This window comes from Brachyhypopomus gauderio, chromosome 1, assembly GCF_052324685.1.
Source record: "Brachyhypopomus gauderio isolate BG-103 chromosome 1, BGAUD_0.2, whole genome shotgun sequence".
NCBI classification, from domain to species: Eukaryota; Metazoa; Chordata; class Actinopteri; order Gymnotiformes; family Hypopomidae; genus Brachyhypopomus; species Brachyhypopomus gauderio.
Window position 1 is genome coordinate 16,351,740 of NC_135211.1, and position 72,089 is coordinate 16,423,828.

A 72,089-nucleotide genomic window follows, 5' to 3' on the forward strand; every position below is an offset into this window, starting at 1 on the left:
ATCTGAAACATTCAAAAGTATTTAACATTTCAGGCACCCACTGTTGATATAGGCTCATGGGGTGAGGGAGTGACCTCTAATCTTGGAGTAGTTGCAGGTGTTTGAACGCATTCTGTTTTTACTCATGCAGGGGTGATAGTGGGAAACATTCCTGAGCCTGGGGGGGGGGGGGGGGGGGGGGTGTTAGTGTAGTTAATTAATAATAAATAAGTCAGGTAATCATTATAGTGAAATAAAAAAACTAATTTCTATTAATATTCTGAGAAAATGCTGTAACCTAAAGATTTAGATTAGACACAATATGTTAAAAACAGGCATAATTAATTATTTATTCATTACTGTTAGTAAATTATAGGATACCAGACAACTCAAAGAAATTATGCAAATAAAGTTTAAAAGAATTACAAGTATTATGATTATAGTTAGTTTTTATATATAAAATTTAATAAATTTAATAAATATTTTGTGTTGGTTTATTAGGACATACATTATTATTATTATTATTAGGACATTTTGTATGTATCTTGCATCTACCTCTGAAGCTCTTCCGATGTCTGAAATACAGGCGGTCCCCGGGTTACGATGTTGATCCGTCGTAAATCAATTTTCGGTGTAAATCGGAACATACGTACATGTATGTACGTAAATAACGTACTATAGGCCTACGCAGTTATCATATCCTAAAGCTAGCCTTTTGGCAAATACCTTTATCCATAGCTGCGTTTAACTAATCCTGACGCCACGCACACCAAACACCAAGTTCCGTTTATGACGCAGAACCATTTAGGTCCAAACAAGACTTTATACAGTAAATGGGAGATGTGTAGTAACCATGAAAAATCGTAACTTGGGAACCTCGTAAGGATCATATTTCGGCCTCAAAACAGATAGCATGCGCGCGTGTGTGGTTTATCATTATGATTTAACGGATTTTCCCCCCCCTCATTTTTTTTTTCTCGCGGACATGTCGGTGCGCCGGAATTCTGGCGTGGTGCCTGAAAACTATCAGGCCGAAAATGTTTTCAGGAAAAAAAAAAGTTGCAGAAAAGCTGGACAAATGTTCTGAATTATTCAACTATAAGGCCAATTTGTTCTGCCAAATATTATTCGATATATCTATTAGCAGTCTGTTTTATTATTCTGTTCTATCATATTATTATTATGTTGTATTAGCATTCTGTTATATTGCTCTTTTCTGTTGTATTGTTTTAGAACTATTGTATTACCGTATTCTATTGTATTAGCATTTTTTATATTCTGTTCTATTATATTAGTGTAATGTTCTGCGCGAGGCAGAACAGGGAGGCGGACACAAACGCTGAGGAGAGCGAGATTTATTAAATGGAATTCCAAAAGCAGAGTCGAAATAACGGCACGGGTCATAACGGGTGGGCAATCAGAACAAGAAATGTAGACAGGCATAACGACACAAGGAATAAACAAGGTACCAAGACAACGAACGGATACTCAAAGCAAACACGGGAAAACGCATACAAACTAGGATAACCAGGTACAGAGCACACAAATGACTAAGCAGGAAACCTACAAATCAGGAACACTAAACAAAACAACCAATACAGACATGGGAGACACAGGGACTAATATACATGGAACTAAACTAGGAACAGGTGATACAATGACGACAAGGGCGTGGCAGACAATGGGAAACCATGCAGACAGACGAGCAGGGCGGGATAAACGGGCAAGGAACACAGACACGAGGGAACCCGGAGAGGGGGCGTAGCTTTACGTGACAATTAGTATTCTATTATATATTATTCTGTTCTATTAAATTAGCATTCTAGGGTATGTTTCCCAACCTCGTACTTAAGAACATTCTTAAATTTACGAGTGTTTCCCGAAACTCTTTGTAACTTATGTTGTACTTATAGTCATTCGTAACTTAAGAATATTGGGACCTATACGTAACTCACTAAGTACTTCTTAACTCAAAGCTCACGTGCAGTTCTAACTCAATGTTACAATTGAAAGACACAGAGAGGGATCCTTATGCAAAAGCTCACGGCTTTTATACAGCCACCAGTACCTTTGAGCGATGAGGTTCTTGGTCCATGTGATGCCAGGGTGACCCGTACTGGGCGTGTCGTGGGCGAGTTGAAGGAGCCGTCCTCTTATGAACACAGGGACGTACTGTTTCCCTTCAGTAACATCCTCAGGGCCCGGATCAGTACGTAGTGCTTCGTACAATTCATCTTGTATCTCCCACCGGATGAGATTGATGAAACAGGTATACCATCGCCTGGTGTTTTCTCGTAAATCCGTGATAGAGCATCTGCCTTGATATTCTTGGAGCCGGATCTGTAACATAGGGTAAACTGGAAGCGAGAAAAGAATAAAGCCCACCTTGCTTGTCGTGGATTTAGACGTCGGGCGGATTTAACCGATGGGCTATTCGATAATCCATACGGCATCACCAGGTACTCATAATGGCCTCGTGCAGTCACAAAGGCCCTTTTCCACTCGTCCCCTTCACGAATGCAGATCAGGTTGTATGCGCTTTTCAGGTCTAGTTTGGTAAATAAAGTAGCTCCCATCAACCGCTACTGGGAGGCAGGGATGAAAGGTAGGGGGTAAGCAAACTTGGAGGTGTTCCAACTTGGAAGAAGGTCGATAGCACAGTCACAGGATCTGTGTGGAGGGAGCAGAATGGCACGGTCCTTATTAAACACATCCTTGTATTCCAGGTATTGTTTAGGAACAGCTTCAGACAGAGGTGTGTCAGGGCTTTCGACAGCCATGGAACGTAGGGGTAAGTGCATACAATGTTCTAGACAGTGTGATCGCCATTCTACTAATTCTCTGGTCTTCCATGAGAGTATAGGATCATGTTCTGTCAGCCAGGGGAAACCAAGTATAATAGGGTCTCGAAGAGAGGACACTAAGTAGAACTGCCTCATTTCAGAGTGGAATAACCCTACCTGAAGAATCAGAGGTTTTGTACGTGTATTTACTACTCCGTCACCTATTGGTTGGTCATTTACTGAATTTATTCTGAAAGGTGGATACACTTATTCTGTGGGAAGGTGTAGCGATTTAGCTAATTCAGTGTCCAGGAAATCGCCCCCAGCACCAGAGTCCACTAACGCGGAGTAATTACAGGTGATGCCACCCCAGGTGAGTTGTACAGGGAGGTTTAGCTGGGACTTGTCACTCACGGAAAGTAATGGTGTGCGCATTATGTCCTGAGAGGGAGATTCCCCTCTGGAACAGGATGGCCGCGTAGGACACCCGTCACAGAACTGACCCTCCTCGCCGCAGTAGAGGCAGAGACCTTCTCCGATCTGACGAGCTCTCTCATGAGGAGTAAGCGGAGATCGGCCCAACAGCATGTATTCTGGGGAGTCACGTGACGTCTTACTTAGGGAATGGGATGACTGTACAGGGGGAGTAGACCAGCAGGATTTCCCGGAAGTAGAACGGTGAGTAGTCAACACTTTATCCACTCACCGCCGCTTGAATAAAGTCTGTAAGTGACAGGTTGTCGCTCCGACAGGCTAGCTCCACTTGAAGATCGGTCCGCAACCCACGGCGGAATACGGTCTTAAGGGCAGAGTCTCCCCAACTGCTCCCTGCGGCTAAAGTACGGAAGTCCCGAGCGTAATCCGCAGCTCTGCGTCTCCCTTGGTTGATCTCGCAGAGTTGGGTACCGACATAACGTCCTGCTGTGGAATGGTCGAAAACAGATCTAAACAGCATTGAGAACTGACTCTCAGACTCCAAGGAGGGATCCCCACTGTCCCAGAGGGCAGTGCCCCATGCGCCCGCCTCTCCAGTGAAATCAAGTCAGAATGAAATCAACCCTTTGGCGTTCAGTCCGGAACTGGGCAGAATGATATGTGAAATACATTGAACACTGCATTAAGAAGTTATGGAAACATTCCAGGAACCCATCGTATCGCTTTGGAACCGCAACCGGGATACTCGAACGCAACACGGCGGTCGCCATAGGCATAGGTACTGCGGTATTTACATTCCAGGTGGCGGTGGTGGCTTGTTGAACGGTTTCAGAGAGAGCTCGGATGGTGGTCTCCTGATGACGAGTCATCTCCGTGAGCTGTCTGATGTCCTCAGTCATCGCAGCGATGGTAGTCTCTTGGTGTGCCAGATGTGTTTGGGCTTCTGCAGAATCCATGTAGAAGGATGAAGTATTTTGTTACAATTGAAAGACATGGAGAGGGATCCTTGTGCAAAAGCTCATGGCTTTTATTTAGAAAGACAGGCACAGTAGCAGTAGCATACGAGAGAGCTACGGTGGTGTGAGGGGTAACTCTTGTCACTATGTTGCAGTGGTCAATTTGGTCCGAGGTCGTGGTCGTCCGAGGTCGTTTTCGGCACACAGAGAAAACAACACCAGGGTATAACGCTCGGTATGCAACATTGTTGGCAATACTTCACGTCTAGGAAGTGGGACGGAAGGGTATAAGAATGTTAGGAATGTGGGCATGGTGATGGGGAACAGCTGAGCAGGGTGGCAATAAGGTGACATTTCTGACACTCAAAAAGGACATTGGCCGCTAATTTCACTCTGGTTTTAAGCACGGTATTACAACATTTGCGTTTATGTGTATAATTAGCGTAGTATTTTCTTTTGAAGTAATTACCAGACGTGTGGACTCGAGTTACATGACTTGGACTCGAGTCCAACTCGAGTCACTAAACTGATGACTTGTGACTTGACTCGACAACATCACTTGCGACTTGACTTAGACTTACCTTTACTGACTTGGAATCGGACTTGAGCTTTAAGACTTGAAAAGACTTGAAATCCTTATTTTAACTAGGGTGACCAGATTTGGGTTTCTGAAAAGGAGGACACCCAAATTTATTTTTTAGCGGCGTTGTGTGTCGATTGTTGACAGGGGGAGTGTGTGTCAAACCCTAGACGTCGGATTGGCTACCATGTATGTCAATCAAAATACAACCATCAGTGCAGATGGACGATAGCCTGTCATTCATACACTACTTTTTAATGTCATGCGATCTACCCACACTTCCTTTGCAAAATCCCGGACGATTTTGAAATTCCCCCCGGACATTTTTTAGGTCTCAAAAGTAGGACATGTCCGGGAAAAAGAGGACGTTTGGTCACCCTAATTTTAACATAATAAATAAGTAATATAGAATCACATAACTGGATGATTTTGTATTAAATGGTGCTGTAAAATGTGAACTGCTCAGCTCAGTTTATCCGTAACTCTCTGGAGAGGGGGAGGGGGCAGCAGCGTTGAATTTGTGCGGAGAGGACAAGCAACATGCTCCCAAAAATTATCCTGTTCAATTATAAAGATTATGCTGTTGTGAATAAAAGAATAACTGCGACATGCAAGACATGTGGAGTCAGGATAAGAGATGGAGATGCAACCACTTCAAATTTTGTTCAACATTCGAGGCTGCACAAACAAAAGTAAGTCTCTGCTATGTATATTTAACATAATGCTATAACGGTTAGCTAGCTAGCTGGCATGTGATAACTCAAAAATTAACTTTTACAGGGGGTCAACATGAGCAACTTGACTTGTGTCAGCGGTCCGCACCAATGATAATTCGAAAGCGGGGGATGATGACGACGACGAACGAAAGTCACTGAGGCGAGGGGGGGGGGGGGGGGAGATAGGTGACGACGACAATTGCGGCGACATCTCACTCAAGCGAACTGAAACACTCAAACGCCTAACGTTAGTTAGTCTGACTACCTTAATATACTACTAATCAACAGTATCAATTGTGTTAAATATTGAAATTACATCTGGTGACTTGACTAGGACTTGAAGTTTAAGACTTGGGACTTGACTCGAGACTCGCTTGTATTGACTTGGGACTTGACTCGAGACTTGATTGTGAAGACTTGAGACTTACTTGTTACTTGCAACTTAGTGACTTGTTCACATGTCTGGTAATTACGTCGCATATACCACATATATATGCACATATATCGCAAAAAGAGCTCACAACACTGATTAATTCGTCTAAGCCTACATCATGTATATTTGACCCAGTTCCAACCCGTCTATTTAAAGACCTACTCCCAGCCATTGCAGGGCCCTTACTTAATATGATTAACTCCTCCCTTAACCTAGGTTACATGCCCAAACAATTAAAATGCGCCGTAATTAGACCCTTGATTAAAAAACAGAATCTCGATCCGCAGATTCTAGCCAACTATAGACCCATTTCTAATCTCCCATTTATCTCTAAAATTTTAGAAAAAGCAGTTTCCAATCAGTTAAACCACTATCTCCAATCAAATAGTATCCATGAAAAGTTCCAATCAGGATTTAGACCAAACCACAGCACTGAAACAGCTTTACTCAGGGTAGTGAATGATCTACTAATATCGGCCGATAATGGGCTCGTCTCGTTCCTTATACAGTTGTGATCAAATTTATTCAACCCCCAATGCTGCGAAGGGTTTTATGGAATTCAGTGCACATTTGTAATTGTGTTCATAATGAAATCTTACAAGGACTTGTTAAAGAACTAAATGCAACTAAGATAGCATCAATTTTTTTTGTCATAAAGTATTAAATGGCCTTTTTGTGATTTCTTCATTGACACAATTATTCAACCCCTTTACGACTACCACTCCTAAGAACAGAGGTTCATTCCAGTGTTTTCCATCAGGTATTGAAAACATCTGTGGATGTCAACGAGCAGCAATCAAGCATGATAAGCACCAATTAGGCAGATTTAAAAGGACTGTGATACTCAGCTGCTTCTAGACATCTACTGGTGTGTTTCCAAGCATGGTGAAGGCAAGAGAATGGTCCCAGAAGACAAGAGGAGAGGTTATTGCTCTTCACAAGAATGGCAATGGATATAAAAAGATTGCGAAGTTGTTAAATATTCCAAGAGACACTATCGGAAGTATCATTCGCAAGTTCAAGTTAAAGGGCACAGTGGAAACGTTACCTGGTCGTGGCAGAAAGAAGATCCTGACCGCGACTGCTGTGCGCTACCTGAAGCGTAATGTGGAGAAAAATCCCCGCGTGACTGCTAAGGAACTGAAAAAAGACCTGTCAGATGTGGGCACTGAAGTTTCAGCTCAGACAATAAGGCGCGCACTGCATAACGAAGACCTCCATGCCAGAACGCCCAGACGCACCCCCTTGCTGACTCCAAAGAACAAGAAAAGTCGACTGCAGTATGCCAAAAGTCATGTGGACAAGCCACAAAGGTTTTGCAACAGTGTACTGTGGTCAGATGAAACTAAATTAGAACTGTTTGGGACAATGGACCAGCGCTATGTTTGGAGAAGGAAGAACCAGGCTTATGAACAAAAGAACACCTTGCCTACTGTGAAGCATGGCGGGGGGTCAATTATGCTTTGGGGCTGTTTTGCTTCTAATGGTACAGGAAAGCTTCAACGTGTGCAGGGTACCATGAATTCCCTTCAGTACCAGGAGATCTTGGAGGAAAATGTGATGGAGTCAGTCACAAACCTGCGGCTTGGGAGACGTTGGACCTTCCAACAGGACAATGATCCGAAGCACACATCCAAGTCCACTAGAGCATGGTTGAACATGAAAGGCTGGAACATTCTAGAGTGGCCATCGCAATCACCAGACTTAAATCCAATTGAGAACCTCTGGTGGGACCTAAAGAAGGCAGTTGCAGTGCGCAAGCCTAAGAATGTGACTGAACTGGAGGCTTTTGCCCATGAAGAATGGGCTAAGATACCCATAGGTCGCTGCAAGACACTTGTGTCAAGCTATGCTTCACGCTTGAAAGCTGTCATAACTGGAAAAGGATGTTGTACTAAGTACTAAAAAATAATGTCACTAGGGGGTTGAATAAAACTGATAATGATGTGAGCACAGTAAAGACATTTGTGGTTATTCCATCATAAATATTATGTTATGTTTGTCTAATTTATAAGTGCCTCTTTGATATAATTGTAAATAAGATGACTGAAATGATCAAAATCAATGTCAAACTGGCCAAAACACTTTATTTCAGTGGGGGTTGAATAAATTTGATCACAACTGTACTGTTAGATCTTAGTGCAGCTTTTGATACTGTAGACCACAACATTTTGCTGGATAGACTAGAAAACACGGTAGGTATTAAAGGAGTCGCACTCTCCTGGTTTAAATCATATTTAACTGACCGCTTCCAATGTGTAAGTATTAATAATAAAACCTCTAAATCTGTGCAGGTTAAATATGGTGTCCCACAAGGGACAGTCCTAGGACCACTTCTATTCACACTGTACATGTTACCCTTAGGCGAGACTATGCATAAGCATGACATCAGTTTCCATTCCTACGCAGACGACACTCAGCTATATTTATCGGCAAAACCCGATGATTTAGGCGCAAACAGTAAGATTGAGAAATGTGTAGAAGAGATAAAACATTGGATGGCGTGTAACTTTCTAGCACTATATCCCGATAAAACAGAATTAATAATAGTTGGGTCTAGGGCTACGAGAGACAAGATACATAATGTAACATTGAATCTACATTCTTTTACTATAACCTCCAGCGCAGAGGTAAAGAACTTGGGCGTCACAATAGACCCAGATCTCTCGTTCGATACACATATTAATAATATAACTAGGGTAACGTTCTTTCACTTGCGCAACATTGCCAAAATTAGAAACATATTAAATATTAGTGATGCAGAAAAACTAATCCATGCATTCATATCCTCTCGTTTAGACTATTGCAACAGTCTCCTAGCTGGATGTTCTGGTAAATCGATAAACAAACTCCAGCTGGTTCAGAACGCAGCAGCACGAGTTTTAACAAAAACTAAAAAGTTTGATCACATTAGTCCCATACTATCGTCATTACACTGGCTGCCAATTAGATTACGTATTGACTATAACATACTTTTATTAACATATAAAACGCTGCATGGCTTAGCTCCAGACTATCTTAGTGAACTTATTGAACAATATAACCCAGCGCGTTCACTTCGCTCACAGGACGCAGGGTTATTAACTGTTCCTAGGATCAAAAAGATCACAGCAGGTGGAAGAGCCTTTTCTTTTAAAGCTCCACAATTGTGGAATAATCTTCCTGCCTCTATTCGGGACTCAGACACAGTCTCAATGTTTAAAACTCTATTAAAGACTCATCTGTTTAGTTTGGCCTTTGATTAATCTGTTACATATTTACTACATCTCGTATCTTTTCTCCGAGGTTCACCTGGAGAGTAACATTGCAGTCGGAGCCTACAATACCAGCATCGCTGCTCCGACACGGAATGAAAGCCTGGCGTTCATCAACAGACATTTACAGTGACAATATCATAACCCAGAACTTTCATTTTTACCTTTACTTAGGCTGATTGTGTGATTTGTGTGTGACTTGTGTATTTGTCTGTATTTTGTGTAATTTGTGTGTTAACGGGCCGCCCAATGGAGGATGGGTTCCCTTTTGAGTCTTGGTTCTCCCGAGGTTTCTTCCTATTCCCCACCATCATAGGGAGTTTTTCCTCGCCACTGTCGCCTTTGGCTTGCTCATTAGGGTTCTGGACCCATAGTATTGTTAACCTTTTAAATCCTGTAAAGCACTTTGTGACAACATGTGTTGTGAAAAGCGCTATACAAATAAACTTTGATTTGATTTGATTTGGTTTACGTGCTGTACGTATTACGTAATGTTCTCTGATTGGTTTACGTGACGTACTCCTCATGTGTCTCCATCTGGGCCAATTCTGGAGTGTGTCATGGCTAGGGATGGTGCATTTGATGGTGGACATGTACTACCTGACAGTGGGTATCCACTCTGAAGCTATATTGTAACGTTTGGGAACAGGAGGCTGGACACAGATGCGGACTCGAAGTCTTTTTATTAAAACAACAAACACTACTGAACGGGTATTAAGGTAGATCAAACAATACTCAACTAATAAACAAACAGCAGATCCAAAACATACTGAACAGAGAACATCTAAGGATATTACACAAGGCCCACGAAAACATGGAAACATACCATGGAATCACTAGGATCACACACAAAGAACAACCGACAAAGGAACAGGGCAAACATGGGGCTTTTAAACACTAGCTATAGGGAATCAAACAAGACAAGGCTGGGAACGAATAACGAGAGGGGCATGACAGAGGGATAGACACGACAAGGAACAACAGAAGACATGGACAGGACTAACTGGGGAGTGAATCCAGACAGGGTTAAACAGAAGACATGGACAGGACTAACGCTAGGAATGGATCCATACATTACATAAATACTGCTGTATCAAATCCCCTGGTATCCCTTCAGTAGCTGTGGGGCCTAGTATCCCCAGTGCCTTCTCCTCCTCATCAGTAAGTGAACTTGTGGACATTTGACCTCCACCAGTCTTAGTCTTCTCCTAAGACTGGGGAGTTCTGCACCCTTATTTTGGCTTGACTACAGAAGTCATGCCACATGCCATGCCTGATCTCTTAATTCCACTACATGCACTGATATTCTTGGCAATATTGTCCCGTTTTTGTTTTTTTTTCTGAATTAGAGGAATTTCTTTGAGCTTTTGAAAACAGTATACTTTTGTTTTTTGGCTCAGTTCACTTGACAGAAAGTTAGATTTTCTCTGCTTGTTTGCCATGGTTTTGAATAACGTGTGAAAGGTTAATTGTGTGCCCTATTTATAGCCTTGATATATGCCTACGATTGGTCAGAATTGCAAAGGTAATAATTTTAGAGTTCTGCTCATTTTTTTCTTATACTTGAAATTTCAACACTTATTAGTTCGTTTTTATGATTGTCATTTTGCCAATGATACTTTTGCGTCATAATAATGAAAAAATGTATGTAAATCGAGGTTCAGTTTTCAACTAGTGGAGCTTTTCCAATCCAGATGTAGAGGCGGAGTCAACAAAGAACTTAGAACTCGTTCGTAAATTGGGAGACTAAGAAGGCTTTTGGGAAACACTCAAATTTGGTGTTCTTAAAGTTATGTCGTTCTTAAAGTTGTTCGTAAGTTTCTAAGATCGTTCGTTATCAGGAAACGCACCTGTTCTATTCTGTTCCATTTTATTAGCTTTCTGTTCTATTGTATTAGCATTCTTTTCTATTCCGTTCCATTTTATTAGCTTTCTGTTCTATTGTATTAGCATTTTTGCCAGAGGCCGGGTCACCATCAAAGGGCGCGTGCCCCAACTCACACACCCTCACAGCACACTCCCCCGAGCACTAAACCACTCCCCAGGTCCCAATCAGTGCACCTTTTTAAGCCCACAGGTCGTTGTGTCCAGTGCTGTGTCACATTGGCTCCGCCCCCCTCTTGTCCGCCACACCTTCATTGTATAGTCCTGCCTTCATTTGCCATCTCAGCTGTTTCTTGTTTATGTTTCATTATTGTCTAGTATTTAATTCCAGGTTTTCTGTGTTCTGATCATGGGTTATTGTGTTTGCGGTCTCATTGTATTGGTCCTGTTACTCTGGTTGTTTCAGTCTGATTGCTCTGGTGTTTCGGTTTATATTATATGTTTAAAGCCCTGTGAGTATTCGTCCTCGTATTAGTTGGTCTTGTCCCATGTCCTCTATGTGTTTTGACTTTGGTTATTTCTAAGAGTGTATTCTGTGTTCGTTCTTAGTATGTCATAGTTATGTTATTTGCTCTGTATTGCTTTATTGAACACTCTGTTTTGTGTTTGTCCCTGTTAGTCTAGCTTCCTGGTCTTTGATTCTGGTTCCCCATGATTTTCCCTTGTGTATAAGTAGTTAGTGGTCCGGTATTATTGGTCGTTGTGTTGTGTTGTCTTAGGCTCGTTACTTTAATATTTTATGTGTTTTCTCTGTGTCTTGTATTGTGTCAGTATTGACTTGAATACAAACTTAATTTACTGTATTCCTTCATGAGTGTTTCAGCGAAGTGTTTCGGAGTATGCCTCGCAAGTCACGCACTCTCCGTATGCGCGCAGCTCACATAGAAGAGACTAGCTCCGTTCCAGTACACGTCAGCTCTTTATCGCGTTTGTGTCCAACCTCGACTCCCACCACGTTACATGCTGCACATTCACCTCGGTTGACTGCTCAGCGCTGGACCTGCTCACTTCCTTGTGTGCATTTGGGACCCTACGACGTTTAGCTGTATTGCTGCATCGCAGTGCATAATATTTCTGTTCACTCTTTATTGTTGAGTATGGAGAATAAAGACTGTACCATGCAACCCTCGCCTTCAGCCGCCTCTGTCCCCGTGTCACAATTTTATTAGTCACAGCTCTTTATCGTGATATGCACAAAGACAATTAGAATTTGCATCTGCTTGACCTTACCTATAGACATTGACAAAGTAGCACAACAACAATACAGTCCCTGACATAAGTTCTGTCGCTTATCCATGTTGTGAAAACAAAAGCTTATAACCTGACTTTAAATTCATCAATTGGTTTTAGAAATGACTCATATGAAAGCTGAAACCCTCCCAAATGAGATTTAATTTACGAAAATAAATTTGCTTTACTGCAGAAATATTGATCATTTAATGAACACAGAAAGGTCAGATTTTGGCAAGACAAAAGTTTTAGCACCTTATCATATAATGCACCCAATCCTAGTTTACAGCCTCACCTGTGCTCACTAATTGATTGGTTAATTAGTGGGTGTGTATAAAAAGAACTCCAGCACCCCAGACCTTCACTTGCACTGCAACTTGACCTCTCATAACATGCCAAAAATCCATCCTGCGACTTTGATTATCAAGATGCTGAAGACCAAATCCACTGCAGAGGTGGCTGGCACGTTTAATGTGTCTCAGCGTCAAGTACAAAGAATTAAAAAAAGATTTGAAGAGACTGGAGATGTTTTTGACAAGCCCAGGTCCGGCAAACCAGAAAATCCAAAGCCAGTCCCTTTTCCACTGCTGCAGAGCTCCACCAGGCCAGGTCATCTCAAGTCCCTGTGTCAACTAGAACAGTTTGTGCCCAGAAGCCAGCACTAAACAAAAGGCAGGTAAAAAACCATGCGGCATTTGGCAAGCCCCACAGCCTGCTAAACGGATGGACGCTGGAAAAGTGGCAGAAGTTGGATTTCTCAGATGAATCTTCAGTTGAATTACACCACAGCCGCCGCAAATACTGCAGGAGACCTACTGGAGCCCGTATGGCTCCAAGATTCACCCAGAAAACAGTCAAGTTTGGTGGTGGAAAGATCATGGTCTGGGGTTACATTCAGTATGGGGGTGTGCAAAACATTTGCAAGGTGTAAAGCAATATCAATAGCCTAAAATATCAAGAAGTATTAGCTACATCTTACATTCCCAATCATAAAAGGGGTCAAATTTTGCAGCAGGATGGTGCTCCATCTCATACATCAATCTCTACATCAAAGTTCCTCAAGGCGAAGAAGATCAAGGTGCTCCAGGACTGGCCAACCCAGTCATTAGACATGAACATCATTGAGCATGTTTGGGGTAGGATGAAAGAGGAAGCTTGGAAGACAAAACCAAAGAATTTTGATGAACTCTGTGAGGCATGTAAGACTGCATTCTTTGCTATTCCTGATGACTTCATCAATAAATTGTATGAATCATTGTTGAACCACATGGATGTGGTCCTTCAACCTCGTGGAACACAAAATATTAAATATGGCTCTAATAGCACCACAACGTCATTCACCAGTGTTATGAAGCATATATTTGTATATGAAGTTAATTATTTGTTTGATTTTTACCTTACTTTCTGTGAGCAACAAAACTTTTGTCTTGTCAAAATCTGACCTTTCTGTGTTCATTAAATGATCAATATTTATGCAGTAAAGCAAATTTACAGAGTGTAAACTAAACCCTCATTTGGGAGGGTTTCAGCTTTCATATGAGTCATTTCTAAAACAGTGGCGGATGCTGGTCTTTCAAGGAGGGGAAGCTCAATTTCGGCTTGAGTAATAGAAGTCAGTCTCCAAACACAAGCAGCTACAACAAAAACCACCAGAAATAGAAGCTAGATTTGTCGCTAGTCGTTTTTAACGAAGAAAATGCCGCTAAGAGGATTAGGAAAATCTCTGGTTCAATTCAGAACAGAATGAAAATTTAAAAAAATTTTAATTAAATGCTCCCGCGGAGGTTTACACCAAAAGATCGCTGATTCGCTCATTTCGCTGAAAAGGGATTCAGCCTCAGACAGATCATCCAATCATCATGCAGAAGCTGAGCGTCCGGGCCAGCCGAGGCCAGCCCACTGCCCCATAGACCCCCAGCATTTATCCAATGGCTCGTCTCGTTTCGCTGCACTCTTTGCTTCGCTATTGAACTCTGTAGACGCTGAGCGTCCACACTGTTTAAAGCACTGTGAAGCTGCGGGACTGAGTGAGAGGAAAGCCGCGTCGTTACCAGTGATAAACTGATTCTGAACAAAAGTTGAGCGCGTTGTAGCGCATATTTAGTCAATGACATGTACACACAACAGTATATCTTTGATCACTTATTTTTTGACATTTAGGGGAAGCTGAGCTTCCCTTGCAGTCTTACAGCAATCGCCACTGTTCTAAAACCAATTGATGAATTTAAAGTCAGGTTATAAGCTTTTGTTTCCACAACATGGATAAGCGACAGAACTTAGGTCAGGGACTGTAGAACACAGAAGGTGTGACTAAAAGTGTTACCACCAGTGGCGGATGCAGCCGGCAGTTTTTGGACGGGCCAAAGTGTAATTCGGGTGGGCAAGCACGAACGAAAGTTGTTCGGGGTGGGCGGGGTGTATGACTCGCCATCCTGCAGCAATTATAGTTTATTTTCATTAATTTTCATATGGAAAACTGTATTCTAAGCTTGTGATTAGGCGGGCCCAGCTGCCAATCAGGGTGGGCCTGGCCCACCCAGGCCCGCCCGTAGATCCGCCCCTGGTTACCACATAACAACATTAAACAGTTGGTAACCACAGTAAACATGTCTGACATAGTAACATAATTAACTAAGTACGGTAGTCAAAGGCCATGAAGTAGCATGTTTTTAGACCAGTTTTAGACATGCAAAAGTGCATGTACAAGAAAGTACGCACTAGTATCCATTGTATTTTCTAAAAGCTTATGCAAGTGTGTGACTGCACTAGCTAAAGTACAGACAATACAATAATATGAAGTATTTTGTGAGATGAATAAATTCAAGATGAATAATCTGATTGCTCGGACATATAACGTTTGTGTGGGATATCTTACTCTGAATCTCATGTGGGCTGCCCAAGTTTGAATCGTGTGTGCTGTTCCAGTCTGAATCATGTGGGCTGTCTCACTCTGAATGGTGTGGGCATCCTTACTCAAAATCTTGTGTAGGTTGCCAGCTATTTAATAATACAGCTAAATATCTGAACATACTCTTATAATTGCTCTTACTTAAGCAAACTTAACATTTCCTCCTTTCATATGCACCAAAAACTCCTGTGCAAGGAGCTGCCATTACTGTGATGACACTTCCCTCCTGATCTCCCTGCACACAGAGCAGCCACCAAGCCTCTGCCTTGGGAGGAATGTAAACAAAGACCAAAGAACTACAAGCCCAGTGGGACAGGAGGCCTGAGCCAATCAATACCACTGATTTGGTACTCAATCTGACAGCGAGAAAGACCAGAGCTAGCTAGCCAGCCGCACTGCCTCCTAGGGAGGTTTCCTGACTTGTTAGTACAGCCAGATCGTGCTGAAATGTTTAAGTCACTTTTACATTACAGCATTTGGCAGACACCCTTGTCCTGGAGAAATCACAGAGACTGTCCACCACTACAGTCTTTCTCAGATGTGTGTTGTAGTATGAGCTATCTGGATGTAAACAGTTTAGCCTATAACAAATCAAAGGTGATTTTGCTTCCTGCAAACAAAATAATAATTCTATTTATTGTGTATTTTTCCATGCTGAACCCAAACATGTTTTCTGAATTTCTCCATCACCACTACATACTTATATGTCATTATGTATAGTATGGAAGAGGGCTGCCAAGGAAAATGTAGGGCCTCTATGTTGGCACACTTCTGCCAAACACTGAAGACATTCCTGAGGCCAAATACATTATGCATTGTACATTTTACAAGTATGTATGTGCATTTTATGTGTAATAACATATAACATTCACACTTACAAATTCTAGAAACAGACCAAAATCCAGCATAAAACATTTCATGTATGATGTCCCATTTTAGTTTGGGGAATTAAAAACTGTTTGATGCTCAGTGTAATGGGAATAAGCAACACAGCAGTGCTAACACAGACCATGTGCCTGAACGCCGAGGTGGACAGAGCCCCAGAGAAACATGGCCGTACTGCGTGGATGTAGGCTGTGTGCATACATGTCTGTACACAGCTGAGGCTGCTTCATGCAACAAAAACAAAGACAGACCTACATGAGTGAGGGCAGATAAAGTACTGGAAACTGACCAACTGTCTCTTAGGGAGAAGAAGAGATGTTAGCTTGCACAAAAGTTGAGTGATTACTGTTGATTTTCATGACACACTCAAATGTTGTGTTGGGAGAATTTATTAGAACATCCAGTTATCAACGGACATCTTCCAAAGGCAAATCAAAAGCATTTTCAATTCTCTCATAACTGCAAAAACGGCCATGTTTTAGCTTTAGGGTAACTGCAATTAACAATCATATTTTACCTTGATGTTATATCAAATAATTAAAATAATACCTCATTTTAGTTATTTTCCCATTATTAATATATAAAAATAAACATTTCACTTAAGTGAATTTAAAAGTACTAAATAAGCTCTTCCCAAATCATTTCAGAGTCCAAATTCCCTCAATACTAGTCACCAGAAAGAAGAGTGTCCTCAAACCACCTCACTCTACACGTGCTCACACACACACACACAAACACACACACTAAATCAGCAGGCTTTAGGCAAAGGCTGCAGGTGACTTTGCGTCCTCTGCAACCTCCTATTAATTGGTCACCACTGCAGCCTGTAATCTCCCTCTCACAGGCCAACTGCTCTGACTAGCCAGAGGTCCTCACACGAATCACACTCATCCTGACAAGGTCTTCCAGCCCCCGCAGTACATGGACCAGACGGAGCGCAATAACTGCGGCGCTCCAGGGAAACTGCCCATTCCTGTTTCTGTTCTCATGATAAGTACAAGCAGCAAGCTTTCTGTCACGCATGACTGATCTCAAACATGCAGCCTTCCTAGGAAATTTAAGACACATTTAAAATGCATTAGGCCTAAATAAATCCTTAAAAAGTGATGCCAACTATGGCTAAAACAGTGCAAGTGGATTATAATCCAGTTTGAGGTTTTGAGGTCATCACAAGCATTTCCTTTTCAAGCATCTGGAACCAAATGTACATCTAACCAAGCATTTAAATACATGTTCAGATGTTTTAATTACTTTTTCATTATCATATTCAATGACTGAAACTTGTCATTTATGCCAACCAATGAACTGTTATCTTTTAATAAACGTTCACAATAAAACCAGCTTGCATAAATTCTTTAGTAAACCAGGTCCATTTTGGGGTTCGATTTCATACTTGGTTGTGAAAACACACACTAGTAAGTCTCCTTAAAGAGTACAGACATCTCTGCAAAACTGCAATCATGTCTTCTTGTCACTGGAAGTGCTTCATTCCTCCTTGTGATGGCAGTACAGATGTTAGCACCTAACTGAGATCTGTACACGTGTTAGAATCACCCTCCCTTTCCCCACACGGTCTCACCCAAGGTTTAAAATAGAACATTTATTTCCGTCCTCCGCCAAAGCTGAGAATTTGAGCTGGGCAGAATTACAGCAGAAAAGAAGGCAGGTGAAAGAGATGATGACACTTCAAAGGTGATGGGGGGGGGGGGGGGGGGGGGGTCCCACAGTAGCATTAATTCAGACACACCTGACATGAAAGAGCCTGCTTTGAAGTCGATGGGGGAGCTAAGCGTCTGACACACGCTCCAGAAAGACTGGGTGTTGCATTTCCATTTGAAACACAGAGCCAGTTCGCCCCGTGAACCCCGTCGGAGAGTAAGTGCAGGTTCCTGTAGCACAACAGAGCTTGCCTACAGCCTTGGATGTGTTCAGCCAAACAGGCTTCTCTGACCTCTCATTTAGATCATGACAGGTGCCTGAAGATACACTATGAGACAATCGAGGAGGAAACAGGAGAAAAAAGCAGATCCCACACAATAGACATCTGATGCAAGACAAAAACAGGCACAAAAACAGTTCTACTGTCATATGTCCATATCCTCCTCCTTCTACACTGAGCTATAAGCGTTAGGATTTACCGGCCAATAACGGTCAACATTCCTGTCCCAGCCCAGCCTCTTGAGTCTGCCCTGCCTTCTCACCTCATCGCCTCATCAGCACCACCTACACCTGTTCTGTTTTATGGACTCATTTAGACAGCAGTGTTGCTTTGTAAACTGCTTTTGTACAAATATAGTATCATTACCAGGAATACTGGGATGAAACATCCATGCAAACATCTCTCAACCCCAAAGAAACTAACTAACAACAAGATGGAGCTTTGACCAACCACAATCAACATCGATAAGGGTTTCGAGAGAAAGAAGGAATTTTACGTTCAATTTATAAAGTCTTTCATGTCTGATGACATCTCTTGCCCTGCACTAGTTCTCATTAACCTCCACACTGTTCATCTGTGGTCAGTTTCTAATCACAGGGCTGCTGGTGACTACTGGTAGGAGGAGTTGTGCTCAGACTCACACACAGGAGCGCTGGTGGTGTTTTTACACATGTGAGTGTCTCTGAAGGGTTAAAAGTCATACACCATTGAAACATAACAAGTCAGCAGCAAAACTGCAAAGACTGACGACTGATAAAGACCTGGAGAACAGCTAACACAAAATGTGTCTACAATATATGTACACCTGCTAGGTGTTTCAAATGAATAAATGATTCCAATAAAGTGGCTAGCTTGCACTCTTAGAACATTACTGTCTGTGCAATCTCACGCCTGCTGCACTAAGATAAGAGAAAAGCAATACTCAAGACCCTAAAAGCTACTCAAAAAGTTCAAACAAACTCTGTGATCCCAGAATAACAGTATTTGTAATTCTCAGCCTATCTATGTTCTGTATATTTCTGACATTTTAGAGAGTCGCTGTGAAACCTAGTTTGTGTGATGCCAAAGGCAGATATGATCTGCTCTTCCAAACCATTTAAAGCACAAGAAATAAGAATACGCTTTCTACGCTGTTAAAAAATGTATAATGGGAAGAAAATCTTATTCCCTCCTCATAACATGCCCAACCCCCCCGGAAAGAAAGAAGTAATTTCTATATTCTGTTGTAACTCTAACTCACTAGTAAAACGAGCTCATCTCATGGGACACTACATCATTACACTGGACTCCCAGATAAAGGTGAGAAATCTGCAGTTCAGATATGAAAAGCAAATATTCAGGAGAATACAGGCAGATCTCTGATCTTACAAGTACAAGAGCAGCTGTGCCTTTTATTGATCGTCTTGATCATTTAAGCAGCATAGATATTTTCCTAATAAATCCATTAGTGAAATAACTTCCAGAGTAATTTAGTACCGACAGTACATTTGCAGTTGAATAATTAACACAGATGTCCCTTGTGCTATTACAGTTTCATACATTTTATTAAAAGATGTTCTTTTTGAAGCAGTCTGAGACCAGTCATATTGTTAAACTTATTAAGGTTAATGTTAGCACTGTGATGGAAGAACATGTCCTGGGTATTAAACAGCTACTTGCACCTCTTCATGATGTAGGCTGAATTTCATCTGAGCTCTGACAGGAACAACTCACCAAAACATGGCAACTCAAGCCCCCAGCATGCATCCTCCCGTCCATCTGCCCAGCGGTCACAGGCCCGGTCTGGAAATAGACCACAAGACTGTGTGAGACTACTGCTTTCTGCTCTCTAAAACTAGGAAACTATTTAGTGGTAGTGTGATGCCCACGGCAACCATCACTAAGCGAAGCCCTGTCTGTGCTGGCAGGTCTCACGTGGAGCAGAGATAAAGGAATGTGTCATCATGCTAAGCTGCAGCCTAAAGCCCTCAGTGATGTACATACAATCCCAGGATGTATATACAAACCTAGGATGTACATACAAAACCCCTGGATGTACGTACATAAACAAGACATACGTACAAACCCAGGATGTATTTATCAAACCCAGGATGTACGTACATAACCAAGACATACGTACAAACCCAGGATGTATTTATCAAACCCAGGATGTATGTACATAACCAAGATATACGTACAAGTCCAGGATGTACGTAGAAAAAAACCCAGGATGTACATATAAACCCAGGATGTACATACACACCGAGGATGTATATACAAACCCAAGATGTACATACACACCGAGGATGTATATACAAACCCAAGATGTACATACACACCCAGGATGTACATACAAACCCAGGATGTATGTAAAAAACCCAGGATGTATGCAAAAAAACCCAGGATGTATGTAAAAAACCCTGGATGTACGTACAAATCCAGAATGTTCGTAGAAACCCATATTGCACGTACAAAATGTTGGGTTCGGAATGCTGCACCATTCCACTGAAGGTTCTAATTCACGGGGCCACCAGAATGCAAACAAAAGCTTACTACTGTGCTTAAAATATGTGCTCAGGACTTCCGGGGGCATTGCAAAACTCAAGCTGTCACGTGACATTGCTATCACGTGATATCACTATCGTGTGACGTCACTCTTGTGGTCTAGGTTTTTCCTATCTTCTTATGCAAGTGGGCTACAAGTAGCTGCTCTGATTCACTGAAGCCTATTATGGTTTAAAACTCAAAGGGTTAAAGAATAGTTATATGCATAAATATTTACTGAACACATGGTGTATGGTTAGTACAGAGGTAATTTGGGCTGATCTGAGACCAGTTTGGTATTTTATTACTTTGCTTTGCAAACTGGTCCCAGTATCTCTTAATAGTAGGTTCCAGCATTTGAGCTGGATATCAATATAGGGGACTTTTTAATTAATTGTAAAAATCTATTAAAAAATTACTTAAGTAACTTACACTCAACATTGTCAATGCAGCAATGCATTATACGAAATATGCAGCTGTCAAGAACTAGTAGTGTATTGTCAAGCATGGGTGTGTTAAAGGTGCGTTACACACTTGGTTCAAAATAATATTTGTGAAGCACAATCAACACATAGGGACATAGGCACTGTTTAACACGCTTCCATTTCACTGAGAGAATAATAAAATGGCTGTACCAGTAATAGGCACTATGATCCTTCTGGAACATTCACTGGTTCCAAATGACAATTATTTAAGATGAACACTTAAGAAATTAAAATTGTAATAACGTTGTCTGAGCCTCTGCTGAATAGTTAAAAGGATTTTCCAATATGTGCTTGAAGCACTCATGACTCATTACGGGCGACTTTCAGGTAAACGTCTAAAGTGCCCAGCTGAACAACTCAAAACTGTCTCAAGAACACAGTACCAGCTCTTCGTTTTCTTCACAATGCTGGCACCATCTAAAGGCTTTAGATATGTATTACAGCTCTCTACCACAGTGGGACAGTAGTTGAATCTTATGTAACCCAGTTGATTTTGAGTTTGAATATTATTGTTGTCCATATGTTATTGGAGAACGAGTTTAATTCAATTCGACATTCACAGCCTCGACCCTTTGTTTGTACTAACGAGTTGTTAGTAATGGTCATGTGGTTGCTAAATCTTCTGGTACTATAGTTTAAAAACACATTGTATTTTTAAAATATTGTTTTTAATGTATTTTTAAAAGATTACCTCAACTCACACCACAAAACACCTGTAAGATATAATTGTTCTCCTGCACCACTCTGTCCTTGGCCCACAGAAACTCTACAATAGAGATTTCCACTTTTAAGAAAGACGCTTTTACTTAGCACTACCAGTGCTGATAAAGTTGCATTATTGATTCTCGGACTTTACCTTACGTTTCATACTATCAGTATCTCCTTTTCAGTGCTCAAATTCATTCTTTCTACAAATATTTGTATCACTTCACACCACACAGCAGGAATGTAAAAAACTAATACACGTCTGAGTCATCAGCTGCGCGCGCCTCATTAGAATCTAGTCCGTTTTCATCTTTTTACCGTGTTTGATTAATTTACTTTAAAAAAAAAACGGACACTTCAGTATGTTAAAATGATCGACTTTCTGTAGTCTGACATAAATCTAGGTTCGGGTACTTAAAACGGATGCATTATATTTGATATTTAGTCTAGTTATACTAGAAAGCTAACAAGTTATCCATTTTATCCATGTCTTTCAGCTAACTAGTTAGCTAGAAATAGCCGAACTAGAATAATAATTTGACAACGTATGTAGATACAAGATATGTTTAAAAATAAAACAGCCTGGTTCTCAGAAAGTGTAAAAAGAGATATTTCTACGTTTTGGGGTAAGTTACTAACGTTGGAGCCAAGGCAGACTTAAATTTCGATTGAAATATAACAACGTTAGCTAGCTAAGCTATGTGAACTCTCCAGCAATTAAAGATAAAATTAGAAAATGCCCGTTTTAAACACATTGGTAAATTCATAGTCAGATTCACAATAGACCGGTTAAGACATTTGCTTGTAATGTAATTGAATTTAAAAACAAAATGAAACTTGCAGTGTCTGAGGGTGGTATCATCTCCAACTGGAGGACAGCGGGTTACCTGTTCAGCGACGAGGCCTCCTGCCCCGACACACAAAGGTAACCTTAGTGTATTCATTAACAACGTCTTCACATTCATGAAAGTGTTCAGAAAGACATCTTAAGCTTAAACCAAATTAATCAAATATAGTGAAGTATGGTTTACACGTTGCTGCGGTTTTTTTTTTTTAGGATATACGCTAGCGATGACTATGCATTTGACAGGGCCACGGTGCTCCATAGCGCCTACATCGCCACATGTAGACTACGAGGGAGCACAAAATCTGTGCCACTGGGTCACTATATGATGCCTCCAGTTTCGGTTCAGAGAGGTGTTCACTGTGCATCTCAGATTTTCAGTGATTTGCGTACGTGATTGCTATGCTTAATCTGTTAACGTTTGAACTGATTGATGGTTGACTTCTGTTTAGAGATAAAATCTAAGATTGGAAGATTCATTTGGGAGCAGGATGAGCTGTTAGGGGAGTCGGTGAGTATACTTTTGTGTATATAAATTATACTTTATTTTATATAGTCTAGATAATATTAGATATTTTGTTTTATAATGTGTTTTCTTAAATCTAACATTTTAAAGACACCCAATGGGAATCGAGATCAGCAGATGTTGAACCTTCAACCTACTGATGGAGAAGGTCTAATGAACAAGAGAAAGATAAGGTACATTGCCCATTCTAGAATTTCTAAACAAGCATTTATTATCTTAATCATTAATGTTTTCATTAATCGTATTATTGTTATAGTGGTAACTCCTTGCAAAGAGAACATGGCTCTGCATGTCAGGAGGTTCAACATGACTTGTGGCAACTAAGAAAGGCAGAGATCAGGGAAGCCACACTCTGCTCAACCATGTTTTAAACTCTTCAGAGCACTGGGGCCCTAGAAGCAGGGCTAAACCAACCGAAAACTCCTGGTTTAGTGTTTTATTGGGTTCCCCAGACCTTTTATCTTATCAGCTAATTAATAAGGGTTTGAGCTGATTATGGCATATCACGGAAGGATAAACACAAATTTCTGCAGTGCTTTGATTTTCCAGGACCTGAATTTGACGGATGTGATGCATTGTTATTAAATCACTTTGGATTGATATGAACTAAAAACAAAATGTAAATGTGTCTCTTAGCCAGAAGAACCACATGAAAATATCTCCATCAAGAGAAGAATCTGGCTGTTGTGAGGTCCAGCTCTATCCTGTAAACAACATGGTTTCAGGTATCTAGTTAACACTTTTTTAGTTTTTTTTTTTTTTAACAGAATGATCAGAATAGTTATAAATAATATAAGTGTATACACTTTTCACTGAAGGTCCCAATAGAGTTTTGGAGATCTCTTGGCCTGCAGAGTTTAGATCGAGCCACAACTTAACACATATGGATGTAATGTTCACATATCAGAATGTGTTAAACTGAATCAGGTGTGCTAGTTTAGGGCCAGAACTAAAATCTGCTGGGTGGCAGATTGCATGGAACAAAGCAAGACATGAGCTTCTTCAGAAATGCTGTTCTTCCCTCCTATACAGCACGCCAAAGCAGTACGTGACAAATGGCAGTACACAGTATGTCCGAATACATAGTATGCATTAAACAGTAAGCAAAAAGTACCCAGATGGCTTACTGAATCGGGAGCCGTTTTGAAGTATGCAATTGCAGCACACTGTCCTATCCCATGATTCAGCTGGAGCATTCAACTATGATTGTGTGATCATATGACATACATACTGCTTTAACGGTTGAACATAATATAATGCATTGAAATGTAGTGCGTATGGCTTAAGCCATTTTGGATTGAGCCATGCTGTTGACCTGAGCTACTCTGCTATTCCTGCTTAAAGCCTTCACTTACCTTTTTTAATTCAGAAATGTTGGCCTACTGAAAGGTATGTACAGTAAATTCACTCTGTACTTGGTCAGGGCTCCTTTTGCACAAATTACTGAATCAATGCTGTGTGACATGGAGGCGATCAGCCTGTGGCACTGTTGAGGTGTTATGGAAGCCCAGGTTGCTTTGATAGCGGCCTTCAGCTAATCTGTATTGTTGGGTCTGGTGTCTCTCATCTTCCTCTTTACAATAGATTCTCTATGGGGTTTAGGTCAGAGAAGTTTGCTAGCCAATCAAGCACAGTGATACTGTGGTTATTAAACCAGGTATTGTTACTTTTAGCAGTGGTCTTGATATAACACAGGGACCTACACCAGCAGATGGTATGGCACCCCAACAAATCACTGATTGTGGAAACTTCATACTATACCTCAAGCAGAAATACCTTAATTTCCAAATGAAATGTAATAGAAATAATTATATCAACAACTAACAGTAATTACACTTGAAATAGTCACTCTGTCATGAATCTATATATGCATTTCACCTTTAGTATGGAATTACTGAAATGAACTTTTTCATGATATTGTAATTTATTGAGATGCACATGTTTATTTTATATGGCTGTTTCCCTACATTTTAAACACCCTGTAGGACTAACTTGAGGTTGAACTTATGATCTAAACCTAAATTTGAGATTTGAGTTTGTGACAGATACTGTTTGGCTCTTTTTAAAGGATATGTGCATATCGACCAACTAAAAAAATATCCAGGTGAACTTCACGATTTCCTTCCCTCCTACATGGGCTGTTCCATCTCCACATCTCACAGTAGAAGACATCCTCATCAACACAAAGAAGGACAACAACTGTAACACATTTTAATTTATTACCAAAGTTAAAAAAAAACTCCATCCATACTAGAAACAGACAAAGGATATAATATCCAATAAAGACACACCCTGTAGGATCTTTGACAGGCTTTTAGAATATGTACTTCTTCTCATAAACATTACACCCCACATAAAGAAAATAAAGAAAATGGAGTCGCAATTGTTGTAGTGTCATATTTAATCTATATATAAACACCACCATTAAGGTGTGAACAATATGAAGAAGCAAAGATATCCAAATCAACCAAGTCTGAGAAGATCTGTCATATATTGGCTTACTGTCATATATTGGCACATTACAAGTCATATTTTGCCCCTTCATTAAATATGCTATTAGATGTGGTTACTAGAAAATTTAATATTCTTTATTAGGTTTGTATGATCAACATCAAACAGCTAATGAAAAAAAACAATCTCAGGGGGCAAACATATTTGCAGTGTAGCTTTGAATTCACTGGGAAAACAATACTCAACATAGTTAATGAAATGTAGTTTAAACCTTTGATACTGTGAGATTTCTTCTATTAGCATAATTTGTCCTGTCTTAATTCATTTAAAACCATGGATTCTAACTAGCACTAAAAGCCTAATCTAACAAACTATCTGCAGACACCAACATAACTTACCTTCATTTACTTTATATATTATATATGAAATGTGACCGTTTCCTAACTGTGTGATCATGCCTGTAATTTGCATGTTAATTACCATGAAATGTAAATCAGTAAACTTAATGGGAGAATGTGGGTTCAGCCCTTCACCACAATGAAATCAATTGAAACAACAAAATCATACAGAACATGGTTACACTGAAATTCATTGTTAGTATTCCAGAAGGTACTGACACGTGGGCAGAAAGCAGCACATTATGTTTTAAGGTTATGATTTCAAATGATCTCAAGGAAACATCTCCAACTGAACACCTACATGTCTGCATCTGTAAAGATGATTTAGCTTAGCCCATTATATGAATGGTATAAAAACCCACTTCCAAAAAAATTAAAAATCAAATTTAGATGTCTCAAAATTTTGAAACAAAAGGGGGGTCTGTGTTTTAGTATTTATTGTGTGTTTAACAGTTTGCATAAAAAGTACAACATTGCACACTAATGTCTAAAATAAGATTAGAAATAAAGACAGTGAACACTCTTTGACAAAGTAAAACTCCTTCTCACCCGGGAGTATGTGTATACAGGAGCAGCTTCTAAAATTGCACCAACTGTGATTTTTCTTTGAAAAAAACTCATTCAACTCTGGCTCTTCATTCACCTGTCACAGTGGTAAAAATGAGAGTCCCCCTGATCAAGAGACTGTTTTCCCATCTTGATTCTTCCCGGTAATCTCCTTTCAAGGGTCTTGATACTGAAGTGATCCACATGGTGGTCAATATGAGATTCCCTATTGTACGCGTGGTCCTACTGGATGTGAGGCCGCGGCTTTAGAATAAGTTTCCCTGTCTAAAACCAAGCAGAGAGGCTGTTATCAGTACACTGGTGCCATATCATAATTCACACCAATAACAAGCAGATTCAGGATTCCCCCCACTTACATCATCACAGGACATGTTGTATTCTGCTAGTACTGTCCGGCACCGTGCAGCAATACTGAAACACAGTCAAGGTAGGGAGGACCCATGACGAGACACTAAAATGCTTTAAAAAGATACTCAGCTGGGTGCAAACCTCAGCTCAGCCCAAACACACTTGAACACTATGCAAAATAAAAGTTACACACCAACTGGAAGTATTGTGATATCATCTGCATGCATTATTTAGACCAAGCACTAGTTCAAATGGTTACTTGAGATATCACTAGTTGATGTCTTGATGTTGCAAGAAAAAGGATACATTGATGGTGCAACAACACGTTTGTGTATTCCAGCAAAGAACAGTCCGATGAGAGTGACGCAGCTGATGGTGAAAAACGGATGATTCCATAGAGACGAAAAGAAGGACACCTGTGTAGAACAGATTAGATGATCAGTTTTGCTAGGATAAGAGGAGATCACACTTGCAACATCTCAACAATGCAGGGGTGATAGTGGGAAAAATTCCTGAGCCTGAACTTTTTCTGAGCGGGGGGGGGAGTGTTGGTGTACCGTATTTAGAATATTTTATAATTAATCTTTAAATTAATTAATAATAAATAAGTCAGGTAATCATTATAGTGAAATAAAAAACTAATTTCTATTAATATTCTGAGAAAATGCTGTAACCTAAAGATTTAGATTAGACACAATGTTAAAAACAGGCATGATTAATTATTTATTCATTACTGTTAGTAAATTATAGGATACCAGACAACTCAAAGAAATTATGCAAATAAATTTTTAAAGAATTACAAGTATTATGATTATAGTTAGTTTTTATATATAAAATTTAATAAATTTAATAAATATTTTGTGTTGGTTTATTAGGACATACATTTTGTGCTTTTGTTCATGTATTACACGGCGTAAGGTTATCTTGCATCTACCTCTGAAGCTCTTCCGATGTCTGAAATACAGGCGGTCCCCGGGTTACGACGTTGATCCGTCGTAAATCGATTTTCAGTGTAAATCGGAACATACGTACATGTATGTACGTAAATAACATACTATACGCAGTTATCCTATCCTAAAGCTAGCCTTTTGGCAAATACCTTTATCCATAGCTGCGTTTAACTAATCCTGACGCCACGCACACCAAACACCAAGTTCCATTTACGACGCAGAACCATTTAGGTCCAAACAAGGCTTCATACAGTAAATGGGAGATGTGTAGTAACCACGAAAAATCGTAACTTGGGAACCTCATAAGGATCATATTTCGGCCTCAAAACAGATAGCATGCGCGCGCGTGTGGTTTATCATTATGATTTGACGGATTTTTCCCCCCCTCAATTTTTTTTTCCTCGCGGACATGTCGGTACGCCGGAATTCCGGCGTGGCACCTGAAAACTATCAGGCCTGACAATGTGAAGCAGCTTGTCTCACCTTCTGGGTGTCTGGATCTATTAACCAGTTCCATGCTCCGGTTGCTGTGCATACTGACACCACAATCAAAATCACTGTTTGGAACAAAACAGGACAATGTTCACAAAGTATGAGGTTAATAAGACTAAGGAGTCATTCCATCAATCATCAACACAGACCACATCAACAATAACGGTGGTAAACAAAAAAAAAAGAAAAAAAGAAAACAGCATTACTTTGTATCCAAAAACTATTGTCTAGTCATAAATGCCACTTGCTACCAGGTAATTGCTTGGGGCTTCAGGACAGTGGGGGGTGTCCAAATGCTGACAAACTTTAAACTACAGCAGTAGCAATGTGCAAAGTTTGCAATGACAGTATGACACCTGAATTCCTTAAGGGGGGCTGTGAATTTTTGCCTAGGGCCCCAACAGACTCTAGAATCACCACTCTCTCCTTACTGATTGGAAAAAAAATTTAATCTATAAATTGAAGTGACTTACTTCGCCACCGGCCTGTGGCTGGTTGCAAGCAGGAGACATACTCAGTCAATCTCCTCTCAAAGGCCTTCAGATCTACAGAATAGAGCAGAGACCTACATGTACACCGCATTTAGACAGCAGATGGGTAAAATGGTCACATCTCCTTGTCGTGTGTTACTGATTTTTAATGTCATGTGTTTTAGACTGTTTGCGTAAACAGATGTGTATAATAGACACCAGTTTACATATACTGCCTAAAATGCAATTGAATTACTGCAACTGAAAAACTGCAATTTTTGTGACCGTCAAGACCATACAGAACTTGCAGAATATGCAGAGATACAGCCAGACAACATGCTTCAGCTGCAAGAAGACACAAGCTCAGGAGGAACTTAAGTGACAATCCCAGTCCCAAGCACAAGACCAAAGGACGACAGCAGTAGATGGCCAACAGAGTTAAGGGGATGAAATACTGTACAGGGGACTGTATGGCAGGGTGGGGGGGCATGTAAGCAATCATGACTCAACATTACTTGTTAGACTGACTCACAGCGACACTTCATTAAATTAGTCTTGGGCAGCTGTCTTGTAATCCTATACTAGAACAGCATATTGCGTGTCTTACAGTTTTCTTAAATATCCCCAAACTGGCATATAAAGACTACGTCGTGCATAGATGATTTTTATATTTCAGCACGCAAAATCAAGAATTAATTGCTAGCGTTAACGTGGTTTGAAATCCTTGCAGCAATGCAGTGGGTGACAACAGGGAAATGGACAGCGTTTCACAACCAGAGATGCAGCTAAACTGTACACATACTGTATAAACACTATAGATACAGCATAACATCCCTTTAAATGACACCAGTTCAGATCCGCGCAGGTTTGGGCCACCTGGGCTCACAATCACACACTAGTAGCCAGCTAGCTTATACCTAGCTGCTGTGGAGACTAGCTTAGGACAACTCTGCTAACTAGCTGTCAGGTGTCATCTCAAGATATGTTTTGCTACTTTAACCAAAGGAGGAGCGCATAAACACACAGCGGTATTCTCCAGATACGTATCTATACGGCCAGTGATGATAAAAAATACCTTCGGCTTGTTCTAGAGAAGTCATCGCTTTCCTCCCCACTGTTCCGCCTACACGGGCCTCGCGGCTCACGTGGCATCGCGGAAGCCGTTTTCATTGGCCAAGAGCAGAGCCGTAGAAAGAGAGAGTTGCGACACTCCCATAGACTCCTATTGTAATTCAGGAATGCGGAAGTAAACGTGCCATGGGGAGACCAATAGTTCCAAACATGCTATAGTTCCAGCATTGAACTGCGTATATTTGAAGCATTTCCGCGGCTGTTTTTCTGGTAAGTTAATGAATTATTCATCGTTTCCTATATAATCCTCCATATATGTGATTAGTATTACTGTTATAGTTAAGTGGTCACTTGTTGTTAGTTTATTTCTGCATTTTAAATGCCGTTAGCTTAAATTACACTTCGCTAGCATTAGCTATGCTATTAATTAGTCTCAGAGTATTCAGTCATTAGGATAATTGTTAAATTCAGTAATACCTATATAGATTTGATCATATTGTAATTAGTGGTAACTATCTGAAGTAGAAAAGATGGTTGGATTGTAATGAAGTTACTCTTTGGTTGATTAATTAGCTAGTGTTTCAGTGACAGGTGATAAAACCAGCTGCTTGTACATGGATGACCACTATTTATACAGGATGCAACAATCAACCACTATAAGCCACTACTTGTTTCCAGCGTGTTGTGCTCCCTGTCAACATAAAAACACATGCATGCGTTGCTTCTCCTGTGTGGCCAGGTAAAGTCACATCCCCATAAAGCTTTCCTGTTCCCAGGTGCAGTTCCACGCTTGGTGTGATTGACATCTCATCAAGAGTCAGCACACATTCCTTCTCCATCTCATTTAGGCTATCTACCTTCAGCTTAAGCATGTCAAACACTTCCCCCAATATTCCTGGTTCCATCTTTATAAACTGTAGTCTTCTTTGCAGGGTTCGAATGTCAGGGAGAGGAATCTTCATGTCCTGCAGGAGCTTGTAGCCTGTTGCGCCTGTAGCAAAATGGAGTTTTATGGCCTTTTTAATGATGTCATTTCCCCATCTGATGCCCCTCTTGCTCTTCATTCCAATTGCATTCATCTGAGTTTTAGAAAAAACTGCCCCAAATTTTTTTTCCCTAACTAAATTTCTTCTCCGTAGGACTGCATTTATTCTTTTTTGTCGTTTAAGGGCTGCTTCTAAACTTTTTATTTGTGTTTTTAGGTTCTCCCTCAGGTCTTTCTCACTTGCCCCTGGCTCACTTGGATGCTGCACACTCGTACTTGGCTCACTGCTTTCTGGTATACCTCTCTCAGTCTCCTCACAGCCTCCACCTTCCCTTATTTCACTTCCCTCACTTTCCCTTCTCTGTCTTTCCTCATTTCCTTCAGTAATATCTGAAATTATTGCATGGCATTGTTAGGTTTAAAAAACAGGGTTAGCAATTGAAATACAAATTAACTTTATTAATTATAATCGTATGAATTATTATTTAAAATCATTCATACCAAATTTTATTTTAGGACAATATGTGTGGTCACTCGTCACTGCAAGAGAAATGACAGGAGATTTTGGGGTTCTCAGAGCAGGGGCCTTCCTTTTCTTAGGCTCAGGACGATGGATAAATATGGTTGGAACAGCATCAGCTTTCAATTTCACTTGGCCTGTTTTGGTTGTCGTGAATTGTTCTCCCTCAAAGTGTGCCTGCAGAATGAGTTTAAATTCCTCACAGAATCTCAGACCACATATCATATCTTTATTTGAAGTCAGGTACGCAATGCAACACAAAAATGAAACAATAAATCATGATCTGCACATATGGTGTATGAACAGAACTTACTGCACATAGTTTTCTGTTATTGTAATTTCTTGTGATGGTCAGGTTGCTTCTACTGATTTGGGCCAACCACTTTTTTCTTCTGTAGGTATCTTTTGGAAACCCATACATCCGGATCCCTTTCTCGGACCGATTGGTACATCCAAATGCTGCACAGCCAACCATGTTCAATAAGAAATCAATCTGTAGAAGTTTGATGTGAAACAAAAATGTTAGGGATGAATTAATTTATGTATTTAATAATGTTATTTTAGTGTTGTAATGTGGCTAATGAATTAATTTATGTATTTAATGATGTTATTTTTGTGTTGTAATGTGGCTAATGAATTAATTTATGTATTTAATGATGTTATTTTAGTGTTGTAGTGTAGACTACAGAATAAATCTATGTATTAAATGTTAAATGTGTTTTTAGTGTTGTTTTGTGGACTAAATAAATCTATGCCTGAACCTTTAATAGTGCAGGCTGCTTCAACAGGCTATTTGTAACTCTAGTTTTGTTCAAAGTTACTATAAAAATTATATCAATAAATATTTATTGAAAGTTGATATAAATATTAAGTTGATATAAAGCAGATTAAGTGTTATATCGCTGCGCCAGAGCTAGCGAGCTAGTAACGTATTGAATCACAGCTGTGGATCTGAGGTAAATAAACTGGATATTTTTTTTCGTCGTGAGATATCGGAAGTGTGGCGTGAGAGCGTGTGAAAACGGTCAAATGCGTGTTGGCAACCCTGTATGTTGTAATATTTACAAGAAATACGGTAACCGCTGATGTCTTTCCCGTTTAAAACCATTCAGTGTTCGTGTTTGATTGGAACTATACGGTCCTCCATGAACCACGTGACCTCTGAGCGGCGAGATCACAGAGTGTCGCAACTCTCTCTTTCTACGGCTCTGGCCAAGAGTGAGTCGCGTAACGTTTTAAAGAGATGCGCCTGCGCAGCTCGTGCCTTCCGTCACCCGTCTCCAAATCAGTGGCGGGTTGAAGTGCATCTGCGCAAGCACGCGTGAAATCATGTCGTTTGTAGCGCACATGTTTTATAATACAAGCGATTCTAGTTAAGTAAGTAATGTGTGCGGAGTTTACGTACGGGTGTTTAATTAAACGTAACCACCATTGTGGAAAACGTACGTTTGTTAATATTTATAACTAGTGAGGAGCAAAAGAATATGGTGAAACTGGAATTATCGTACCAGAGCAATTTTAAATTGAATTTAGTGTTTATTGAAGATATGAAAAATGTCGAGGTCATAAGGCTTTCTTATATTTACAAACATATAGCAGCAGTTATATATGCAAGCCTATAAAACACCATTAGGGGGCGATCATGTTTAATTGAATCAAATACACACAAATCCATTCAGATGCATTACGCATCTACAAGGGGCTAAACGGATGATCAACGTACCCCATTACACTTTCACTCTAGTCTTAAACTGATCCAAATGCCATAACCAGTACTTAAAATATAAACTAAGAACCACATTTTTTAGACTTTCATACAAACTTACTGGCTGGTGCTGATGGAGTTTACCCATCAACTTTTGTGCAGTTGTTAATGTTCAATCCACAGCCCTGCATATAAGTCCTGTAATAAATCAACACATACTGTGCCTATTTAAACCGAATACAGATAAAACTTAACACATCCAATACTGTAGGCATTTAGGGTCAGTAATGGTTCCCAATGGGCAACACAGTAGTTTTTTCTCCTCAGGTTTCTGTGATATGTCTGTACAGACACCTGTGTTGTCTCCCTTCTAGACTGGTGCACTGGTAGCAGCTTTCCGTTGATCAATATGATTCAGCGTGTCACTGGGTCACATCCATGTCAACGCCAATTCCTTGTATTTTGTTGGTTTCACAGCTAGTCTGTGATGTTAAATGCTAGTCAGTTAGGAGGTTTGTAATGGTGTGCAAATACCACAAAGAAAAACAACTTGTTCTTAGTGGTCAGTACATGTTTCCCCTTTTGAAGAGTTTGACAACGTGGGCTACCGACAGTGTACAATTACATTATGCAACAATTACATACTGCAAGTCAATTCCATATTTGAAGAGTAAAACATTAATTTACATTACAGATGTTTAAAGCCAAGGGCTCAGCTGTTGGCTTGACATGTTATGGATTTGTGGCTTTAAAGTCCTTTGAGAGATTAGTAAAGTGGACACACCAGCTTTGTGTAGGATCAGATGCAGTGTTGTCATGTGTTGTGGAAATTTCCTGAAAATAGGTACATAAGTAAAAAAGCATGAGAGTCATTTAGAACATAAACCTCTGAGGAGAGAGGGCAGTCCAATCTCCTTTATTCTGTTGTTATCACGTTTACAGTACATTTGGGCGCACTGAGAACCTGAGGGGGGAGAATGCACAGTAGACAGTTATGTATATTCATCTGGGGGAAATCATATTTAGATCTATTTTGTCTCACTTTCCAGGAGCCTTTCCCTGTGGTGTAGAAGAGAATTGCAGAAAATGGGCAAAGAACTGTCCTTGTGTCATCATGTGTCTTGCAAATATATTATTCTTGAAATGATTCTAGGAAAGTAGGAAAGTGCCAAGCTCTAATTATATGTGTCACTACTGAGGAGCAGCAGAAGTAATGAAACTGGCATGTTACCTTGGATGGACTAAATGCAAATGTCATATTAATCTGAATTAATTGAATTTTGGGACATTGTTTAAAGAATAAAATATATATGTATGCCTTCACCATAGCAGAGAGGTTTAGTGTATTGTGCAGGTATGAAAAGCGTTAAAGTCGAGGTCATAAGGCTTCCCCATATTTAAAAGCATATAGCAGCGGTTTGTAACAGTGGTTAAGTTCACATTGTCTCAGGGCTTCATGGGGTGACCCACCCCGACCCCCCATTAACAATTACATATACATTTTTACATTAAACATATATTATCTTAGACTACACCATGTAACAGTTTTCAAAAAAAATGTTGTTCCTAGTTGTTGTGTGTTTTTCTGATTGTACCCTAAATGAATAGAAAAAAGTTATATTAAGGCTATAGAGCTCAGAGGCATTTCATCCCTGCATAGTTTTAAGAACAGTCTCAAAACATTCCTGTTTAGATCTGCTTTTAGTTAAGAAACTCTCAATCTTATTTACTTTATTACATGATGTCTATTATTTTCTAAATCTAATTATCTTATTTACTTTACTTTTTTATTATCTTATTTACTTTACTTTTTATGTTATTTTAATATTTTTATCTTTAATTTCTTTTAACATTTTCTTTTTGTCTTATCTCCTTTTAATGTTTCTTTTTGTTTATACTGTAAAGCACTTTGAGTTGCATATATGTATGAAAGGTGCTATACAAATAAAGATTATTATTATTATTACTCTCTCTCTCTTTCTCTAGCCCTCTCTCTCTCTTCTCTACCTTTTACTTTTGCTTATTCGAGTATCTTCCTGCGCCATTTCTGGCCTATCTGAAGTTTTCCTCCAGCCTTATCTCTTCCTGTCAGTTACTCTTTTATTTTGGGAAGGGTTTTGTTTTTGTTGTGGCGTTCGCCTGCTGCCGGTTACTTCCCCTGGTGTCCTTAGTTTCGTTTTACGCGTTGAGTTTTTTCCGCGTTCTTTATTATTTTCTTCCCGTGTCTATACAGTTGAGTTTTGCCTTTTCATGTGTTGAGTATTCTGTTGTTTTCTGTTGTTTTTTTTCCCCGTGTTCTACGGTTGTGTTTTATTTTTACGTGTTGAGTTTTCCGCGTCCTTTTGAGTTTTGTTTTGCCACTGTGTGTATGCAGAGTGGTTTTCTGCTGTGCTTTCTGCTTGTAAACGTGTGTTTAGTTCATACACACAGTCCTAGTTATAAGCATTTATCCCTATTGGTTTCTAACGGCATTTGGGTTCAATTCTCCCTTCATTTTCTTACACGGTGTGTACCGGTGTGTACACCCTGCGTTACAGTCAGGGCTCTAGATAAGGAGTCGAGAGCTTTCAATTACCTTCAAGATCTTTTCCCTAAGCTGTCTGAAGCAAAGATCAAAGCTGGTGTCTTCGTGGGACCACCAATCAAAGCTGAATAGGAAGGAGAGAGCGGCTTGGAACAGCTTTGTCGCAGTGGTTCGCAGTTTCCTAGGCAATCATAAAGAGGAAAACTATGTACAACTGGTTCAGACTCTGATAAAGAACTATGCTGCAATGAGCTGCAGGATGTCACTCAAAATCCATATCCTTGATGCTCATCTTGATAAGTTCAAAGAGAACATGGGAGCTTATTCAGAGGAGCAAGGTGAGCGCTTCAACCAGGACATTATGAACTTTGAACGCCGTTACCAAGGACAATATAATGAGAACATGATGGGCGACTATATTTGGGGATTGATTCGTGAAACTGATTTGCAGTATAGTCGTAAATCTTGGAAAACCACACACTTCTGAACAGAACAAAAGCGAAGTTTATGATGAATGTAAGCAATTTTTTATTTGTTTTAGACATAAGCAATTGGAATGTAATATTAAAAAGCTGGGAACAAAACTTGTGTAACATAGTGATCAGCAGGGCTCTCAAGTTTTGAATTCATTTCAGTGTGAGAGTTGGTGGCGAATGTAAGTTGTTGAGTGGAGCGGTGGGGCGGGGGGGGGGGGGGGGGGTTGCGAACATTGTTGTATTTCGCGATCGATCGCCAGTGGAGGGCGACATATATATATATATGGATCAGAGTTAAATAAACTAGATTTTTTTTTTCGCTGTGTGAAATCTGAAGTGTGGCGTGAGAGCGTGTGAAGACGGTAAAATGCATGTTTCACAAGCTCAATGCGTGAGACTTGAGAACACTGATGATCAGTGCCACTCTTGTCACGTTACAGCCCCGGACTCCTCCGTTTTGGCGTGTGTTTAAGTTGTCTACGTAAAGTCGTCTGCGTCTGTGTATCTCCGTGGGTGCGGTTGTGTCTGAGTGTATATTGGTCTCACCTGTGGCTCGTCTCGTAATCACTCGGGACTTATGTGGTTCGTCTATTTAACGTGCGTTCGCGCAGTATCCCGTGCTGGTCTTTGTCCTAAGTCTGCACGTTTGTATTTCATATGTTCTATGTGCGGTATAATTGTGAGTGTAAATAAAGTGACCGTGAGTGAACGGAAGGAATCTGTGCCTCGTCCTTCGCCTGGCATCGCGCGTCACAACTCTGGTGAAGGAAGAATTTCTAACATTTTGGGTAGGAGAAACACTGTAACTGGAAAGACACCAACAAATCTGAGAAAATGTCCTTTAATGCTGAGCCAAAAAGCGATCGATTGTTTTACAAACTATTAAAAATTTAATTGTATTACAAATGAAAGATAATTACGCAATAATACACGAGAGGGAGTGCTATACGTGCCTACGACCGCAGCACAGCAGTGCCAATATTACACGTTATAGCACGAACCTCGAGTGTATTATTGCGATTATACCACAGTTCCATTATCGCTGTTTATTGAAAGATTTGGAGTTAAAGAGGACGAGAAAATACGACCTGTTTGGTTAAAAACACTCCGCCAGTTAAAATAGTTCCATTCAGTGGCTCGCTGCTAATCTTACACAACACTGGAACAGCCTTACCCAATAAATATTATAGAGGTAAATATACACAAACAACTGTTGATAAAATTGTATTTATTAAAAATAAAGTACAACAATTATTGATAATGGATTTTTAACCAGGATGTAAATACATTAGGAGCTCAGGACGTTTGTTTTACGGTATTCACTTCGTTTCTCTGCATTTCCAGCTCATCCAAATCATTGTAAGCGTGACAAACCTTGGCTCATTGGAGGAATGAGGCTGGTCATTTATAGCTTCATCCTCCAGTTTCAGATCGAAACAAATGCTTTCGAAGCCAATAGATTTAACAAACTCCCTGTAATTCATTTTGATAATGTTGCTGCTTGTTTATAGTTGCGCTGCTTGGCTTGTAAACGCTGCTTCGTTGCTAGGTTACCTGTATGTGGCGGAGTAATACATGGAGAGCTTCGGTTACAGTGCTATAACGTGTAATTTTGGCACTCCTAGATCGCCTCTCAGCCAATCACATTGTTGGGTCGGAACTAACTGTGGTATAATGAGGCATAAGCAATAATAAATAAATAAATAAATAAATAAATAAATAAATAAAAATTAATTTTTTTTGATACTTGTAGTTTGATAATGGTGTCGTTACTTGTTAGTCATCACTTAATTAGACTTAATTAAATATAATTAGATTAGATTAGTAATCCTCAGCCTCCCCTGGTAAATTCATAAAGCAGCATCTATTGATTAACTTTACTGATATGTTTTACTGATACATGCAGAATATCCAGATTGTTCCGGGGGTTCCGTACTCTCAACTCTAGCAGTAAAGTGTGTTTCCCCACTTTTTATAGGACTACTCCACTGTTCAAAACTCATGACAGTTCTGAATTTTAGGGCATATGGTCAGTCTGAACCTGGCACTTTGTTTTGGGGGAAAGACTGAATATCCATAGCTGACAGAGTGATAAAGTGATCAGCACCTGTGAAAAGAGCAGGGCGGGATGGAGAGAGAAAGTGGACCATGCCATTTGTGAGGCAAGGGGGTTGCAGTAGTTTTTATATTTGTGTTACATTTTGAACTTAATCATATCGTTTCTATAGTTTTAACTTTTTTAGATTATCAGTGACAAACTTTTATCAGTTATTATCCAATATCAACTTGGACTGCGATTCAATTTAGGGGGCTAGACACGACCATTAGAGGATGATTGTGTTTCATGGAATCAAACACAAATGACTTGCGAGGTCAACATCATGATGTTTTATTTGGATTTATGAGCAGACTGAGCAGACAGTTTAACAAAGCAGTCTATTTTTCTGTGTCGTAATAAAATATTGTGACGGGCAGGGTGAGCGAAACAAAATGGAAGCGATCACGCCAAGTCTCAGGGAAAAGGGATGGTTTAATTGAAAAGTGCGCAAACCAAAAACCCGTGACATAGATCCAAATGAAGTATATAATGACCAGCACACAACGTAACAATACAAACAACAACAACAGCCGCTGTGGACGGAGGCGACCGATAGGGGGCCGCCTCACCGTGACAAATATAAAATCTATTCTGTGCATTATGGTTATTCTGAAACACTTAACATATCCAAGACAAGAAAATGCAATTGCATATTATGCAGTTAATGAACAATTACTGACATATGCAATGTCTTTTTAGAATGTCTAGAAATATGTGATTCCAAGAATTAAGTACAGCACAACATTGGTACCCCACTCCTATTTCTTATCTTTTGTCATTTTTAGGAGTCAGTTTATGTACCAAAGTAACATGAAACCTTTCCCTTAGTATCATTTCTATCTCAGCATCTGGTATGTCTTTCATATCGAAGAGGTCCACATCATCCTCAGGGTTGAATGTGACCTCAACATAGGTCCAACCAATCAGGGCCCTGTAGCCTGTGGGAAGCTGCAGGGAACACAGGGATTTGTGGGTGTACATGGACTCAGGACTGGTCTGCAGGTATTCGACTGCCTCGAGAAAATCGCAAGGGCTGCGTGGCATTAACGTGAAGCTGTACATGGTCTTCGTCAGGGGCTTGTTGATGCGACTGCGGTTGGTGGAGGCTTCGTTCAGCACCATCGGTTTCCTCCCCGTCTTCTCCAGGGTCCACCTCTCACCGTCATTCAGTAGGCGGAACACTCCTGGAGGCTGTGGTTGGTCTTTGCCTGCAATAAGTTCTATCGGGTGCCAGAGTTGGCCCCATGTGCCATAACCTACATCAGCAATATACGACTTGCCGTCGATCTCGATCAGGTTGATGAGATGCGACTCCATGGAGTCGAAGTCGTTATTATGCGTGTCGAAGACCTTGGAACCCAGTATATTGCATTTGTAGCCCATCTCTTTCAGGGCCCAGGAGAAGAGGAAGTTATTCTCACAGCACCATCCTCCACGGTGACTGCGAACGATTTTGTCATAGATGACCAGCAGGTCCATGGTGTTCCTTTCTCCACAGTGGAGGCTGAGATTCTCGAAGGGAACCATCATGACATGCAGCTTGTGCACAGTACAGAGCGTGGCCAGGTCGGGTCTCTCAAACGGGCCGCTGAACCCCACCCTTTTGAAGTACTCCTTCAGATCCATTATGCTTCTACAAGGGACGAGCAAACAAACGGATGGTCAGCGTGACCCAGATGTTGCAGGGACTGGACTGAATGTAGCTCCTGTTCTGAACTGTACAGGAGGCATAACTGTCCGGAAGGGCAGGTGTCACAAAAACAATGTGTGTGGAGATAACCACTCCAATAAGCATGTGAACATAGTTGTGGAAGCAACAAAGTTGCAGACTACATTTCCCTTTCACTGTAGTCTAATATTATGTGAAACTGATCCAAATGCCATAACCTGTACTTAAAATCTAAACTAAGAACCACTAATACCACTAATATTTTCACACAATATATATATATATATATATATATATATATATATATATATATATATATATATATATATATATATATATATATATATATAATGAAAATCATATATATATAATTATATAATTATATATATATGATTTTCATACATTCACACAAACATACTTTAAAGTGGGAGTTAATGTTTAATTCACAGCCATGTGTAGCAATATATGTTTAATTAAAAATTGCTACACAGGGAATTCCTCATGGGGAAGGTGGATCTATGTCCATTTTCCTAAATTAGATGGGATGACTGATCTGATAAGACTGATCTTCTATAGTGAGGGGAAGTACTGGGATAACAGATAGCGAATGCCGTCAAAGCAGCTCTCTAAGTACAGTGGAGGCCGTTCTTTGTAGCCGAGCTGAGGTTTCAAGTTCAAACCGCTGTTCTTACCATAGATACTCAGCATAACAAAATGAGGCAGTTCCATCTGGAACTGATCTGGGATTCGTAGAGATTACAAAGGCCTCACATGTCTGCAGATGTTTAACTTTGGAACAGTAGCTTCTATAAGCTCTGATACGGCTTTGCAGTTGATAAATTAATATTAACGTCTATAGGCCGAACAGAACAAATTCTAATAGTTAGTACATAGCAATGAGCAAATTAAAGGATTTTAGGTGAGTAAACAAATAAAATGCAGGTCTTAGTACTTACAAGTTCTTGTTTATTTCCTCCTTAAATAAATTCTCCCTAACTCATCTGTGTCCAGAAATGAATGTAAAGTCATGAAAAAGGGAAGACGTTGTAAATGGGTGGGTCTCATTAAAGTCATGAATATTACCCACCCTCTTCACAGCTATAGTAGATCAGACTTCTTATCAAGGCGTTTCACTTTTTCTTACAAGTAACAGAACATTTAACAAAAGCAGTTATGTGTTTCCTCCAACAATTTGATACCTTAAACCAAAAAGAAATAAATTTCATAGTATATTAAATCACCTGAGCTTGCCTGAGCTCATAAGGAAGGTTGCACCTTAAGAGATGCAAACACTTGCTACATATACTCTGTAAGAGAGGGACAGCAGAAGGAACCTGCAAACCACATGTTGCATCATATATTCTTGCAAAAGGGGAGGAACCTTTCTTCACTGAAATCTGATCAGTGGTGGTAATGAAAACTCATAGCCTTTAGCTTTATGCTGCTTCAGTAATCTATGTTCACCTGTGGGATAATGTAATTTAGTTAACAAGGGACCTAATTTATAATAGCAACAACAGCAAAAAAAATTGTTTATGGAACCTCCAGCACAGAAACAGGGATTTATAAAGAAGTACTTGGGGGGCTTTAAACCACAACTAATGAATAACGGGTGAACAGCAGCTCCCCCTCAAACGCTGGCTCCTCACCCCATTGCATAACCCTTGTAGCACAGAGAGGAGATTCAGTGATGTGGATGCACTGATGCCTTCCTCTCTGGGACACACCATCAGGCTTCATAGAGGTAGGTGTCCAGACACATCATGTGGGAGTCTTCTGGAAATGGCCAACTATGATTAAGGCTACCGTGACAGGCTTCTTCGATTCCAAAATTACTATCTACTGTGGTCCTAGGAACACTCAAAGCCTTAAATATCAATATTGTATATCCTTTCTCTGTTATTTTGCTACAGTTTGATTGCAATGATCCTTGGCTCAGTTGTCCCAACATAGCAGTGTAAATTATGACCCCTATAAACCTAGGTGTGTCCTTTTCCAAACTATTTTGTATTTCAACATCTGACTTATCACTCATATTGAAGTTATTGTCATAGTGCACCAGGTACCCAACAGGAGGGACATGCCCACACACACACACACACACACACACACATACACACACACACACACACACACACACACACACCTGCCCCAATCCAAATCTCCCCCTTATCAGACCCTCCAGAAATTCGCGATGTTGCGATTTGCAACTTCAACGCAAATTCAAGCAAACCCCGCGAATTCAGGGCGGTGTTGCAACTTCAGCCAATCACCGCAACCGCAAATTTGACCAATCACTGATGTCGTCTTGATGTGACATCGACAAACTCCCGCCTTTTCTGCCACGGAGCTGTTGCACTTCAAGGGATCATTTCAAGAAAGTGAGAGGGATCATTGTGCATTCTCTGTCCCAACACCTGTGCAACGGTAGCCCGCGAAGTCACTGCAGGACACACAAGCGGCGAGGGTCTGCGCGGCGAAAATGATGCAATCGCAGTGGCTCTGTCGCACGCTGTCGATTCGCAAGGTCGTGCACCTCTCGAATTTTGTAACTGCGCGCACCAGTTAAACTTAATTAAGTTAAATATTTATACATATAGTCGAAATGATTCGAAATAATTCTAAATAATTTTTTATTATAATTTTTTTTTTATAAAAAATAATTTTTATTCACATCATTTAATGGTTGTTTATTTTCAAAAAGCCCAATCTTAACGTCTTCACGTTCTCTCATGTTTTGTCCTGGAATTACAAGAGGCTCGTATTTGTTAACGTAATACAAGAAAACTGTTCAGTCAGATAGCTATTTGTTGTGAAACGAAGTCGTTACAATTTCAAGCATTTTCAAGTACTTTAGCCTAAATTACAGCACTTTCAAACCTTTATTACTTTATTAATTTAATGTACAGGACATGTTTTCTTTGAAGGAAGTTTGTTTTTATCTGTTTGCTTGTTGAAAAATGTTTTCACTTGAAATTACTGACAGATCCATAAGAAAATATTGCTTTATTCATTTAAGCATTAAATAGTATACACTGTGTTGGGTCTTGGTTCAATAGGCTATGTGCAATCATTTCAATATGTTTTAATAATCATTGAACCAGTCCGGCCCTCGGCTTGTAGCAAATTTGGTTTTTTGGCCCTCGGTGTATTTGACTTTGACATCCCTGACATAGAGTAAGAGAAATAAAATCATTGCTTGAAGTGTTAAAACCAGGAGTTTTATAAAAAGCATAATACCCATAAATAAATAAATCAGGGTTGCCAACTCTTACGCATTGAGCGTGAGAGACACGCATTTGACTGTTTTCTCACGCTCACATGCCACACATCCGGTTTCTCACGCCGAAAAAAAAAAATCTAGTTTATTTATCTCTGATCCATATCTATGAGTTACTAGTTTGCTCTGGCGCCAACCACTGGCGATCGATCTCGATATAATACTTAATTTGTGTCCATTTTACAGGCCGCCCGGTAACAATTAACGTTCGCCACCCCCTCCAGGTTCAAATCTCACTCAAAGCGATCTTGAAAAGTTGGCAATCCTGAATAAATAGGCAAATAGATAATTAAAATGGACTACTAAATAGAGGAAACCATACAACATTTACTCCCTATTGCAATGTACTCACAAAAAAGCAAAAACACACCGCAACTTCCATCGCAATTTTTTTGAAAAACACCCGCAACATCAAACATTTTAGCCCGCAACAATCACAAAAAAGGCCCGCGAAATCCTGGTGGGACTGCCTTATTAGTTATCACACACACACACCTGCACCTCTTTTACTTCTTTTGCTCTCTCTCCTCACAGATACACAGCATCAGTACTGTACATTACCCAGACTTCCATGCAACGAGCCATACTGCTACGGACCTGCTTCCGTGCCTTCAACCCTGTGTGTGCTCAATGACGAGTCCATCTGCTTGCAATTTATCACCTTTTCACGGTTCGCTCAAGTCTGAGCTTGTGGTAGAGAATAAAGACACTCCAGAATCACACTCACCCCTCACTCACTCCTTCACCCTCTGAACCACACTCACCTCTCACTCACTCCTTCTCCCTCTGAACATCACTTACTCCTCACTCACTCCTTCACCCTCTGAACCACTCACTTCTCACTCACTCCTTCACCCTCTGAACTACACTCACCTCACTCACTCCTTCACCCTTTGAACCACACTCACCTCTCACTCACTCCTTCACCCTCTGAACTACACTCACCTCACTCACTCCTTCACCCTCTGAACCACACTCACCCCTCACTCACTCCTTCACCCTCTGAACCACACATTTTGTATATCAGTGATTTCACTTTTTCACATTCATCATAATTCCCACACAATAAAAAATAATTTGTAATATGTACACACACACACACACACACACACACACACACACACACACACAGCTCTAAAGAAAATTAATGGAACACTGAATCATCAAGTGTTGATTCCTAGATGCCGATTAAAGATTGGCGAGGGTGCTTTTAGCCACTATGGCCCAAAGCTCTGGAATTCTCTTCCTGAAGAGCTCAGAGGCATTTCATCCCTGAATAGTTTCAAGAACAGTCTCAAAACTTTCCTGTTTAGATCTGCTTTTAGTTAAGAAACTCTAGTCTATTATTTTATAATTTGTCACTTTATTATCTTTAATTTTAATATTTTATTTTTATCTTCTTATATTTACTTATCTTAATTAGTTTTACTTACTTTACTTTTTATTATATTGTTTACTTTACTTTTTTACATTTTATGTTATTTTACTTTAATTTCTTCTAACGTTTTCTTTTTGTCTTCTCCTTTTTATGTTTCTTTTATTTATACTGTAAAGCACTTTGAGTTGCATGTATGTATGAAAGGTGCTATACAAATAAAGATTATTATTATTATTATTATTATATCACAACATAATAGTCAATGAAACAGATATCAGTCTGTCCTGTTAGAAATCATATGTCATTGTGCATTAAATGTCATCTGCTTTGATGTAAAAATGGTGCAAATGATAGATCACTCTCTGCTTATCCATCCTGACTGATTCTTCTCAGATACTGTAGTTTTGCATTTTGCTAGTGTTCTTATGACTTATGGTAGCATAAGATTGTTGTACAGGTGGTCCAGTTCCTTCACAATGAAACATCTTTACATGCTGTTGCAAGAAGATTTGCTGTGTCTCCCAGCACAGTCTCAAGAGCATGCAGGAAATACCAGAGATACCAGGAGCTGGACAGGGCCTGGACGGACTTCAACCCAGGAGGACCACAAGGAGTGCTGCCATAGCTACAGCAGTGGGCTACTATTGCACATGCTTCTGACCAATCTGTCAGAAACGGACTCCATAATGGTGGTCAAAGACACCGACATCCTCTAGTGGGACCTAAGCTCACTGTGGTGCTGTGGTGAATGTTACGCTCCCTGCATCATTATCCAACACTATCGGTTTGACAGTGTGTCGGTGGTGGGCGCGCATGTCTATGGAGGGTCACACCGTGGGGTGCAGTAGCTCCACTGTGGCGGAGAGGAAATCCCTGCTGAGGGTAGTAAAGACCACTCAGTGCATCACAGGCACGCAGCTCCCTGCCATCAAAGACATTCACCACCAGCGCTGTGTGCAGTTCCTGGATGATGAAGGCATCGGCATCCTCACTGGCTCTTATTTTCCCAGACATGAATCCAATGGAGAACCTCCGAGATGATATCAGGGTTGCCAACTCTCACGCATTGAGCGTGAGACACACGCATTTGACTGTCTTCACACGCTCTCACGCCACACTTCCATATCTATGATTCAATGAGTTACTAGTTCGCTCTGGCACCAACCACTGGCAATCAATCAATCGCGATATAATACTTAATTTGTGTCCATTTTACACCACCCCAGTAACAATTTACGTTCGCCATCCCCTCCAGGTTCAAATCTCACTCCAAGCGATCTTGAAAAGTTGGCAACCCTGGATATGCATCAATACATCCCACACTGCCAAGCAGCACCACAGACTGTCCAGGAGTAGTTAGTGATAGACAACAGTAGCTGCTAGCTAACAGATTAATGTTAGCTAGCTACACACATATCATAACCAACAAATAGTTTAGACAAGATAACTAGAAGTTTATTTGCTCATTATATTAGTTATGTCACTGTAACCATGATTCATCAGTGTAATGTTTGCTGCAGTTGCCTTACATTCAAGAAGTTCACTTTTATTGTTCAATTACATTGGGCAGTTACGGCCTCTAACCTGCTTCGGTAACACCTCTTTGAGACTGTTTGCTATGCTAATATTTAACTGTGCCCTCAGAAATCTACTGCGATGGCCATTTGTAAATGATTAACTCATGTTCCTAGCATTAACTTGAATGATCGTCCCATCTATCAAAATCATAGAGGTTTCTATTTCTGCAACTTACTAACTCTGTGAACCATATTTTCCAAATAAATAAATAAAAATACAAGGGAAATATGTTTTCTGTCAAAATATGATACATTTTGTTACAGTTTATGAGGGCCCCTCTCAAAAACAAACACGTCAATTGAATTTTCATATGAATATGTGACACAAAAATGAGATGTTTGTGATTAGCTGTTGTCAGTAAGCAATGTGTGCCTCACATTAAAGTTTGAACACACAGTCATGATTGAATGTTGATAAGGATTATTTTTCTTATCTTTTTGATCTTTTTGTTATATCAGCTGATAAAAAAAACCCTGTCACAAACATTTACCTTTCATCCAGTCTTTCTAAAACTTCCTTTTAAATATAAATTGAACTGTCCATCTGCTGAATGAGATTGGGGCAGGCCAGGAAATTCTTTGGTCATTATGACTGAGCAAAAAAGAAAAAGCAAACAAACCAAATTACAGTAGGACAGGAAGACCCCCCCCCCCCCCCCCCCCCAACCCCCTCCCTGCATTGTCCCCTCAGGAATCCTCAGAATACAGCAGCACACAGAAGAACCACATTCACATGGCTGGACACATTTGTGGACGTGTCGATATCCTTAAATGACAGATAACAGTTAATGGTGTCCTTGTGTTTGAGCGAGGGGCCTGGGAGCTGATGGGGAGGGCTGTTAAAATAGAGACCCACAAGGACAGGGCCTCTGGGCTCTGATAGGGACCTCTGCTCGAATTAACCTTTGAGACTCGTAAAGTGTGTGATGTAATTCAGGTACGGAGATGGTAAAGCTCATCGCAGCAGGAGAATAAAAGCTTTCAGGATCAATCTAGCCACAGCAGTGATCTCCACGTCTCTTGACATGACCACAGGGAGTCTTCTGATTTCTCCCTCTACAGAGCTTCTGAGTTTAAGTGCACTGAGGTAATGTCAGTGTTATTTTTTTGTTTCATGTGAGATATTGATGGATATGATGGGCAGGTACTACTATTGCAAAATGCATTTCACATTCTGTTACTGGACAAAACCTCTCTATAGATTTACATAGCTGAAAAATGTTTTTTTAATTATCCAATATTCAATCTCTGTTTTAAATATGTATTTATTCAAAAACTATTGTTTTAATCAGTATAAAAATAGTCATATACTGTTTTATTTATACAGAAACACGTTAAAATGAAGGGCTTATCACGACATTCCACCGAGAGAGCTAATGTGGAAGGAATATCTTTCGTAAGTAAACCAAGGTCTTCCTTGGGAGATATTCCTCCCATCATTTTATCCATGCATCTTCTCCATTCATCTAATGCATTGTTTTTCTTCTTGCTCTTCCACCTGTCAGCCATTGTTATCTCATTATAGATAGGGAAGGGGTTGTAGAGAATTTTTGTAAATATGTTACATGACTATTTACTTTGACTTCCTGGCTTAATAGGGTGGTAGGGGGCCTTAGTAAAGCAGTACGTGTTGGAACGGTTGATGGCAAGATGCCCACTGTCCTGTCAGTTGTTTGTTTACAATAGAACTTCTTTAACTTTACTGTGAAGGAAAATGTAAAGTGCTCGCCATTCAGGGTCAAGCAAGCTGTTCAGTAGCTATGTTGACGGTTCAAGACTGTTCACGACTGTTGAGGATCATTCAGGATTGTTCAGGACTGTTCAGGGCCAAGCAAGCTGTTCAGCTGCTGTGGTGACTGTGTGAGTAGGATCCCTAACGTGCGACTTCTTCTTCGTCATGGAAAGCCTTCAAAAACCAAAGCTCATTTTGGGAAGAGGTATAAGGGTACTGCTCATTAATGGACTAGAGACATGTGCTTGTGTTCTTAAGCAAGGCATCTACCTCCCTCTGCTCTCCAGGTGCTGCTGCAGGTGTCTGTCCACTGCTCCAGGTGTGTGTGTGTGTGTGTGTGTGTTCACTCTGGGTGGTTTAAACACAGAGAGGAATTTCTCTAAGGGCATTAATAGATTAATAAAAGGTCCTTCTTCTTCTAATATAGTAGCATCCACTATATGGCACCATCTAGCCATGTTGAATGCCCCTTTTAATGAGCAGGGGAAACCTCTGTGGTGGCCATCAGACTCAATGTTACTAAGAGTCTTGTATATCAAGCAGAGGTCTTTTGGGTGGGATAGCATTTGCATTAGTGCTTACCGAGATGAGTCAGTGGTCCTCGGCGGAACGGACAACTCTTCTTCATAAGTATAGGAGGTCTAGACTGGACGGGTCTTACTTCCTGTGCCTCCGTTTTGTAGGAATGAATGCTAGTGATTGATGCACATAAGGTGAGGTGGAGTTCAAGAGTTACTGGCAAGGGAACGTGTTCTTCACAGCCCATTAACATCTGACCATTTCCATGAGATCTGCAATCTGTTTACTGTCTAAGTTGTTGTCTGTTATGTTTAAGGCCAGAGACTGCAACATGTTTTTATGTAATGCTCACGACTGAATTGATGATGGGGTACTGAATCATTTCTATAAAGCAAAATGACCTGACATTCAAGCCCCTTGTTGTGAAACATGCAAACCCTTGCTTTCAGTAACCAGTGTGACCCCTTGAGTAGCAATAACTTCAAACAAAACATTTCCAGTAACTAGTGATCAAATAAAATAAACTTGGGGAAAAACAAAGTAAATAACTGCGGATGTGCAGTCCACATGTGACAATACAGCCTTACACAGATATTTACAAATCTATGTTAGATCTGTTTTTGTTTGTCTTATTAGACTTACAAGCCACAAGTGACTTAACTGGAGTCTAGGAGGTGGTGTATGGATGAGATGAGATTGATTTATAGCAAATTATTTTGTCACATTCACGCTGTATTTGGTCAAAACAGATATCACGGTCACACTACCTTCACCACCAGGGGACACCTGGCATGTGACACTTCCACGTGTCCCTCCAAACACAACTGCCCTTTACCATCAGACCCTCAGCCCTCATCAGAGGTCTTCGCCCTGGGCTTCATGTCCCCTCACAGCAGGGGTGGATTCATAGGACACACTCCCACTTCTGACATCATACGTTATGAAGGCTGCCACCATACCCAGGACTCAAATTCAAATCCGAAAGAAGGAGCACAGAACCCCAGACCAAAGACACCTAGCACTCATTTAACCTTCCGAAGTGACCCCTGTCTTAGTCTCCATTACGCTTTGAGAAACTGCTAAAACTAGTTTCAGAGTCAAGACAGGCAAGACTTTAATAATATTTTTTTCCTGTATTCAGCTGCAGGAAAGTTTTTGCAACTGCAGTTTGTAATATGTTCAAAGCAGTGACATAATGAGAGTGGAACTGGTGAGAGAACCAAATAAATCTGGGTATGAACTGTATAGCTGTGGTAAAATAACAAATTAACTTTTTATTAAATCTGCAAAGGAACTGCCATGAGTGAAACATTTACTTTGTGTAATGTTATCTATCTTGCTATCTTGTGTATTCATTGACTGCAGGTAGAAACATTTCATTAATGATTTCATTATTAATACCACTGAACAGGGACATTTTGACCACATTATTCCCATTCAAATGTACTTAAGTATTGAAAGTAATGTTCCATCAGTTAGGCTGTATCAATAAGGCTCTAATATCCTGTTCTCTCTATACCATGACTCTTGCATAATCAACATGTATGTGGACAGGTTCGACTCTTTGTACACAAATATTTTAATATTATTAATTCTGTTTATAGTGTTAGTTTTTTTGTTTATTAAAATGATCATAAGCAGAAAATACAGAAGGCATGTAATTTCTATATGAAGTAAACAAGCAATATTTTGGTTAAAGATGTATTTGCAATTGCAAATCCAGATATCAATCTCCTTCTTTTTGAGGAATAAAATAAACATTTCCTGTATTTTACTGCACTATCCAAATAGGATACAGAATTATTTAGTTATTTCAGAATACTTTAGACAGTTTTAGCATAAACAAAAGACAACTAGATCAACTAGCAGCTACCTGCTAACTGTTTTAGCACCATGCTCTGCATGTAAAACCTACTAAATATAATTTGTTTTCTAACGTAAAGTGCTATGTTCAAATGTTAAGTATTTCACAATATCAATGCATTTAGCTGGAAGCTCCAAAACTATGAACTATGGTAAAACAAATAACTAGCCAGCTAACTTAGCTAGCTACATGCCGAGTGTGTTGCTAAGGCAGTTTTCGGTTGTACTAGCAATAGCCTACTTAGCTAGCTAGCTAACTATGGATACAATGATAATGTCGGACTTATTTTAACATACACAAGGAAACGGTTTGCTGCCAGATATTGTTAGATTTCTCATTAAGGTAAATGACCAGTAGGCCTATGAAATTATCTTACCTCTACATGCTTCCTTAAATTGGGTGGGTTATTTTTGGAGGATGAAATCGTATGATAGTGAGGCAGACAGAGAAGGCGCTTGAAAACGAATGAGTCTTTTTTCCTCGTCTACTTAAAAAAAGGCTCATGGATTGAGTGGCGCGTTACACTCAGTAGATTAATCCATTTTAAGTAGGTATATTTTCTTTCAAACTTGTTGCATTACCGTTGAACTGTACGCTGATTGGTGCTTTACCGTTGTACTTCTTTTGTTTTGACGTTACTTTGTTGAACACATGATGCCTGAAGTAACGACAACTTTCACATAATGCAGTGGTGTAAAAGTAAGATATTTCATTTTTAAATGTAGTGGAGTAAAAGTAAAAGTTACAATAAAGGGAAATACTTGAGTAAAGTAAATAATAATAATTAATTAAGTACAGTAATGAATTACATTTACTTCGTTACTGTCCACCACTGGTAGGATTACTTAGCATGCCGTATTAATAAAAGCAACAGTATTCATGTGTTGAAAAATAAACAGTTCCTTCTGTTATTGACAGGGTCTTTGGCATGCAGGGATGTGGGTTTTTTTTTTCAAAACAGATATAAGTATAAACTAGTATAAACTACTGAGTCAGGGACCTCGTGCATATCATAACTATCTTATGAATGTTCTGCAGCCTGCCGCTGTTATCAGCAGGGCTAACTGGACATGCTGTGCTCTGTGTTACTCTGGTGCTGAAAGACAAGGCCACTGCTGTTTGGCTGGTTTGGCTGGTTTGTCTGGAGGTGTCCCGCTTTCTTTGGGTAAAATCGGCAGGCTTGCCGGAATGGAGTCATAAGTTGTCTTCTGCGCGCCTCTCTCTTCTCGCTCATCAAGTATGTTTTCTTCCTCCAGAGACAGCGTGAGTTTTATCATCAGAGGGTGGAGACGTCTGTGACCATGAACTCTTTCCCAGAGGGCTCTGCAGTTCCAGACTACAGAGAAGCAGAACCTCCTCTCAAACATGGATCCAAGTACCACAAGAGCATGAAGACGCTGATTCCTGTCCGCTTCAGCTCCACGTAAAGAACATATCCACTTTCTTCAATATCAGTTCTTCAATATTATAACACTGCTTCAGTTATACTGATGTGTCATGTTATGATTATGGTGGTGAGTAGACCGTCAGTAGCTCCATGAACACAACATTAGTTCCATCATCTTGAGAGCTGGAACCAACCATGGGTTGCTGATTCATGCCCTATAAAATTGCATTTCATGGCAAACCCTTTCCCTTTGTTTTTTTATGGTACCTGTTTCTAATTTAGCTTTATGGGTTGCAATAAAACGACCCACATACACAACGTTAAACTTCCCCAAGGGGTCAAGTCTTTTTCTTTAAATCTGTCCTCGTAAAACAAGCTACTTTGAAAGTGTGATTGTGTCACAATAATACTTAACGGTAACCATGCTATGCTAACCAAACTGCATGAAATGGTGTTTAATTGCTGTTCATAAAGTCTTTGTGGTGATAATTAGCGTACTGGTGTCAACAGAGATTGATTTATTGGTGCCCAATAAGAAAACTGCAAAATTGACATGTAAATGATAGTGGTGTCAATTCCAGGTTCAGAGATTAAAAGTCCTCACCAGGATTTTGCTCAAGCTTGCTAGATTTTCTAATTAGCAATCCAGGTAAAATTAGTGGAATCAACACAATCATGGAAGCCTGAGCAAAATCCTGGTGAGGACTTTTAATCTCTGAACCTGGAATTGACACCTCTAGTAAATGATGCATACGTCCTAAGCAAATAAGGACAAAATGTAGTAGAACCATTTATGAATGCGAAATATGGCTGTTAATGTCACATTAACTCTAGCGCCATGTTTTATGAGTCCAGCCCATTGACTGGTGTTCGTCTTGATGTAATCATGGCTTACGTCCCCATTGCAGATCCAACCCCATTGATGATGCAGGATTCTTCTCCTTTGCCTCATTCACATGGATGACCCCCATGATGTGGAAGCTCTTCAGAAACAATCTGGACAGAAACTCTCTCACCCTGTCCCACCACGATGGAGCTCACATGAACGGGGAGAGGTAGGCTGTGTGGAATGCCACATAGAGGCTAGAAAGCAGTATAAAATATTAAGAAGTGCAGGCTGCCTTTTCATGCAAACCACTTTGCAATTTTAACACAGTGCATATAATGGCATATACTGTGAGTGATTAAAACTGTGTGTGTGTGTGTGTGTGTGTGTGTGTGTGTGTGTGTGTGTGTGTGTGTGTGTGTGTGTGTGTGTGTGTTTGTGTGTGTGTGTGTAGGTTGCAGAGGCTGTGGGATGAGGAGGTGGCACGTGTTGGCATTGAGAAGGCATCTCTCGGCTCGGTTGTGATGCGTTTCCAGAGAACGCGCCTGATAGTGTCTTTCTTTGTCTCCGTCCTGTTCACATTTGGGGTGTTCATTGGGCCGGTACGTCCTGTCCCGACCTTTGCGTAGCAGTTTTTGCATCCACAAGCCAAAACCAGAGCTTTACGCTCAGACTGACCCCCAGACACCCAAGCTACGGCTATCGCCGAACCAGCTGGGCCGCTCAGGTTTTTTTCAACTCCTGTTTCCTCTGCGCCTTCCGTCCCTGTGTTCTCTAGTCCATCCTGATGTACGAGATCCTGCACTACACGGAGCAGCCAGAGGCGTCTACGCTGGTGCACGGTGTGGGCCTGTGTGTGGCGCTGTTTGTCTCCGAGCTATCCAAGGCCTTCTTCGCATCGCTCATGTGGGCCATGAACATGCGCACGGCCATTCGCCTGAAGTCAGCCTTCAGCATGCTCGCCTTCCGCAAGATCATCTCACTGCGCACTTTCGGCAGCGTCACCGTGGGAGAGGTAGCCCCACCATTGGTTGATTAATTAACTAATTGACGACTTGAGGTATTTTGGATATTTGCCCTTATTTTTGTTGCTTATTTGATGGATTTTTAAAATTAGTAAAATCATCATTCTGCCTCCACAAAACCTTTATAAAGCATCTGATGGTAAGCGTGAACCCTCTGTTCTAACCCAGTTCTTGCACATGATTCTATCAGAACTCAAATGACAAAGTTGCAGTTCTGATGGTTTTTCATATAGAACCCAGAACAACAGCTACAAAATTCACATCTGAAGAATTTTGCTTTATTAGTGTACTTTATATTTTCTAGGCTCGGCGAACTTATGTTTTTAAACTTATTTTCACTTAAATGGATTTAAGAAAACACTGAAACTGAAAAGTTGCCCAGACCAAGTTGAGGTCACTATCATCACACTACAGCAGAACACTGCTATATGCACATCACTGCTATATGCACAACACTGCTATATGCACAACACTGTTATATACACAACATCGCTATATGTACAACACTGCTATATGCACAACACTCCTATATGCACAACATTGCTATATGCACATCACTGCTATATGCACAACTCTGATATATGCACAACCATGCTATATACACACAACACTGCTATATGCATAACACTGCCATATGCACAACACTGCTATATGCATAACACTGCTATAAGTACAACACTGTAATATATATGCTGTTATATGCACGACACTGCTATATACAGCACTGTAATATATATACAACACTACTATATACAGCACTGTTGTATGCACGACACTGCTATATACAGCACTGTAATACAACACTATGGAAGTTTTTCTGTCTCAATATTAAAATGAAAATGTAATGCGCATTTGCATTTACATGTTCTACTCATACAAGCAACTTTGAGCTCAAAATTCAATTTCAAATGCAATAACTCCATTTTCATTTGCAATTGTTCCACTCATACAAGCAACTTTGAGCTCAAAATTCAAATTCAAATGCAATAACTCCATTTACATTTGCAATGTGATGGACATCCATTCACATTTCATTTACACATACATTTTGATGATTTATATGTGTCTTTATTGAAATGAAAATGTATTTCCCGATTTGAATTAACAAGTTCATGTGATCATGCAAAGGTTGTATCAAAATTATAATTAAAATGCTATTCGCTTAATATGCTTTGCATTTTGTGATAACACGTTTGAAACTTAATTTTCAACCTCACCACCAGGCTAAAAAGATGTCAATATTCAAACGTTAATGGAGAAATAGCACCACCCCTATTTGCAATAACATTACGATACCAGCGCTCAAACTGTGTCAAAATGCATCTTGAAAATGCAATCCGAGCAGATTGCATTTTCATTTCCATGGTCTTCCACTATAGTCAAATTATAGTCCAATTAGATCCCATCAGCCTTCCAATCAGATTCCACCTCCCTCCACTTTATTCAGCCAATCGGGTTCCCCTTTCCACCTCAGAGAGCCAATCAGGACGGGACTAAAGCACGCTCAGCACAGAGCCATATAGTTTCTGGTTCTGGCTCAGCAGTACAGGCGAGTTTTTGGTCTTGATTTATGATCCCTAATGCCAGGTTCACACTGCACGACTTTTTAGTCATCAGGTTTTTGTTCCGTTCGCACTACACTGATTGTGCTGTAATTGCGAGTCTTTCAGTTGTTGTGGCTTTCACACTACATGACTGATCGGCGACGCGGGCTCACAAATTAAACGACTGGGGAATCGCCGACTCATCTGGCTGCCGTCCAAAAACACGAGAACACGAAAACGAAACTCTGTGAGAACCAGCAACACCACATAAAGAAAAAAACAATGTACATGTACTCCACATTTTCGTTATTATTATTATTATTTTTTTACCGTTTAAACACTCCATAGTCCCAAGTTGCCTGAATTATTTCATCTCTCCATTGCAGTGAACATAGATATAATCAATCGCACTATTTCTCCAGTGCTTTCACAATAACTTAAACACAGTGTTGTAGTAAAGTTGTAAGAAAGGTGAGGATTTTGTGTGTTTGTTGGGTTACTGTTTTGAAAGCATTCTTGAAAGTTTTTTACATTCTTCAGAGATATCTTCAGCGGTGCCGCGGTTCTCTCTCCGTTCCCATTGGCTGTAGCTAGCCGCTGCTGCCGACTCTCAGTCGCCGACTGGGCTAGATATTAAACATGCTAGATATTAAACATGCTAGATATCTGCCGGTCGTCTGCGATGAGTCGACGAGCGTCTTTCAGCAGTTCACACTACACGACTGAGCGAGCATCGAGTGATCGCCGATTTGCCTCCGACCACAGTCGGCGATCTACAAAAAACAGTCGGCGACTGAAAAACCAGCCTAAAATCGTGTAATGTGAACCGGGCATAAGGTGTAGTTTGAGACCTAGGCAAACTATAACGTAGAGGAAAAGAACTCGTACGAAAGACAGACCAAAGAATAAAAACGTAAACTGAACACTCGATTAAACAAACACAATCTATGAACCCCAAAGGTATAGTCTGAGACTAGGGAAAGGCATGAAACGTAGAAAACGGAAGCTTATACTAAGGACTTACCAAGGCATGAAAACATAAGGACCACTCAACTCAAACAAGGACAATCTATGAACCCACAAGGTGTAGTATGGAGTGAGATTACGGTCTTTAATATGAGAGCGCAAAGATAAGATTCAATCAAGCAAGTCAGACACACTGAGCACGCAAAATCAAGAAAACCGAGCGCTGTTAAGTGCGCTCACTTCCCTGTTTTCAGTGCGTGTTTCAGTTTTTTGCTCACTTCAAAAATTTCTGCTCGCGTCATGATTACAAGTACGTTACAGATCAAGGCTTGGTAGAGGATTACCTGCGGGTTCAGGTAATCATGCCGCGTCTGTGGCATTAACCACACTAAACAGGGACGCTGGGGGATTCTGGATAACATCACTCATCGAGGCATTACCGCTTTATAACTTTAAAAATACGACAGCACAAATGTTTATTTAAATAAACCAGCATTAACGAGCAGAAATGGTTTTCTGTTTCTGATCACACAAGACGCTTCACGGAGGTCGGCCGTCCTACCGCCTTAGTTTGAGGCACACAGTTGCTCTGCCACAGCGCTCAATTAGGCAATAACAGTCACATCAGCGCCAGATAAGGCTGATATGTCTGCCACTTGATCGATTAACATTTCACACTAATGTAGTGTAAATTCACCATAAGGACTCGTCTGCTACCCTTTGAATTAATCTAATGAGCGCTTCTGTGACCATGTCTAAAAAAACTCGCCTGTACTGCTGCGCTGTAGTCCCGTCCTGATTGGCTGCCCGATGTGGAAAGCTGTGGAACCTGATTGGCTGAATAAAGTGAAGCCGTGGAATCTAATTTGACTATAATTTGACTATAGTGGAAGACCATGGAAATGAAAATCCAATCTGCTCGGATTGCACTTTCAAAATGCATTTTGACACAGTTTTAGCGCTGTTGGTATCGTAATGTTAGTGCAAACAGGAGAGGCGCTATTTCTCCATTAACGTTTGAATATTGACATCTTTTTAGCGTGGTGGTGAGGTTGAAAATTACGTTTCAAACATGTTATCACGAAATGCAAAGCATATGAAGCGAATGGCATTTTAATTATAATTTTGATACAACCTTTGCATGATCACATGAACTTGATAATTCAAATCGGGAAAAAAATTTTCATTTCAATAAAGACACAAATAAAGCATCAAAATGTATGTGTAAATGAAATATGAATAGACGTCTATCACATTGCAAATGTAAATGGAATTATTGCATTTGAATTTGAATTTTGAGCTCAAAGTTGCTTGTATGAGTGGAACATGTAAATGCAAATACGTATTACATTTTCATTTGAATATTGACACAGAATAACTTCCATACAACACTACTATATACAGCACTGTTATATGCACGACACTGCTATATACAGCACTGTAATATATATACAACACTACTATATACAGCACTGTTGTATGCATGACACTGCTATATACAGCACTGTAATATATATACAACACTACTATATACAGTACTGTTGTATGCACGACACAGCTGCACTGTTTAATTCCTTGTTTTGCGTCCGCCTCTTTGTCAGATGATCAACGTGTTAACGAGTGACAGCTACCGCATGTTTGAGGCGGTGATCTTCGGTACGTTTCTGCTCTGTATTCCTGTGCTCCTCATCGTGGGTATTATTTACTCCTGCTACATCCTGGGGTACACTGCGCTCATAGGCGTCCTTACCTACCTGGTCTTTATACCCATACAGGTGAGCTCATGAGCTCTTTAGTGTATCACCTGCTGAATGTCCAATTTCTGTACTCTCATGCACTTATTAGAGGTATACTCAAACTATTAGTATATATGTATTTTTTTTTACTTGTATTTTTTTCACATATTCTCATAATTATATTGCAGTAGAATTTGAGTGATGTTTTTTTTTTTTTTTTGCTGACGTTTGCGAGGATTATCAGGACTGGAAACCTATTTGTGTGTTTGTGTGTGTGCGTATGTGAATGTGTGTGTGGTGCTGTAGTTCTTAATTGCAAGGCTAATTAACATATTGCGGAGGCGGGCTGTCTCAGTGACGGACAAACGTGTTCGCACCATGAACGAGGTTCTGACCTGCATCAAACTCATTAAGATGTATGCATGGGAGGAGTCTTTTGAGAAGAAGATTACAGGTATTCATTTATATTATAGCCATGTTAATTAACAATGCTAATTAGATCAACTTAAAAATGAAATGATTAATGATCATTTAATATATAGCAACTAATAGCTAATTTAGTTCAGTTATGTATGGAATACATAATGAGATCTCTGCACATCAAATTAATGACTTGAATGTACCATGAACTATTTTAACAAATTCTGAATATATATTCACATGTGCAGAGGATGTGATGTATGTGTAATTGCATGTCACTCTTCCCCTTTGCCAAACCTAAACGCTAAGGTCCACACAACAGGACTGCAATCAAAAATCAGATATACTCAGAAAAGAGTACAAAACATTTCCAAGTGGATATTTCCTAGTGGCAGTGGATATTGCGAGTGAATATACGTAAATCAACGTAAATATAGTTCCCAAGGGTTTATCCAATCTAAACACAAATTACATCTACTGACCCCACAGTTCATTAATGATTACAAGTCTTTCCTGTTTTTTCAGTCCTGTGTGGACCTTAGCATTTAGGTTTGTGAAGATGACGGTCATTACATAGACTTTATATGGAAATCTCCCTTGAAGCACTTTACGTGTAGGTTAAAACCAGATGCATAAGAACTATGAATGTGCACAGTACAGAGGATATGTATCTCATTTCTCTTGACAGAGATTAGGAAACGTGAGAAGTTGCTGTTGGAGAAAGCAGGATATGTTCAGAGTGTGAACTCGTCTTTGACGGCAATAGTTCCCACGCTGGCCACCATCTTCACCTTCATCGTCCACACGGCCGTTGGACTGCCCCTGGAGCCGTCCGTGGTGAGTTTACGCAGCAGTACAGCTGTCAGGGTCCCTGTGCTGTATACTGCCTCATGGCCCTTGAAGCCCCTCCCTCACAACCCCCTTCCTAAACCCCGCACGCCCCACCATGCAGTCCTGCAGTGGTGTTTCATTAGTAGGACGTCTGAGCTAGTGGTGTGCCAAACTATCAAACTACTCCTAGACTACTCCTTAATTACTCCCAAACTACTCCTAACTAAAATACTTCTAAACTATTCCTAACTAAACTACTCCTTAATTACTCCCAAACTACTCTTAACTAAAATACTTCTAAATTATTCCTAACTACACTACTCCTTAATTACTCCCAAACTCCTAAATAAAATACTCCTAAACTACCGGTACTCCTAATTAAACAACTCCTCCCAAAGCAATGCTGCTACAATCTCTGACCGTGTTTGTGTTTGATGGTGGCAAACACTGTGTATTGGGTAAGTTGCTTAACATATGTTCTCCATGTAATTGCATACGCCCAGACAAGATTTATTCATTCTCCCACATATATATATCTTTCTCTGGAGACATATAGATCTTTCTCTGGAGACCATGTGCACTACTGCATACACTATACTACATTTAACTCAATTCTCTCTCTTTGCCTGTGCAGGCGTACACCATCATTGCTGTGTTTAACTCCATGCGGATGTCTATGGGTCTCCTGCCCTTCTCAGTCAAAGCCCTGGCTGAAGCGAATGTGGCCTTAACGCGGCTGAAGGTTCGCATCTCCTCCTCTGTTTGTGACCCTCCTTCCGTTGTTGGTTTCTCCAAGTCTAGCGTGTCCGTCAGAACCACCACGGCCAGACTGGGTGCTGCTGTATTGTGAGAGTCTAGCCCAGTGGTTCCCAAAGTAGGGGGCGCGCCCCCTAGGTGGGGCTCAGAGCTATTGCAGGGGGGGCGCAGAGCTTGGAAGTAAAACATGTGTCAATATGGGGGGGGGTGTGGGGGGGGCTCAAAAATATTCTCATCTACTAAAGGGTGGCACGGCAGAAAAGGTTTGGGAACCACTGGTCTAGCCCAACACATACAGCACAGCTCATAATCATGGAAAATGACTCTGCACATAACCCTAGTTCTTAATACAGTAACTGTACTGCACATGGTCAGATGAGATCACTTGTTTTGAGATTGTCCTATAATGGCTGAAGTGATGCCTGTAGTAAGTATATCCAAAACATATAACTATTTATATTTGATAGTTCATAAGTAATAATTTCCTCTTTATTGCCATAGTTATTGGACTGCCCCTTTATAGTCCTTTATAAAGGCCACCATATCTAACTGAGAAACTTTACAGAAAATGCCCATTCAGTGGTACTAGGTGGGTTACTACATTTGATTCTGCAGACCTGGCTAACTGCTCATTATTCCCGACCTTCTCTTCCTGCTCCTGTAGCGTCTCCTCATGATAAAGAATCCTGAACCCTACCTGTCCCAGAGGAAAGATCTGGGAGCTGCGATCGTGCTGGACAGAGCTTCCTTCTTCTGGGGGGCTCCGGACACTACCACGCTGTCCTCTCCCAGCACCTCAGGAAACGGGGCCCTGGGGTCTGTGAAAGCCACTCAAAATGGCAGCCACGCCCCCGCCCCTGCCCGACCGACACTGAAGGACATCACCTTCACCCTGCCCAAGGTTGCCATGCTTTACTGCAGCTTTTTACACAGCTACAGATCAGGCACTGACATAATTACAATAGAATGAGATTCACATACAGCATTAACTAGTGTCTGTCTGGCCTACTGTTAACACTGTAGGTGTTAGTTCTGCACCGGGCTGTTCCACTGTATATTCAAGCTGAGTGTTCTTTTTCAAAAGGCGTTCGGAAGATTATGTGTTGTGCATTCTTACAGATGGGAAATATGGGAATCATGGATCCTTGAACCAAAGCTTCAAAGGGGATGGTTTTGCTTTGCTGAGTGTTTCTCACTTCCTGTTCCCAGGGAAACCTGCTCGGAGTTTGTGGCAATGTAGGAAGTGGAAAAACGTCACTGATATCAAGTATACTTGAACAGGCACGCTGCAGTTCACACTTAAATTTAATTTTAATTGTTTGGTTTTCGTGTTTTAAAATGAGTAGTATTGTACAATGTTGATTATGTACTTTATTATTTTGTTTTAATAGTATATCACCAAGATTTTGTAGCAAAAAAAAAGATAGAAACCAGTAATTAAACATCAGCATGCACTGTAAATGTAAATACAGTTAGCTCTGGAGTTCATGTGTTCATTTTGTTGGTAGATGCACCTTCAAAGTGGGTCAGTCTCAGCAAATGGAACGTTCGCCTACGTTTCCCAGCAGGCATGGATCTTCCACGGAACAGTTCGAGACAACATTCTAATGGGAGAACCCTTTGACCAAAAGAGGTATGGTGGTTAAACACACACAAATACACAGACACACGCACACACATACACAAGATGAACAAACACATACTCTCGGCAGAAGTTCACAAAGTTCACTTTCACTTAAGCCAGAAGGAAATATTTACAACAGTGTTCAGAGGTTTTCATCAGAGTTTCAGAGTTTGTTCCCTCCAGTTCCGTTCACCTGAATAGCTGGGGTGATCGGTTCCTTCAGAACCCTATTCAGTATTGCTGTCTCATAACTTAAATGCTACTACTCGAAACTTTTATGGTATTAAAACTCAAAATTCACGAGCAGGGAAAATGATTCCTAGTGCGAGGGAAACTCATTGTCCGGTCTGAGGAGAACAGCTTGTGCAAGAAAAACCACTCTCAAGCACACAGAGGGAGGGCGGTGAGAGAGAGAGAGAGAGAGAGAGAGAGAGAGAGAGAGAGAGAGAGAGGCCAACACTCGACTGCTTTTCTGCTATTAAGCATGTGGTAATGAATGTTTTGTGGAGGTCTGCTGCTGTTATTGGTGGCAGCACTTACAGCTCTAAATAGCTGTAATTATTGTATAACTCTAATTCAACTTTGCTAATATTGTTTTTCCTTAATGGACTACACTGATTTTGTTGTAAAAGGTAACAGGAAAAAAGTATGAATATGTACATGGAGAAATTTGTATAAGAGTGAGGGCATGAAGCTCAGTGCAGTTAATAAATATCCAAACCATAAACTCTTATTTGTGGACATGAAAATGAAACAGACATTTGATAGTAACAATGTTATTTTGTATAACTGTATATTGTTGTTGGATTATTCGTGGTTCCGTTGAAGGCCATGACACAGTACTTACAGAATCTCCGTATTCATTAACCCATACGTTGACTGCTCGTGCCTTGTGTATGGAGTGTGTTCGGCCTGACGGAGGCCATTCCCTGGACAGGAATCTCTGCAGAAATGACACAACAGGATATCGTGATCTTCTGCAGTGAGCCTTCCCTCTAAGGGGATGTGTGAACCCAAACAGGCCATGATCATGCTCCCAGAGGGCCAGGGTGTGTTCGGACTCCCCTACATCTCTTCCCTTCTGACACCATCCCCCCTCCAATCACATGACTTACTTGCGCTAAAACACTGCTCAGCAGTCCTCAACTACAGCTTACAACAGGCTTGTAGTTATCCAGAGACTGTTCTCATGGGTCGTCATACTGAAACTATGAACATAGCTTTCCCTTTATGGCTAAGATTTATAGATGCGGTTGGCCAACCTATGTGATTTATCGTGATATTTAATTGAAGGGAAAGCTTGAAAATTCTTTTCAGTTAGGTACATGGTGTCTGGGTTAGTTGTAGTCACAATTGAGACTTGTACATAGACAGCAATGTTTTATCAATAATGCTGTCATTATAATCTTAAATTTCATTGTTCAGACTTCCTGTCTTTACTCTGACAGACTTGCAAAGGGCAAGACCACAACAGTGAGTTCCTTAAGTCCGGCTAAACAGAAGCTTTGATTAGTTCCACTTTTAGACATAAATGCATCCTGTAGTAACCCAGAATACTTAAAGTAACCTATATGAAGAGGTTGGGGAATTCATTCATTTATGAAATGTAATTTTTCCATCCAGTTTTTTGTTACCCATTCTCTGATGGATCCTGGCAAATCTCTGGTTAATACAGCAGTCTTTCTGACTAAAGCTGATGATAATCCCTCTTGCAAAATCACAGAGAATACAATATTATATTTAGATTATTTCCCATTATAGTTTAAAACTGTATTTTTGTTATCTCTTTGGTTGTATAGTACATCTTTATAACTGTGTGTTAATAATTAAGACTGTAAGTGTTTAAACCATGGAATCCATGTGTTCATTGTGTTCAACTCTTTTGTGCTTTGAATGGTAAGGCTTTCTTAATGTCAAGATAAGGTGCTTCTGGTTATGCAAACAAGTCCATCTCTCTGGTTCTAGTATTTGTGTTTGAGTAAAATTATTATATTTTTATTTTTTAAACTACTGATGGCATTACTTCCATATTCCAAATATAGAAAATTACAACAGGTCAAAATGTCAAAAAAGATGCAGTGTGCTCAGAGCTCACATAATGCAAAAGACATCATGTTCATTTTTAAACAACACAGTACTAATATCTTAACTACAATATGAAATCAATCAATGTGGTGAAATCACCCAGATTTTCCATCACAGCATCTTAATCTGCTCTCCATGGGTCTGTCACATTTCTCCTTAAATAAGATTTGGTTTCCGGTGACCTAATCATTTCCTCATTAAGTAGAATGTGTTCTGGAGTCTGGAATGGACCAGCTGCCATTCATGTAGAGATTTACTGGGATTTAAGGACAGTTCGGAGTGATACCTTCATTTTCCTGAGCTGTATTATGGATAAAATTAGCAATAGCAAACATCAGGACAGGTACCAATTGACTCTGCGAACATCTCCTGACTGTTAAATGTCAACATGCCAAGTTTCAGATTGTCAAGGTTCCAGTAAGAGTATTCTGCCAAATTCTGCCAAAGGCTTCATACTCAATAAATGAACAGCTGAGCTGGAAGACGCTGTATAAGTTTGAGGGAGTTTAAAGCTTTAAGGAGTATCTGTAGTTCACCATTCAATACTATCGTTAGTATTATTCCATACTACTATCCTGTGGTTTTTAGTGCATTTAATAATTCTCATTATTCGTATTTTGCTTTGATTGCCCTTCTAACTAAGTTTCTGTCTTAAGAATGAGTAGGTCTTAAGGAGTAGACCTTCATAGTTGTGTGCAGACTTTGTATTTGTGTCTAGTAATAGTTTGTGTGTATCTGTGTTTATGTTGTAGATATTACCATTTGACCCATGTGTGTATCTGTGTTTATGTTGTAGATGTAACCGTGTGATCCATTTATCTGTGTTTATGTTGTAGATATAATCATGTGATCCATGTGTGTATCTGTATTTGTTGTAGATATAACCGTGTGATCCATGTATCTGTGTTTATGTTGTAGATATAACCATGTGATCCATGTATCTGTGTTTATGTTGTAGATATAACCGTGTGATTCATGTGTGTATCTGTATTTGTTGTAGATATAACCGTGTGATCCATGTGTATCTGTGTTTATGTTGTAGATATAACCATGTGATTCATGTATCTGTTTATGTTGTAGATATAACCGTGTGATTCATGTGTGTATCTGTATTTGTTGTAGATATAATCGTGTGATCCATGTATCTGTGTTTATGTTGTAGATATAACCGTGTGATCCATGTGTGTATCTGTGTTTATGTTGTAGATATAACCGTGTGATCCATGCCTGCAGCTTGAAGCCAGACCTGGCAATCCTACCTTATGGTGATCAGACAGAGGTTTGTCACTGGATTATCACACACTACTTCATTATATTACCATCTGATAACTACATTTGGTTTTTGTATGGTTGTCTTTGTCTCCATGTGTGTGGGTGTAGATTGGAGAACGTGGGCTGAACCTGTCCGGTGGTCAGAAGCAGAGGGTTAGTCTAGCCAGGGCGGTCTACTCCAACAGGGACATCTTTCTATTGGACGATCCTCTATCTGCCGTTGATGCCCATGTGGGCAAGCACATTTTTGAGGAGTGCGTCAAGAAAGAGCTGAAGGGGAAGTCTGTGATCCTGGTAACACATCAGCTACAGGTACTTGTCAGATACCACACGTATCTACTGTTTTCATTCCTCTTCCAGGCCTTTAAATTAGATTCATCAACGAGACATTCTGATGTTTGGAACCTTACAGTAATTTAGCTAAATTTAATCTCAACCCTTCATCACTAATGAGGTACATAAACTCGTTTGTAATTTTAAGAATATTCTGATTCGTAGCTCACTAAGTGTTTCTTAATTTGAAGTAAACATGCAGTTATTCCTCATAAAGGACAGAGGCCATTTCCTTTTTCTAAAACTTAGCATGGTTCCTTTTCCTAATGGGCAACTTAGCATGGCAACTGCACATTTGCATATGTAGAAACACAGAATCTTGAAAAAGAATATTTAATTAATAAATACATTAATATTTATTTATTGAAAAGCTAAACGCATTGCTTATGCTACATCCAATGCCAACCAGAGTCAAAACTACTGGCTTGTATTATGTAGTTAGTATGTTCCTCTGACTGTATGTGTCATGGTTTAGTGGGTATTTTTGCAACCTCCCACTATGATGGTCTTTTACTTTAATTCTGAGCATAAATAGATATTTAATTTTATTCCAGGGTTTAAATCACTTAATTCATGCAAAACAATATAATTTGAATGATGTAGAGGAGATTGTTTGTTGATGTTCACATTTAAATTAAATTTACATTTAACATTTTTAAATTAAATGTAACCATTTAAAGTTCATGTATTATTTGCAAATAAATGGCTACACTGAGCCTACTTGTAACGTGGCTTGCGCCACGGAGCGAGGAGACGGACACAATCACTGAGAGGAGCGAGATTTATTAAAGGGAATACCAAAATCAGAGTTAAACGGACAGGCGTGGGTCAAACCGGGAGGGCAGCCAGAACAGGTAAGGTACACGGGCATAATGGGACAGGGAACTTAAACACGACGGGAGACACGGAGCAGGCAGAACAAACACGGAAAACAGAAACACAGCGAAAACTCACGAAAGCACGAACCGACAGGATGAACAAACCAACTGATAGACAAAATCACGGATGACACGACTGGGGAATGACGGGACTTATATACATAGAACCAAACTAGGGACAGGTGATGACAATGACACAGGGGCGTGGTAACAAACGAGGAATATCAAAATAAACGAGCAGGGCGGGACAAACAGGCAGGGAACACAGACATGAGGGAACCCAGAGTGACAGCTACGAGAGGGGGCGTTGCCTACGTGACACTACTACAGTATGTTTATGACTATGTTAAATGAACAGTTTAATCATTCTGTAACGTACTGATCAGGCAGACAAGGATCCAAGAATAGCCGCTTTTATTGAAACAACGATCACAGAGCAATCAAACTGATGTGTAACTCCGTTTAGGGCGCGTTGTGCAGGAGTACTGCAAACGTAGTCAGGACAGTCCAGGGTCACGCCGGTAAGACAGAAGTCAGAAGGTACAGTGGGGCTAGGCAGGGAGGAGGAGAACAGGTCAGTACATCGGAAGGCAATAACACTGAAGGAACACTCTGTACGTGGCTTGGCAACAATTTTTCGCAACCCGGAAGAGAGAAGAGGAAGCTTAAGTAGTTGCGAAGGGGAGGGGCAATGAGCAGCAGGTGAACCGTATCTGCAGGGAGATCATGTGCTATTCCTGACAATATCATACAATTAAATTGCAGTCAGGCCAGACTAGAGCAATGCCATTGGTGGATTTCTGCACACTCTTGGGATGCCCATACGACGAGCCAAGCTGCTGTATCCAAACGTGCGCATGCTGTCACTAAAGCATTGCTGTGTCATGCACCAACATATAGAGCATTTCCACACACTAAGGATGATCTGCAAGATATCAAAATAGGTTTTCATACAGCTGGAGACATTTCTGGAACCGTTGGTGCAGTAGATGACACACTCATCCCCATACACACTCTCAGCCTCTCGAGCCCTAACTACATCTACTGTAAAGGTTTCTCTGTGTTCTTCTGTGTGAAGTTATGTGGAACCACTAAGGCCTCTTTTCGAACATCTGCTAAATGCCGAAAATTTGAATGAAGGTTTATTTGTGTGCCTGTTTTTAAGCTTGATATGCAGTAGGTAGGAATTGATACCTGTAATAGTGGCTGTTGAGGAAGACTTCTTATTTATTAGTTTTTATAATAATTAATTTCCTAATGATACTTTTGTAGTATAATAATACAAAATGTATGTAAGTTAGTGGTTTGGTTTTCAAATAGCCATGCTTGTTCAGTGCAGACGCAGAGGCGGAGTCAAAGAGGGGTAGAAGGCTTTAGAAGATAGACAGGAAACACACTCAAACTGGTCTTCTTAAAAAAATGTATGCAGTGCTGTTAGGAATGAAAGGGTTAATCATTCCTGTCCTGCCAGGCCTTTTCACCCAGAGAGGAGTGGAGGTCTATCTATGCACTTTTAATGTAAACACTTTCATGAGGACTTTTACTGAGTCATGCTTTTACCAACAAACTGGTAACTATTATCCAGCCAATGACTTCTTTCAATGTTTAACTCCCAATAACAATATCCAGGCTGGTCTCCTGCCATAATATCCTTCACTGACCCCTTATGTCTCTCTCTCTCTCTCTCTCTCCTCTCTCTCTCTCTCTCTCTCTCTCCTCTTTCTCTCTCCTCTCTCTCTCATGCAAACTTTCTTTTGGTAGTACTTGGAGTTCTGTGACGAGATCTTGCTCTTGGAGAATGGAGAGATCCAGGAGGCCGGGACCCACAGAGCCCTGATGAAAGTGAAGGGCCGATACGCTCAGCTTATCAGTAACTTCCAGATGGAACAGAACAATGTACTGGCAGTAGCTTCCTCCTCTATCTGCAGCATGCTGGTTTCTGAACGCAGGTGGAATGAGCTTGTCCTGCTGTCATTGTTTTGTAGGAGAAGAAAGAGGAGCCCCCCACAATTCCCCTGGATTCCAGGGAGCCCAGTAAACAGGTCCTGGATGACTCCAAAGCCAACGGAATTGTAAACCCAGGTCGGAGGTCATTCAGCTAAGGGTGCATTAAGTAGATGTATAACATTCCAAAATTTCAGTGGAACTGTAAGGTTATGAAAAGGAAGAATGTGTTGGTTTAAGAATGTGCTCTCTCTCCAGCCTTTGACATGTCTGATGAGAAAATGCCAGCAGACGACTCAACAAAAGAAACTCAGGAAACCAAAGGTAGCGTGAACCTTACAAGCATGTTGCACTGGTGACCTTACAAGCATGTCACACCGGTGACCTTACAAGCATGTCGCACCGGTGACCTTACAAGCATGTCGCACCGGTGACCTTACAAGCATGTCGCTCCAGTGACCTTACAAGCATGTCGCACCGGTGACCTTACAAGCATGTATGGATGCTTGAGCCTTTTAATGTGTTTGGAGCTCAGAACCATCCCCAATATACTCTTTTTTATTATGTGTGTGTGTTTGTGTGTGTGTGTGTGTGTGTGTGTGTGACCTTACAAGCATGTCGCACCAGTGACCTTACAAGCATGTCGCACCGGTGACCTTACAAGCATGTCGCACCGGTGACCTTACAAGCATGTTGCACCGGTGACCTTATAAGCATGTTGCACTGGTGACCTTACAAGCATGTCGCACTGGTGACCTTACAAGCATGTCGCACTGGTGACCTTACAAGCATGTCGCACCAGTGACCTTACAAGCATGTCACCCCGGTGACCTTACAAGCATGTCGCACCGGTGACCTTACAAGCATGTGTCGCACCGGTGACCTTACAAGCATGTCGCTCCAGTGACCTTACAAGCATGTCGCACCGGTGACCTTACAAGCATGTATGGATGCTTGAGCCTTTTAATGTGTTTGGAGCTCAGAACCATCCCCAATATACTCTTTTTTATTATGTGTGTGTGTGTTCCCAACATAGAGGACAAGGATCAGCTGGTCACAGAGGAAACATCTCAAGAAGGATCGGTCACTTTTCGAACCTACCACCACTACTGCCTTGCTGCTGGAGGTAGCCTTCTCTTTCTGCCTGACCATTGGCTTTCTACAGTGTGGACCATAGTTCTTTGCTGACCTCCTTTGCCACATTACCACAACCTATTTCCACAATGTGAGATTGTTCTTAATTAAACTCTTTGTAATTGGTAAGCCGTGTCTCTGTTCTTCAGGTTACCTCCTGCTGTTTGTGGTCGTCCTGATCTTCATCCTGCTCGTGGGGAGCACTGCCTTCAGCAGTTGGTGGCTCAGTTACTGGCTAGAGCAAGGATCTGGGGTAATGTAATGAAGAGTGGTTTGTCTACCAAACACATGACCCTAACCTCAACCTTGATAACCATCAGGAAGAAAGATATTCACAAAGCAAAAACAAATGCATAAATAATCGGACATTGACAGTGTAACAGTCAAGAGACTGAACAGGCGCAGAGAACCGAGTGTAACTGAAGTTTTAATCATGGCCAGATAGATCCAACAGCCCAGTGGCAAGCCCAGGTCAAACACTGTGATAAGCACGCATACAAAGTCAGAGAGACAATTCACACTTGTAGGTAAGAGATGAGATTGTGAACCGATATGCCAGTCTAAGACAAGGGAACCAACCAGAGCCTCAATCTTCAAGGTAATGGCAGGACCTGGATAGCTTCAGAGGAACATATGTGGTGACAAGTCAGATGGAGCTCCAATTCCGAACAGGATGACCTCTAGTGGTCAGAGGTGGCATTGACAGTGTAACGGGACACTTTATGCAGGTTTAGTATGGAGCTATTATAGTGTCACCAGAACCTGAACCTGAAATCATTATTACTTGAAAAAACAGTCTGTAAAATCCTCGCAGGTATGCAAAAATTCGAGTTAAAATTCAGGTTCAGGTCGAAATTCAGGTTCGGGTCGCAATTCAGGTTCGGGTCGCAATTCAGGTTCGGGTCAAAATTCAGGTTCGGGTCGTAATTCAGGTTCGGGTCGAAATTCAGGTTCGGGTTGTAATTCAGGTTCAGGTCGAAATTCAGGTTCGGGTTGAAATTCAGGTTCAGGTTGAAATGCGGTTCATCCGGGATACGTAGGATGAGCAAACAAACTCAGATCTAATCGAACTGCATCTGGCCAATCACAAAACATATCAGAGGTCATTAAGAGGCGCGTCTTTCTGCTAAATTTCCTGTAAGAGTGCGGTCCCTGTTTGGCGTGTAAGTAGCATGTAAGCAGCACGAAAGTGACCACTGTGCCACCCAGAAATGGCACCTTGTGGCAGCTGCCACATAATCGTGGCACTTAGTGTGACCAGTGCTGCGTGACTGTGGTCTCCGTTGTCCAGAAACGCCGCCTGCCTCTGCTGACAGACATCTAAAGACTCTTGGGTGACTCTGCGTATCGGCCACTCGCTTAAAATCATCCCGACGAGCTCCGAATCGCCATTTGTTGAAATGAAGATGGTTCATAACTTTTGTTTAAAAATTATGTTGAGTGAAATACTAGCCGACATCCAGCTAGACAGCTCTATATTACTAGTTCAGAATACTGTTTAGCGATAACGTCGAATTAAGATTATAGGAGGGTACGTGAATCTACAGTGGTAGACCGTTAACGACAGCACTAAATTTAAAGGGTTTATTATTATAGTTGTATGGTTATCAGTGAATGTTCCTACACGCCATCAGCGTCATTTAAACCTCTGCGAGCGAATGGCATCGCATTTAGTATTTGTGCAATTTGTAGTATATTTCGCTTTGTATTGGTTTATATTGTTAGTCTAGATTGTCAGCCGAGCGGCTCCCGACATAATCGTTAAACAGCATCCTGAACTCGTAGTTTGGAGCTGTCGGTCAGCTCCGAATCGTTCACCCAACATAAATTAACAAACAAAAAATATAAACCATCTTCATTTCCACGAATACTACAAATGCGATGCCACTCGCTCGCAGTGGTTTAAATGACGCTGATGGCGTGATGAACGTTCACTGATGAACAATCTGTAATAAATCTGTTTTATGTTGTGACGTGGGGGTGAAGTGTTATCAGTGGGAGGACACTTGATGAGAAGAGCATTTTATATAAGGGGTTTCACATTTAACATTAAATTAACTACGTTAATATAATAGAAGACACACGGACAGCACGATCATGATGAAGCATGACTAAACTAGACGACACCACAAACCACTACAGCGACACAACACGGATTGTAAATGACAGCCTTATGTTTATTTATTTGTTTATTATTGAATATTTGATTATTCTGCTACCTCCTGTTATCGCTGAACTAAACTTTCGGCACGAGACTTTCAGCGCGAGCTCTTCAGCGCGAGTTCTTCTGTGCGCGTTCGATGTACGTTGCTCCAGAGTTTGAAAAAACACAAGAACAAACGAATTACTTGTTATATTCCTTGTTGACACTTGTGGAAGATATTTTACTGTAGTTGGCTTCGTTTTTTTGTGTTGTTGTATGTCAAATGTAAAACAAAGTTCAAACTTAGCGCCCTTGGAAGCAGAAGGAGGTAGGAAGAAAAATTGTATTAATCCAAAAGAGTGATTTATTTAATTTGAAACGAAGGGAGATGTGATTGTTGTTTTGTTTTCAGTAAGAGCTGCGGCTCATAACATAAAGTTGAGTTCATGTGCAAGTTTGCTAGGAGTGACGCATTTAAAGTTTGGACCCTGTTCTACACATTATCTATGAGGTATGGTGCTAGGGCATTTGTGTTTATTTTTTATTTTTTGCCACATTTTGTAGTTTTCACGGTGTCAAATGTCAGTGGCGAAAGGAGGAGAGAATAAAGATACACCAGTCGAAGCTCCGAGCATTGTTTGTGTGATTAATCCAAGTGGTCCGCTACACGGATGACTAAAGCGAACATACCAGAGAACGAGTACAGATAAACACGAAAACACTCAAACTTACCCATGCACAGTGGCGTGCACAATTAGACCCCAACTCTGCCCTTTATCAACGAAAGTGCCCTTTTGAAACTTCGTTTTTTATTATTATCATTTTACTGAGGTCGGTTTGAAATGATCTTTTGAAAACCTGAGCGATTAAAAACAATGCCCTGAAATGCGCCACCACCTCGCACACACCCGACCTCTCTCTTCCTTTAACATCAGATGCGCTGCAGCAGCAGTTCAGTTCAGCGAGTGGAAGGAAGCGTCTTCAGCACAGCACACACGCTCACATAGACTTCTTCTCCCGTCCCCACTAGCCAGGTCACATACACA

General features: G+C 40.5%; 4 protein-coding genes and 1 long non-coding RNA gene across 12 annotated transcripts in view; 3 read left to right on the forward strand and 2 right to left on the reverse strand.

Moving 5' to 3' along the window:
• Nucleotides 1-21,939: 21,939 nt before the first annotated feature.
• terb2 (telomere repeat binding bouquet formation protein 2) lies at nt 21,940-25,442 on the forward strand. The gene is made up of 7 exons (XM_076999497.1): nt 21,940-22,321; nt 22,539-22,620; nt 22,753-22,892; nt 22,992-23,050; nt 23,156-23,238; nt 23,702-23,790; nt 25,134-25,442. The coding sequence occupies exons 1-7, from the start codon at nt 22,258-22,260 to the stop codon at nt 25,268-25,270; spliced, it is 654 nt and encodes a 217-aa protein (XP_076855612.1). The 5' UTR covers nt 21,940-22,257; the 3' UTR covers nt 25,271-25,442.
• Nucleotides 25,443-26,338: 896 nt separating this feature from the next.
• On the reverse strand, nt 26,339-29,947 carry cnep1r1 (CTD nuclear envelope phosphatase 1 regulatory subunit 1). The gene is made up of 6 exons (XM_076999509.1): nt 29,817-29,947; nt 28,745-28,816; nt 28,263-28,336; nt 27,136-27,245; nt 26,838-26,892; nt 26,339-26,745 (listed from the first exon to the last, which is right to left on the reverse strand). The coding sequence occupies exons 1-6, from the start codon at nt 29,839-29,841 to the stop codon at nt 26,704-26,706; spliced, it is 378 nt and encodes a 125-aa protein (XP_076855624.1). The 5' UTR covers nt 29,842-29,947; the 3' UTR covers nt 26,339-26,703.
• On the forward strand, nt 29,771-32,031 carry LOC143510314 (uncharacterized). Of its 2 annotated transcripts, none has more exons than XR_013129944.1 (2): nt 29,771-30,082; nt 30,398-32,031. It is a non-coding gene; the product is annotated as an uncharacterized LOC143510314 (long non-coding RNA). The 2 variants fall into 2 exon arrangements; XR_013129945.1 differs by having other exon boundaries at nt 30,589-32,031.
• A 6,399-nt stretch (nt 32,032-38,430) lies between these two features.
• Nucleotides 38,431-41,177, reverse strand: LOC143526814 (arylamine N-acetyltransferase, pineal gland isozyme NAT-3-like). The gene is made up of 2 exons (XM_077021488.1): nt 40,746-41,177; nt 38,431-39,753 (listed from the first exon to the last, which is right to left on the reverse strand). Exon 2 carries the CDS (start codon nt 39,744-39,746, stop codon nt 38,886-38,888), a length of 861 nt encoding a protein of 286 aa, XP_076877603.1. The 5' UTR covers nt 39,747-39,753; nt 40,746-41,177; the 3' UTR covers nt 38,431-38,885.
• Nucleotides 41,178-46,765: 5,588 nt separating this feature from the next.
• Nucleotides 46,766-72,089, forward strand: part of abcc12 (ATP-binding cassette, sub-family C (CFTR/MRP), member 12) — a 35,456-nt gene continuing 10,132 nt past the window's right edge. The window contains exons 1-20 of one of the 7 annotated variants that reach the window (XM_076999534.1): nt 46,766-47,111; nt 47,352-47,420; nt 51,396-51,562; nt 52,435-52,581; nt 52,807-52,954; nt 53,131-53,367; nt 57,489-57,662; nt 57,930-58,077; nt 58,732-58,880; nt 59,509-59,616; nt 60,295-60,531; nt 60,840-60,911; nt 61,139-61,263; nt 64,546-64,618; nt 64,720-64,923; nt 67,584-67,718; nt 67,808-67,904; nt 68,025-68,090; nt 68,803-68,892; nt 69,050-69,153. In XM_076999534.1, coding sequence (XP_076855649.1) covers nt 47,364-47,420; nt 51,396-51,562; nt 52,435-52,581; nt 52,807-52,954; nt 53,131-53,367; nt 57,489-57,662; nt 57,930-58,077; nt 58,732-58,880; nt 59,509-59,616; nt 60,295-60,531; nt 60,840-60,911; nt 61,139-61,263; nt 64,546-64,618; nt 64,720-64,923; nt 67,584-67,718; nt 67,808-67,904; nt 68,025-68,090; nt 68,803-68,892; nt 69,050-69,153 — 2,538 coding nt within the window. In that variant the 5' untranslated portion in view covers nt 46,766-47,111; nt 47,352-47,363. Of the gene's footprint in view, nt 47,112-47,351; nt 47,421-50,355; nt 50,482-50,538; nt 50,687-50,732; nt 50,839-51,199; nt 51,305-51,395; nt 51,563-52,434; nt 52,582-52,806; nt 52,955-53,130; nt 53,368-57,488; nt 57,663-57,929; nt 58,078-58,731; nt 58,881-59,508; nt 59,617-60,294; nt 60,532-60,839; nt 60,912-61,138; nt 61,264-64,545; nt 64,619-64,719; nt 64,924-67,583; nt 67,719-67,807; nt 67,927-68,024; nt 68,091-68,802; nt 68,893-69,049; nt 69,154-72,089 lie in introns of those variants that run through there. The other 6 variants (XM_076999558.1, XM_076999550.1, XM_076999542.1 and 3 more) reach the window with 6 other exon arrangements.

Coding starts and splice junctions, on each gene's coding strand:
- terb2 (XM_076999497.1), top strand. CDS start 22,258: ATGTTTAAAAATAAAACAGCCTGGTTCTCAGAAAGTGTAAAAAGAGAT. Junction 22,322..22,538: donor AGATATTTCTACGTTTTGGG/GTAAGTTACTAA, acceptor TGAAACTTGCAG/TGTCTGAGGGTGGTATCATC. Junction 22,621..22,752: donor TCCTGCCCCGACACACAAAG/GTAACCTTAGTG, acceptor TTTTTTTTTTAG/GATATACGCTAGCGATGACT.
- cnep1r1 (XM_076999509.1), bottom strand. CDS start 29,841: ATGACTTCTCTAGAACAAGCCGAAG. Junction 28,337..28,744: donor AGCCACAGGCCGGTGGCGAA/GTAAGTCACTTC, acceptor TGTTCCAAACAG/TGATTTTGATTGTGGTGTCA. Junction 26,893..27,135: donor CGTGTTGTTGCACCATCAAT/GTATCCTTTTTC, acceptor ACTGTGTTTCAG/TATTGCTGCACGGTGCCGGA.
- LOC143526814 (XM_077021488.1), bottom strand. CDS start 39,746: ATGGATCTGAAGGAGTACTTCAAAAGGGTGGGGTTCAGCGGCCCGTTT.